A 60948-nucleotide genomic window follows, 5' to 3' on the forward strand; every position below is an offset into this window, starting at 1 on the left:
TGGAAGGACAGGCCCCTGCACGGTATGTACCACCGGCAGATAGAGGAGGTGGCTGATATCCAGAAATCCTACCAGTGGCTGGACAAAGCTGGACTGAAAGACAGCACAGAGGCACTAATCATGGCAGCACAAGAACAAGCTCTGAGTACAAGATCCATAGAGGCTGGGGTCTATCACACCAGGCAAGACCCCAGGTGCAGGCTGTGTAAAGATGCCCCAGAGACAATCCAGCACATAACAGCAGGGTGCAAGATGCTAGCAGGCAAGGCATACATGGAACGCCATAACCAAGTGGCCGGCATAGTGTACAGGAACATCTGTGCCGAGTATAACCTGGAAGTCCCGAGGTCAAAATGGGAGATGCCCCCAAGGGTGGTGGAGAATGACCGAGCTAAGATCCTGTGGGACTTCCAGATACGGACGGACAAAATGGTGGTGGCTAACCAACCGGACATAGTGGTGGTAGACAAACAGAAGAAGACGGCCGTAGTGATCGATGTAGCGGTTCCGAATGACAGCAATATCAGGAAGAAGGAACACGAGAAGCTGGAGAAATACCAAGGGCTCAGAGAAGAGCTCGAGAGGATGTGGAGGGTGAAGGTAACGGTGGTCCCCGTGGTAATCGGAGCACTAGGTGCGGTGACTCCCAAGCTAGGCGAGTGGCTCCAGCAGATCCCGGGAATAACATCGGAGATCTCTGTCCAGAAGAGCGCAGTCCTGGGAACAGCTAAGATAATGCGCAGGACCCTCAAGCTCCCAGGCCTCTGGTAGAGGACCCGAGCTTGAAGGATAAACCGCCCGCAGGGGCGTGCTGGGTGTTTTTTTTTATATATATATATATTATATGTTATATATAATTATAATTTCCATCAGGCCATCAGACTGCTGAACACGTCATAGACACCTCAGCTTCACTACTGGAACTTCAACATTATGCACTCCACACTGTATATAAATGCCACTTGTTTTGCACATATTCAACTCTGTATATTTTATATATTTTATTATTATTATTATTATTATTATTATTATTATTATTTTTACTATTTAATTTGTAAAAATGTGTATACACACACACACACACACACACACACACACACACACACACACGTAGGAAAATATTTAGTATACACATCCAGAAATGCATACACTATTATATATTGTACATATATTTATTAGTTTCAGGTTGGCCATTCTTGTATTTTGCTCGTTTGTGTTGTTGTGTTTGCACATCTCTGTTGCTTGTGGGGCTCGCACACAAGAATTTCACTCGCATGTGCTGTGCCAGTGTGCCTGCACATGTGATGTGACAATAAAAGTGATTTGATTTGATTTGATTAGGTACCACACATGGATGTTGGCAGTGTGTAACACCTCAGATTTTATACATTATTTTATTATTAATTACCTCATGTAAATACTTGATGCCTTAGTTTAAAGATTTTACTCGTCAAATCAAATTAATTCATAAAGCACATTTAAAGACAATGTGCTGTACAAAAGATGGAATATAATACATAAAAAACAAGTAAAATACATGTTAGTAAATGTTAAACCTTGGCTCAAGAGTTGGGAGTTCGCCTTGTAATCGGAAGGTTGCCGGTTCGAGCCCCGGCTCGGACAGTCTCGGTCGTTGTGTCCTTGGGCAAGACACTTCACCCGTTGCCTACTGGTGGTGGTCAGAGGGCCCGGTGGCGCCAGTGTCCGGCAGCCTCGCCTCTGTCAGTGCGCCCCAGGGTGGCTGTGGCTACAATGTAGCTTGCCATCACCAGTGTGTGAATGTGTGTGTGAATGGGTGGATGACTGAATATGTAAAGAGCTTTGGGGTCCTTAGGGACTAGTAAAGCGCTATATAAATACAGGCCATTTACAATTTACCATAAACAGATACAGTCATGGCTAAAAAAACCCCACAGAAGACACAATAAACAAATGAGACAGACTTAACTAAAACAATAATAATAATGATAGAATAAAAAATCATTTTTAAGTCTAGTTTTAAAAGACTCACTGCACGGAGCAGATTTGACTGTTAGAGGAATGCTCTTCCACAGTTTGAGGGCCAAGACAGAGAACACCTCTGAGTTTAAATCTAGAGTGGGGGGCAGTGGAGGGACTGGGAAGCAAAGTAGGAAATCTAAGAAGCCACACATAAAGGGCTTTACAGACAAACCTGAAGATCTTGAAATCAATTCTAAACCTCATGGGACGGACAGGATTGACTGTAAAATAAGTACATAAAGTAAATAAGATCATGGACGACAATTTTCAGATCTATCACACAAAGAAAAGGCAGGATTTTTAGTATAGCGTATAACTAAGTATAACTAAAATTTCATAGTATGATGAAGCATTCGGAGGTCCTGTTTGAAACTAAGGGGCTGAGCCCAACTCCTGAAAAACAACCCCCATAATTCTGCCTCCAATAAACGTTATGTTTGTCACAAAGCAGTCAGATAAGTACTGTTCTCTTGGCAACTCATGCATCGGATTGCCAGACAAAGAAGCATAATTTGTCATTCAAGTCCTGTCCAGTGGTGGTATGCTTTACACCACAGCATCTGACGCTTTGAATTAGACTTGGTAATGTAGGGATTGAATGCAACTGCTTGGCCATGGAAACCCATTCCATGAAGCCCTCTACACACTATTCTTGAGGTAATCCGAAGTCCACGTGAAACTGGGAGGTCTGTAGCAACTGACTCCACAGAAAGTTGGTGACCTCTGCACAATATGCAACTCAGCATCTTCTGACATTGTTCTGTGATTTTACATGGCCTACTACTAGCTGAGTTACTGTTGTTCCCAACCGCTTCCATTTGGCTATATTACAACTAAGATTTGACTATGGAATATTTGGCCATGAGGAACTTTCACAACTGGACTGGACTTATAATAACAATCTGCAATTCACTGAACTCCTGAGGGTGTGACCTGTTCTTTTACAAATGTTTGTAGAAGCAGTCTGCATGGTTATGTGCTTGATTTTAGGAACCTGTGGCCACAGAAGTGATCGAAATACCTAAATTTAGTGATTTGGATGGGCGAGTGAATACTTTTGGTAGTATAGGGTAGGTTGGCTGCTGTTGGGTAAGGTCTTGGTCTCAGTACAAGGAGTGGCAGTGAATGAGTTGACAAGTCAGATCCATCTTTCTCAAGATGAAACCGGTAGGGTTATGTTGACTGAGGACACGTTTTCTCAGAATTAGATCCTTCCCAAACTTCCTGAAACCTTCTCTCTGGTGACAGGCAGTGTTAACCCAGGGACCTTTAGTGTACTGAGGAGTAGGGAACGGAAAGGGCCATTTCTGACCAAATTCAAAAGTGTAGGAGTACATGAGAGACAGTCATAGATTCAAGAGAGTTTGGTGGTCATAAACTATGACAACTTATACATCATTCTTCAAAATGTTGAATGAAAAGCAACAGGGGCAGCAGGCGGTGGCAGGCAGCCAGACACAGAGACCGGCCATCATCTGGATGTTTGTTCGTTTAAAATCAACGAAAATAAAGCTGTGCCACACTATCCAGCAGGACTGGACTGAAACAAAAGTTCAGGCTAGGAATTTGACATCATCCCAGAACACTGTTAAATCAGATAACAAAGTGTCAATTTTATAGGATAACCGTTTACGTTGCTTGCGGATTATGACTTCCAATTTTTGGATTTGCTTCATTTTACCACTGTCATTCCTCTTTTTTAAAGAGGCACAGGCAGCTGTTTTCTGCTTTAAAGGCAAAACTTATTTTCATATGTGTTGGTATAGGAAAAATCCACATACATTTAAACAAAACAATTTATCTATTATCCATCCACCGACTCATATTCATATGCCAGTGTCAATGCAGTTCCATTAGCCTGGAGTTCAGGGGTGGAAGAACACTGAACTGCCAGACCTGCAATTAACTGACAGCCTCCACCTGCTGAGGTAACATTGATTAGTCTAGAGCTCGTATAGCTATGAAAGACCTGATATACATATCATCAGCATTGTAGTTTATCCATAACTTAACTGACTTGATATGAGTACAACTGAGAAGAGATGGCATAGAATGCACTCTTTATGTCTAATATGGACCAAAAATTATATTCATTTATTTCACTTGCACTCTTTAATTATGTTGGTTGGTATTTTGTGAAAATATAGATTCTCTGTCTCAGTATTTTCCATTTCTTCAAATCTTTAAATTGATTTTATCTTAAATACAAATCAATTAATTTGAATTTAAAAGTCAATTATTTTGGGATGAATGTCCTGTCTAACAGCAAATCACCCAGAATTTTCAGGCTTTGCTTAATTGAACTATATGCATGTCTTGGATAAATAAGTATTCCAAATTGGTTCACTTACCTCTCTGTAACTAATTGATCATGCCTGAAACAATGGCACTAATAGAGTAGTTCCAGCAGGACACAGGCTTCCCCTCCAGGAAAGCAAATGCAAAATGCTGCCACTAATTGAAATCATTTCGATTAATATGAAGCATAATCGAGGCTAACAATGTAGCATCACAACGGGTCATGCAGTTAGAATGTATTCCTGTTTGCTCTGTCTCTTTACTGTTTTGAACCTGCACCTCTGTGTTTTGACAGTCTCGCCCTCCTCAATGCACAAAGCAACAATTCATCCTGTAGAGAAGAATGAGCAGACGGGGCGGGGGAGCTCGGAACAGGGCCGATCGATAAGCAGAGTCGGAGCTGTGATTTATTTACCGTTGTGTGTTATGTTGAGGCGAGAGGAGGGAGAAGAAAAGCCTTCTGATATGACCACGGGCAGCCATCATAATGGGGCCCTCTCAATCTTCAGTGAGTTGCTTGTTGCATTGTCAGGCAGGTTTCCGCCGCTGTTCAAAAGCGGTATCCGATCAAACCCATGAGACGCGAGCGACCAGACAGATGATTACTCACTGTAAACGATCCAGGAGGGGAAAAAAAAGAGAAATAACTACAGCGGATATTGATGACTCAATAGACTCAATGACAGACGATTCCATTTGTGTCTAGATAAAGTGTTGACTGTCTTGGATCAATCATAATACAGGCCTGTTATTGAGCATAAAAACCATGTTTAATATCATTAAATCCAGATCAAGCTTTTCCCTCCCTCTGCCTCCTCTGGCTTTCCCTTCCCTCCTTTCCTAGACGCTTACACATATCTGGCAGCCTGCCTTCTACAGTACAACCATGTGAGCACGAGACGTGGGGGATGGGGATATTAGTTGTGTTGTTGGTGGTGAGGGCGGAGGAGGGTGTGTTGTTCGTTTGTGTGTGTGTGTGTGTGTGTGTGCGGGGAGGGGGGGGGGGCATGTGCACCACAAGGAGAGATGGGAGAAAAAAAGAAACCTCCGAGGCAATCATTTCTGGAAGAGTGGTGGCAGTCAGTTTGGGTGTATGTGTTCTCTCTCTCCCTCCCTCCCCATCTCTCTTATTTATTTATTTTGTAATTTCAGACAGTTCAGACATGGCCAACACTCAGCTAAGGCCAATAACAGTTTATAGACTGCTAATGTCATCACATTTTGACAAACTTCTCAATCTGAAGTGACCTTGTGGTGCATGCTCACCTCTGTTCTGCATCTTCTCTATACTCCCCCTCATTTCTGAGCAGGTCGCCGATAGCAGAGGTTATTTGTGTTTATTGCTGAGATTTGAGTATGAAAACTATGCTTTTTACAAAACAGCCTGCTTTTCTATAGTAATGAGGAATATAGGTTCTTAGATAGCCTGTCGAATATAGTGAAGATGAAAACAAAGCAGAGAAGCTGTTTTGTGTGGTAACTTAAGCAAATAAATTCAAACTGAAGGTGTGTGTATTAACTGTTTTCTTTTTCCAAATTTCCAAATTGACTGGGTTTTTTTTGCATTTGTTAGTAAGTAACTTTTGTCCACTTCTTTTTAAAATTGATTTTGTATTTACTGTTTAAGCCATGTGAGTGACTCAAAGATTGCTTACTTTTCAAATCATGTATATTACATTATATATACATTATATTAAATTAAATTCAATTTTATTTATACAGCGCCAAATCACAACAACAGTCGCTTCAAAGCGCTTTATATTGTGAGGTAGACCCTACAATAATACATACAGAGAAAAACCCAACAATCATATGACCCCCTATGAGCAAGCACTTTGGCGACAGTGGGAAGGAAAAACTCCCTTTTAACAGGAAGAAATCTCCGGCAGAACCAGGCTCAGGGAGGGGTGGGGCCATCTGCTGCGACTGGTTGGGGTGAGAGAAGGAAGACAGGATAAAGACATGCTGTGGAAGAGAGACAGAGATTAATAACAAGTATTCCATGCAGAGAGGTCTGTTAACACATAGTGAGTGAGAAAGGTGACTGAAGAAGAAATACTCAGTGCGTCATTGGAATCCCCCAGCAGACTATGCGTATTGCAGCATAACTAAGGGAGGATTCAGGGTCACCTGGTCCAGTCCTAACTATTTGCTTTAGCAAAAAGGAAAGTTTTAAGCCTAATCTTAAAAGTAGAGATAGTGTCTGTCTCCCGAATCCAAACTGGAAGCTGGTTCCACAGAAGAGGGACCTGAAAACTGAAGGCTCTCCCTCCCATTCTACTTTTAAATACTCAACAAGTAAGCCTGCAGTGCAAGGGCAAAGTGCTCTAATAGGGTGATATGGTACTACAAGGTCATTAAGATAAGATGGGGCCTGATTATTTAAGACCTTGTATGTGAGGAGCAGGATTTTGAATTCAATTCTGGATTTAACAGGGAGCCAATGAAGGGGAGAAATATAGGAGGAATATAAGAATATAGGAGAAATATGCTCTCTCTTTCTAGTCCTGTAAGTACTCTTCCTGCAGCATTTTGTATTATATTCATTATATTATATATGTATATATATATATGTATATATATATATATTATATGTTTTATATGTAGTATCTTACACCTCTATAATTCTGTATGAGTAAAAATTCATATGGAAGGTAGATCTAATCCTCAGACTGATGGATGGTTTGCAGTTGCCTTGTGTTTTAGGGGTCTGCACTCCATTGTCACATATGTTGAGCCAGCAGTTCTTAAATCCTACAACTTGTAGAAAAAGATTCCTTTTACAAAGAAAACAAGGAAGTTTAAACAGTGTGCTACAAAAACTTGAAATAGATAACTAAATGAAATACTGTTAAAATATTTTCTTAAATATTCTTAGTGAACAATAAAAACTACTAAAAGTAAGTCAAATTAGAGCATATATGGTTGTTTTTTTTAAAAAAAGGGCTGAAAAGGTTAGTTTGCTGTTAAAGCTCATGGATAATTATTCTAATATGTAGCTAGAAATGAAACTTATGCAGAAGCTCAATAAGGAAGATCTGGAGTCCCCTATCTGGCTGCTTTCCTGCATTAAGGATTTACATGATTAATGCTTTCCTGCTGTCAACTGACATCACTACTTTAGTCCTAACATCTTCTCGCCCGCGTTGTTTGAGCCAATCAGCCTCCGCTTTACATGGTTGAAATCTTTTGCTCTGTCATTTTCCCTTTAGACTCTGTTTCATGCAACCCACCTCTTACCCATCTCGACATCAGCTCTATTGAAACCTCAGTCTTCATCTTCGCTACCACCAGCTTCTAGACTGGGGAGGGTGGTGTCCTGAGTCCTATCACCACTGGAATTCCTTTTTTAAATCTCCAAATACATTAATCCCTCTATCACAAAAAATCATGTTTACTTCTTCCAAGTGATCTCTCCTTATTGAACTAATGCATAAATGGTTAGCTTAATGGATCAACTGTTTAAAAAATATGAAAGTTTTGGTTTGTCATTTGGAATGACTTCTTATTTCTTCTGTGATTGCTAAGACTTGGGACAGCAATTTTTTTAAAAAAAAATGTCCAATTGCCCAAGTTAAATAGGTTAATTAGGCTGATTGCCTAAGTTATGGTTAATTATCACCAATGACAAATTTGACCTTACTGGGTTACTGAGATCTTATACCATGCTAAAAGTAATCAAAGGGGAGGTAAAACAAAAATGAAAATGAAACAGGTAAATTGTTAAAATTTTTAACTAAAAGTGTCAAATTAACCTAATAGTAATGAAACAAACAGTGATAAAAGTCATATTAAGTTCATAGATGAAACTAGCTTTTAAGTAGCTTAAAAATGATAAAAAGCTAATGCAAATCCACTAAACCAATATGTGTAAACCAGGAAACGATGTGATAAACCTGTGGAAAAACGCTGGGTTGACACTCAGCTTATCAGTCAGACCTTGTCCTTGCAAGCCCCCACGTTCCCTGTCATCTTTTCCCCATCCATCCAACCACCCCCACTGCTGGAGGCCTTTGCCCTGGGGCCCATCTGACTGGAAACTGTTGATTTGGATCTCTCCATCACTTGCCAGATAAAAGAAGGATTCAGGATTTATTCCAGCTTCTCTCTCCACTCCTTCCCTCCCTCTAGTCGCCACCACAAACACAATTCCCAGGCACCAGGTTTCTACAGGCCCTCCTAATGAAGTCATTCCCACTACTCATGATTTGGTGAGATTGCCACCACGACCATACTGCTCCCACTATTGCTGCCGCCATGATCTCCTCTTTTCCCCTCACACACCTCAGGTTTCCCATCCCCCATTCCCAATGAGTGAACTCATGTGGAAACAGCAAGTGGTTATATGCATTTTCTTGGTCCATTCCTTCCCCGCATGCATGTCTCTGTGTGTTTGCACATTTATGACATGTTTGTGTGTGTGTGTGTACATATATTATGTTATGTTAACTAAGCTAACATAACCTGAGTGCTACTAATTGGATGTTTCCAACAGCAGTTATGCATGATGTGGTATTATGGCCAAAATAAAAATCACATAAGAAACTACATACTGTGGTGAAACAAAATGATTGCAGCAGTTATAAATTCTACCCAAAGTAAAGAAAAACACAAGATGATGAACAGATCACAGTTCTTGTACAGTATGTGCTGTGATAAAATCTGCCAGAGAGGTAGAAATCAAGTTATTTCAACCTGTCAATCACTGTCTGGAAAGATGAAACCCTTTGATGAGTAATGATCAGAAAAAAACAGTAGACAGCTAATGAATCTCTCATAATGTCAGGCACACAAAAAAATCTCTTTGTGGAGGTCTCCTGCACAGCCTAATGCACATCACAGTCTCTGATAGTTCACTCAGCGACACCTCCTCAGTAGGAATCCTCCAGAGACAGCCTCACTGGCTGTCAGTTGGTCGGTCTGCCACTCACAACTATGCGCTCGTCCCCAAGTGCCTGTGAACATTCCACAAGCGCCGCCAATCTGACAACAACATAAAAAAAGCAAAAGAGTGTTTCTGAAGGTATTCTCCTGTGACGCTGGCAAAAGCTCGTTTTAAGTTTTTCTGCTAAGGGAAGTGGGCAGTGGAGTGAGGATGACTCACATCTTACTCCCTGTTAGCAAGGGGGCCATGCGATCAAATGGATCAGATTTTGGCTTTTGAAAGTCAATGATGGCTGCTCAGGAAGCTTGTAAGAGAAGAACTGGACTGGTAACAGCCAGCTGTTAAAACGAACAAAGATCTATGATGTTGAATAGTAAATCATACCATAAGACACAGGCCTAAAAGAAAGACTGAAAAAAGTATGGATAAACAGCCTACTCATTATTAACCAAAGTAAGGAATATCTGATAAGTGCCAATTAATATGCTTCTAACCTAGAATTTGCATGACAATAAATGCAATGCATTATCAGTATGCCAACATCATGCATTATTAAAGTTGGACACCATTAACATAATAATATATTTGCATAATCAAGACCAACATTTGCATGGAAGATGTTGTAGTGAACCATGCTGAATCTCCATACTTCAGCGAAAGGTGAAGTCGTTTCTACTACATGTCCTTCTTCAGTCAATTCAGAGTTTTGTGACATCTCACATTAGTTCCAGTCCCATCAGAAGGACTTGTTGCTCTAATTCAGTGCCTCAGATAAGTCTACATTGCATATCACTTCACTTATCTGATGACAGCAGTTGTACAGTGGTTAGTTCCTTTCAAACCAACTACTGTATTAAAACGCAGTCCTGCTATTTCTATTCTTATATATTTTAATACAATAATAATCATACATAGAATAAAAGATGGAAGTAGGTAGTACCTTAAACCTGGATTATATCTGAAGGCCACCAGATGCTGTGATTGCAAAAATACTTCTGGTCCTATCAAAGTGCTCAGAGACTGCAGATGAAAATTAGCATGTAGCTAAATCTGGTATAAAGCATTAGTGTGATTAATGTATTTTGTACAAAGAAATAACCAAAGAAAAACAAACTACAAAAAACCCCAATAAATAAAACGGTTCACTGAATAACCCCTATAAACATTTACCATTGAGTTTATGGGCTTGTTCATTATGGGTGAATAGAAAATTGTCAAATTGTTCATCTTGGTCATTCTATTTTTCAAAATGAGGGATTATCTGTAGTATGAAACTACATGTTTGGAGGTTTGGAGTCTTCTCTCACCCCCGTTCTCTGCGACCTGCTGGAGCAGGGGGGCTAGGAGGAGGAGTTGGCCGTCCGACTGCGGTCTGGAGTGTGGGGCCTCCCTGCTGCTGCGGAGTCGGGGCGGTCTGCCTCTCCCCACCGCAGGGAAAAGGGTAACACCACCTGGGTCTGGGTGCAGTTCCCCCCTCCAGGGGCAAGGGTACCTAGACCCGGTTTGTAGAGTAAGCTTGGGGAGTGTGATCGTGTGTACAGCGTCTCTTTATGTCTGTCTCCACGTTGGTTGAGTGTGGAGTAAGTGCATATGAGAGCATGAGGGTGGGAATGGATGTTTGTGTCTGTGTGTGCCTGTATGTCTGTGTCTATATGTCAGGTTGGGTATCAGACGCCACCTCTCTGGGGACATCTCAGGCCCTCCAAAGTTTGGAGGCCTATCTCCCCCCACCACCACTTCCCCTGCCAGTGGCGGACTCCCTCAGACATCGGTGCGTTGGTGGTTCTTTGTGTCCGGGGATGGGCGTCCAGGTACACACCGGCTCACTCCTTGGCGGCCGCTTATCGGGGCCTGGAGCCTGGGGCTCGCTCGGGCCACTTCGGAGGTGGGGTGCCCCCGGCCTCTCGGCCTGGGGCTCGGTCAGTCAGGCACAGCTGGCTGCCGGCGGAGCTCACGGGCACGTCACTGCAACTCCCTCTGGCTTCTGCTCCGCGGCTGCTGAGTGAGCCCTCATCTGGGACTCTCCTCAGCTCTTTCTGGGACAGTGGCGCGGCTGCCCCTCTGTTAGTCTTCCTTGGTCTCTTGTGTTCTGGGGGCCTCTGGATGTCTGGAGTTTTGATCTCCTCCATACCTGCTTCATGCCCTGGAGGACGGGGCTGTGGCTCCCCCACACCCTCTAGCAGATCATTACATGAAGGAACCTTTTAAAAAAACAAGCGCGTCCATGCTCACAGGTGTACACACGGGTGATCACACCCACAAACTACACCCTTTTTGGCTCCTACCTCAAAGCACACTGTGTTCTGTTGATCTTATGTGCTGCACAATAATGTTTAATATTTAGTATTTACTGTCATATTCCCATATATCATTGTGATGTTGTTTATTCTATTACTCTTGTTCTCTTCTGCTTGTTTTCTTTTTTTCTTTCTCAGCAGGTGATCCAGGTGATCGATATATGCATTTTTTTTTCTCTTTTTTTCTTTTTCTGCCCGTTCTGTTGGTTTTTGTTTTTTGCCCTTCTCCCCCGTCCCTCTTCTCAGCTGTTTCTCTTTCCCTCTTTCTTTCTCCCCTTCTTTCCCACAGTCAAGTCTGTCCCGTATTCAGTAAATGGAAAATAAAATAAACAATAAAAGGTGAATCAAATGGACCATTACGGCAAGGCTGGGATGGTCACTTTGGTAAAGTAAATCCGTTGGGCATCTTTCTTTGCCTTTAGACAATAATTCTGATGGCAAAAGAGCCAAACGGGACAGGCAAAAGAAGAAAAAAAAAGTATGAAACTACATGCTCACACCTGTTAATCACAACTCGTCAGTTAAAGAGTGTCTGGTTTCATGCTCAAACCCACTCCTACTTCTCATATCTACTTGATGGTAATGGCGTAAACTGTTATTTTGAGGCTTAAAAACAGGACTTCAAAGACCAACAGATGGCATCACAGTCACCATGTCCATCTGTTATACCATCTACGATGCTGTCATGCTTGGGAAAAAGGCAAATCCAAAGAGCAGACCCAGGGAAAAGTTGGAAAATTTAAATTGTTAACTGTTATGGAGGGAATGGCTTGCTGATAGAGAGTAGTTGGTGGGAAGACTTAGCAGCACTACAGCTTTGCATATGGGAGCTCTGCTAGTTGTTGATGCTCACAAACCTAGAGATGGGTATACAAAGTTATCACAGTTTTGTGTGATAACTTTTCAACCACTGGAGTGAGTACTATCACCATAAAACTCAGAGTCACACATTACAGAACAAGCCTGAAAAGTAAAATAGTGTGAGATGTGTCTAAAGACACCAGGACAACTGCCAAGACAGTAGTGCATGACTTAGCCAAGTGAGGAATTGTGGTCACCAAGAAGACAATCACTAAAAACCTATACAGGAATAAACTGTGTTGTTGCAGACCAAGAAAAACTCTGTCTGAAAGTTCAAGCCAGACTCAAGGATGCTAAGGGCAACCTGGACAAACATTATGTGTAGTGGAAGCAAAACCTTTGGTAAGAGTATGCAAAGCTAAAGCGCTTTGGCCATAGAGATATTGCATGTATTTGGAGGAAGAAGAGAGAGGGATTCCACCCAAAAAACACTATCCTCACAGTGAGACCAGGTGGGAGTATCATGCTGCAGGGATGCTTCAGTGCGTCTGGAACTGGAAATCTTGTCAAAGTGGAAGGAATCATGAAGAAATAAGGATATGTGAAGATTTTGAAAGGAACTGGATCTGGGTCATCAATTTGTCTTCCAAAAAGACTCCAAACATATGTCACTCCTGATGAAGAACTAACTCTAGAAGACCAAAGTAAATTTTATTGAATGGCCTTCACAAAGCTTTGACTTGGTTCTCATTAAAAATCTGTGGGATGAACTGAAGACCATTGAATGTGAAGGTGCTTGAGAGATTCACCAAAGAAGAATGGGCTGGGATTTCTCAGAAGAGGTGTGTGAGGCATCAAATGACTGTAGGCTGTTATCTAGCAAAAAGGATACAAAATTGACTATCAGATTCAGGGACCCACAATCTGTAATAATTTTGACCTTGGTAGGTCTTTTGTTTTATTTTTGTGAAATTATTTTGTTTCTGTGTTTAAAATAGGATGTTTGGAAAAGCTGTCTACAGTGCAAATTCCTTGCACTGTTTAACAGCAGTTTGGATATACTTAAAAAAAAAAAGATATATAGGCTAATGATTCTGTACTCCACACTTGATTATCAGATGCAAGCATCTGCATCAAGGACTGCTCAAACTGAGAAATTCCACCCGGGCACAGACCCAGAGAGAAGAGCCAGCCCACTAACACCATTTGATACTCAATAGTAAAACGAGTTTAATAAACAAGAAAAACAGATTTCCAGTCCATCCAGCTGCCCCACAATAGTGATCGCCTAGCTCTTGCTGGCTTGTTTAGGTGCACCCTGTAGAAGTCTTCAATTAAGAGATGGATCCAAAAGGAATGACCAGGGAATACAACATCTATCTTCTGTTCCATATGCCTCCCAGTCCACTAGATAATGGAGTCCCCAACCTTGCCAGTGGATATCCAAGATCTTGTGGATTGTATATACTGCTTCCCCACACATGTACATGTTTGTTGGAGGATGTGTAGGGGGACAAAGTCAGTTGTAATTTGTCTGCAAAAGTTTAGACAATGGGAAAAGAAAGTTGGTGTACTGCCACTCTGAAGTCTAAAGCAGCCACCTTGACTGCCAAGAGCTTATGAGGATCAGGTAACCAGGACAAGTGTAGACTTGACAGTCTCTTGAGCTCAGCAAAGGCTTTTTTGGCTTTGGGATTCCATTTAAACGACCTGGAGAATGAGATGAGAAAGGTTGATTGTGAAACAAACTGGCTTCAGTTTCTTATAAAAGATCTGTCTGCGACTGTGTACACGGCATTTCAAGACAGCTTTAACTTTCCCTGGGTCAGTCTTCATCTGCCCACCCTCAGGAATGTAGCCCAGAAAAGACACTTTTGTGACATGGAATTTGCTTTTGCTTTTTGTCACACAGAGCCTGTTTTCCTATAGATGCTCTAATACTTTCACTACATTTTCTTTATGTTGTATGAGATCTCTGGAGAAAATTAGAAAATTGTAAAAATAGACAAATACAAAGTTGTTCAGAAAAACCCTCAGCACATCATTGACTAAAGCCTGGAGAACTGCTGGTGCAATGGTTAACCTAAAAGGGGAGCACTGAATGCAACCTACACTCATCAGCTTCCCTTTTGTGCACCAGACAGTAAGCGTTGAGCAAATCGAGCTTAGTGAACACGGTTACATCATTCAACGGCACAGGTGATGTATCTTTAATGATGATCTAATTCATGTACTCAATAAACGGTCTCAGTGTTGTATTCTTTTCCTCAACAAAAATATAAGATGACTATATAATACTGAGAGCAAGTGAGTCCTTGATGCAGGTTTCCATGGCTTCTCTTTCAGGACCAGAGAATTTGTAGAACCAGGTTGAAGGCAGAGGAGCTTCAGGCAACAGATCAGTGGCACATTCGTAAGGTCTGTTGGGAGGGAAAGAGCATTTTCTCCTTACAAAAAAACTTGTCCCAGGTCGTAGTACTTGGGGCGCACCAATGACAAATCTGGCAGAGAATTGGCTGACGGGAAGTGAATTGGCAGGAGGCATAATCTAAGCAATGACAAAGGCAGAAAAAACTCCAACTCTCAATTCTCCTGTCAGTCCAATTTATGTGAAGGTCATGAGTTTCTAACCAGGTACAATCAAAAACGATTGGAGTTTGTGGTGTGGAGAATCTATGAAACTCCAGGTACTCACAGTCATTTCCTGATAGCATGAGATGAACTCGCTTTGTTCGGTACAAAATCCTGATCAGCAACTGACCGTTTAATGGAGACACAGAGAGGTGAGAAGAGTGGTTCCAAGGGAATTCCTAACTGAAATGGCAACTGATCACCTAATATTACTCCATTTTTATCAGTTCCAGAGTAAAGTAATGTCTACAAAGGCAGGCTAGTTGCAGGAAGTTGCCCACCAGTACCACCACAATTCCTGACGGACTTGGTCTTTTAATGGCATGCAACATAATGCCTAATCTGACTATGGTACATGCAACATTTTTCCTCCCTCCTCTCTTCCTCCAGGGAAAGTTTGGTTCACCCCAGTTCAGCTCCTCAATGATCACGAGGAAGCGCATGAATGGAAAGGTAAAGGAGGTTTTGGAAGCTGAACTCGGGGCAAGTGTTGCTTTGATTTGACACTATCTAAATACAATTGAAATTACTTGAAGTGTAGGATTTGTAGTTCTTTTCTTGTGCCTGTTCATGAAACTGGTTATCAATCTCCCTAGCAGTCCCCTAAATTCTCAAGGGAATCTTAGCTGAGTGTCATTCTTAGTGGCTCACTTACCCTTCAATTTATCACTTAGGAAATGATAGAAACCGTTTTTTAAAGCCTTGTCTCCCCAACCTGCTTCATCAACCAACACTTTAAACTTGACAGGAAATTCAGATACAGATCTATTCCCCTGTTAATCATTAGACACTTCAGATTCAGCTCAGGATTCCTTAAGGGGATTGTTAAAAACCTGTTAAAACTCATCAATGAACTCATTGTAGGTGACTGAACTGATGAGGTTTGAGAGTAAATGTAACTCCACCCAGAGACGATCAGAAATGCTTTTGGTGAGCGATTAAACAACAGTGGGCACTGAAGAAGCAAATCCCCGCAGCAATCCAACTCACCCCATGGGGAGAGCTGGAGTGACTACAGGACTTGGGTCTGGAACTGTAGATGAAGAAGCTTGAACAGTCGCTCAAGGCTGAGTGATTTCAGTATTTACAATCTGGATAGCTTTGTGCCTGTATCATGAGTACTTCTATAACTGCAAGACAAGGTTAAAAATACAGTATAATATTAAAAAGGTAATATTATACTGAGTTCAGTAAACTCAGGTTTTTTTTACAGACTTGCTCTTATGTGACAAGCAATTAATATTAGCTGTAAACCAATAGTTCATTGATTTTAGTTGGTTCAAGTGCTACATTATGCATCAGAATAAAGCATTAATCTATAATTAGAAAGTATGGCCACTATTGACAACTAGTACATTGAAATGATCAACAACAACAACAAACAAAAACAAAAAAGTGAAATTAATCATAGACTGTATATAATATATTAACTTCAGTGTTACTGTAAGTGTTAACAAATAGGAGGTGTTAATGCCTATACATACATAAATACACAGTGTTAGGTACAATTTGTTCCAAAGTAAGGTGTTACTATAACCACATTTCATTTTTTAGGAACACTTTACTGTACTGAATTCAACAATTACATCACAGTTACAGTTATGTTGTTGCTTGTGTTACAAATATTTTGTGCTACAATCAGCTGTTTTCAGTTCCCGTGCTGCAGTCAGAGAAATGGTCGAGGGTTCTACAATTTTTGATGAGGAGAGATATGAATGTTACTTTTTTATCGCATGAAAGAATAAGAGTGCAATGGTAAAGTGCAAACTGTATCCGGATAACAAACAGCTATATTATACCGCTAACACTATTTCCAAGCATCTGCGCAGACAGCATGCTAATGCAAACTTAGCAAAAAAGCAGAGTGAGGTTAAAGTTGAGTGTATGCTAACTCAGATCAAGCAGCCAGAGCCTTCAACAGGTATCTAAAGCAGTGAACAGTCAGGCTTGCAGCACTGTAACCTTCTTGTAAATGTCTCTACAGTAGAATGACTTTTTGCAAATTGCTTTTCAGCCTCTTTGGGCTGGTTTTCAACTGTGTTGTTGCTGGTGTTGTGTTTATGAATAAAAATACATAAAAACTAAAAGAAAGATCGTATAAGTGATTTGTGCTGGTGTGTAGAACTGTAATTTAAGGTACACGGGTTGGTAATAAATTACAGCTGCTTTGGTGTTAATGAAATTAACAAAGGTTCCACTGCAGGGGAAAAAATGAAACATGAGAATGGATTTTTGGAAAATAAGTCATTTATTATCTTAGCCTCTGCTTCTCTTGTATATCTCTTTAGCCTTGTGGGTAGAGCTATGAGCATTTGTTTGGCAGTTTCTCGAGCCTCAGGTATGGACATCTTATTGTACCTGTTTTTCATCCACGTTAACTGACCAACAGCTCCCAGCTTGTGCTTCTAAGATTGCTATGGCAGTGGTGAATGTGGTGTACACTGATTTCAGTGATACTGCTAGTGGTGATGATGTGTAGAGCAATGTGCACATCTGATACAGTTTAGGGCTCCCTGTATATAGCCAGTGTGAGTTTCGGGGTATTCGATTAGTTGTTTTCTGTAAGCTGACCATGAGATGATACTAAGGAATGGAAGTATAGACTTCATGATGTCACTGTTTTACTCAAGTATTAACGTGAATGACTGTTAATATAAAAACATTTTTTTTTTCAGCTTTAATGAGAGGTAATGTCGTGGTCTATGACGTTTATTGTAAATTTTTCAATTTTTCATTTTTCATAACTTTTTGTTCAACTTTCTATTATACTACATATCATAGTTTCACTGTATTATACTTTAATGTGTATTTTCATCCACACTGCATGGGTAGTTGTCAGCTACATATAGAAAATAGGCAGCACGATTAATTTCAATTGTATATTTAAATACTTGGTATTGTATTGTTATTTTTCATCAGATAATTTAAATTAGATAGGTATGAGTTTTCAAGTTATATTCAAAGTGAAGCAATGTGCCCCTGATAAAACAAAGTAAAGGCACTTAGCATGTGTTCGCCTAGTTAAGATTCCCTCTCAGCAGTAATACAATGTTTCTAAGTGTCTGCTGGAAAACAAGTGGAAGGTCAAGAACATGAACAATAGATGTTGATTCCAATTATGTGTAAAGCATTGAACAAGATGCGCTAATGATGGCGTTGTAGGGAGAAAAAAGGTGTTTATGTGCTACTCTCCCAAAGCCTGTGAAACAGTTTATTAAGCAAAGGCTTTATTTCCATAAAGGCTGATAAGACTTCAAATGATTCACTGAAAAACAGTCCTGGCATCAGCACAGCAAAGCGGCGTGTGTATTTATCTCTCCCGACGTTGGGAGACAATCAAGACAAAGATGATAGCACATTTTGAAATGCAGCACAGAGACATAATGAGATTGCAGCTACTTCAGGAACAAACCAGACAAAATGTTTTTTTTTTCTTTTTCATAAATGACTCCTTGTTTTATTCACACGCACCAAAAAAGGGCCATCGTTTTCAATTAATGAAGCAGGGAATTGAGTCCGAGGTCCTGCGGGATATGGATTAACTACGATGGCTTGAGGGCCCAATCTCACACTGAGTCTGTGCTGTGGTACTGCGTGGAAGAATTTTTCATTGAAGCCCCCCCCCCGCTACCTCCTACTTCCAACTCATCCATCCATTCCTCATCCTAAGGTGAGTTGCTTCAGTGCAGACCGCTATTAGTGGTAGGGGGAGATAAAACTGTAAGTGTTGCTCCCAATTAGTGCATCAGTGACCGCTCTGTGCCTCCTCCACGGCGAAGCCTGCGAGGAAGGAAGGAGGAGAGAATGAAAGATGGGAGGAAAGGATGGAAGGAAAAAAGAGAATTGTGTGAAGATGATGGCCGTGGAAAGGAATAAAAGAAGTGAGCTGGTTAAAGAGCTAGCGAGATAAAGACAAGACAAGAGATGAAACAAAGTGAGGATAGAAGAGAGTGAGTGGCGGTGGTGTAGGTGGAGGCGGAGGGAGACAGAAAAGTGACTAAAAATGGCTTAACCATTCATTTTGAGTGGCGAGACAGGTCCTATTAACATTTAACAGCGTTTGCGCAACTTGGTGTGGAGGTTAGGATGCAAATGAGGAGGAATTAAAACTGGCCAGAGGTTTGTCATTGATGGATTGCAGTCTGGCGGTACTCACCACTTCCTAGTGTCCATCACAGACGATTACTGTATAATTAAACCTTATTTCTGGACTCTCCGACGCATAATTACTTGTGTGGGAATGTAACCATCATCTAAAAGCTCCAGCAAAATGCTTTAGCATTTAGTCTGGCAGGCTGCAGTCATTTCACAAGAGCAGCTAGACAGATAGAGCCATCTGATGATCGGCAAAAGAACAGTCACTTTTAATAAGAGGTGGGAAAAAAATATTAGGCGACAGTGTGCTGATTATAGGAAAATTAGGCTTTCAACTGGTAAAGTCCTTTGTGTTATTTGCATAATTTATTCCAGCTTTACCCCCGTTCAATCGCCTCCGATTTTTTTTCTTTTTTTGTGAGCTGTGGGCAATTTCCTCTCATATTTGAATAGATTGCACATTTAAGACTACTTAAGGAAAATGATCACTTAACATATTTTAATTGTTGTGCAAAAGACTGAGCGAAGGTGTGAGGCACAGCTTATGGAGGGAGGAGGACCTTTAGAAAATGAAGAGGACAGTGTTTTGGCAGATAACCTCGGGGTACAAACGCACACACTGGAAGAATGTAAACCTTGAAATTGTGAGTAAAGCTCAAGTCCGGCTGCTGGACTTAATTTTCCAATAACGTCCCCTGCTGATCAACCATAGCGTCATAAATACGGGTTATTTCTTTGTGTCCGAAAAATCAGATGGGGAAATAGATGTATATACGTCATGAATTATTTATGATCATAGCATGTATAGCATGTGCCAAAGTGGAAAAATAAAGAAAACGGCACCCCTCGATGTACTTTAACCTTGTGACGTGTTCGAGTTTTCAGAGATAATTACGGAGGCTACGCGGCAGCTTCCCACACTTCACCAGTAGCTATATAATGACACCTAGGAAACATAGTGGGTAAATGCGCATCATTTTCTTTAAGAGCACTCACATAATCCAAATTCTTTGTGATGGAGAAACATAATTAATGCTTTAATGTTTTGGTCTAGCCACTCTTAGCATAGCAAGAGAAATGAATTGTTACATTTTAATGAGAGAAGCGACAGCGCTGGCTTCCTGTGCAACACGGATGATTTTATAATTGCACACAAGGGTGACTAACACAAGGCTCATTAAGGCGATTTTTCAGCTGGGCTATTTTTTGGCAGGACAATACATTTATTTTTCCATTTTACTGATAAATAAATTCAGTTATTACTTTACGCTTCCAATAAAAACAATAACAACAACAACAAAAAAACGTATACAAGCTGTAATCTCCCAAGAAAATGTCTTTAATGAATTGTTTGTTGCTGCTTGTATCTCAGATTACATGAAAATACATTTAAGTTGACTGCAAGTATGGCAACATATTCACACATATAAACAAGTGGTGCATTTGTATTGTATGTATAGATATGTACAACAGAAACACATTACACTCTGTTTTAAAGTTGTGCAAGTGTGTTATATATACTAACAATTTATAAAATTTAACACACTAAATCAAAAAAAAAAAATTAAATAAAAAGAGTGTGCCCATGTATATACACATTCACACGCGCACAACCACAGTACTTCACAGAAGATTAAAGCAAATGTATTGGATTATACATTTCCAGGTCACGTTTAGGTTGACCCCCAACCGTTCCCCCGCCCCCTTTACGAATCGCTTGCGTGTTTTCACATCAGTTTCATCATGAGTGTGTGTCTGTCTCGGAGAGGACACGTGGTAACACACACAAACGCGCACACGCACACTAGGCTATGCTGCAGCCTCCGGTCGCACCATCAGCTAAATGTTTTTAAGTACAGTCATCTGAGGTAGACTGCGCAAAACTTCATGGTGTTATTCTTTCCTCCTTTTTTTGTCTTTTTTTTAAAATACATTTTCCACAAATGTCTGACATTTGTAAAAGACCTAAATCAAATACCACGTGTGTTTTGTAGCCATGAGGTAGAAATGCTTTAAAGAAGAACTCTATTTAAAGAAAGGAAAAAAAGGGGAAAAGATCAGCACATCATGGAGAAAAAGACATGAAAAGAGGACCCGCTAAACACGCAACAAACAAAGCGTAGCATTGACCAGTGTGTTTCAAGTGGTTTGTCGGTCGGCTTGTGGAGAATGGCGAGGGATAGAGAGAGAGAGGAGGAAAGGCCTGTGCTACTGTTGTGTGCTGTGAAGTGCATTAGTAGGTTTTTCTGTCCAAAGGGACTCTCTCTCCAGAGGATTTGCTGACAGAAGGAATTCTGGTACAGATTGTTTTGAGGGTGGTTTTCTGACGGACCACTCTGCTTTCCCCCCTTGTGCTGCTGCTGCTGCCACGCTGCCTGTCTGTCTCTCTTTTCCATCAGTTTGCTGATGCTCAGCAGAACTCCCCACCCCCACCCCACTCCAGGTGCTGAACTGATGGTGCCTACGAGATAGCGACACAAGGCATACACAACAAGCAGCTCGTACCTTTGGGATATTTTTCTTATAGAAAAATCAGGAGGTACGATAAAAAGGGTAAGACTGATCAGCGGTTTAGATAAATAAAACACCAACTAAATAAGTGCTGTCAATGCCGTTGAGAAATTTCAACAAACCCCCCCCCCCCCAGATTACACACAAAATGCTTTAGTGCACGTGCAATAGACTTAAGTAGTCCCATGCCACAACAGCTCCTTAAACGGTGGCGAGGAAGAGACAAAAATACATTCCAACATGATACAAAGGGAAACAGATATTGTTCAGTGATGTAGGTCTTCAAAACTACTGCCAAAATTCCCCACTCATGTTAAACAGTAGGAACTCAAATGTATGTAGATCGTGCGCTTCATACCATCTTAGTAACTTTCAAAAAGAAAGACAATACGGATACAGGAAAAAAAAGCGCTGACATTGTTTAGAATTGATTTGTTTTTCTGGGGTGGTCATCTTAGATTAAAAAAAAACAAAAACAGAATAAAACATATATATTCCAACTGCATATACCTCCTGGCTGACCGTATTATGGTTATGACAACTGCCGTGCAACCGAATTTATTTCTTTAAATTTCTACTTTCCACATATGTAATTTACATGAGTGGCATCTCATTCAGAAGCTAATCGAGTTCAAATACAGCTAAACATGGTAAGCTAGTTTCCCTAGATGTGGATTAAGCCTAAAAAACTAACCTTTTTTTTTAAATCAATGAAGATGAAGAATTTGTTTTTGTCTATAGCTAAGCGTCATCTGTGTCTTGGAAACTGAGCCAGTGTTTAACAAGGGGAAATTCCTACAAACGTATCTATGATACCAAAGTCCAAATGAAATCATTGTGTCATCTTCTACAGCACAACTATCTCTCAAATTAGATTTTTTTGTTGTCTGTCCCCAAAAAACGTCAAAGTCGGTAACATTGCAAAAACTGTAACCATGTTCTTATATTTCACTTCTTATTTAATTTCATTTTCACAATGAAAAATAGACTTACTATTAATTTTCATTTTTTATTTCAAAATAAACACCAGTAATTGTTAAAGACCTCAATAAAATATAGCAAATAAAGCAATAATGCAATTTTTGTAAAATGTTGCACCTATACAGGTATGATATGACCCATGTTTTCATAGTGCTCCTATTTTAGTCACAGCATATTGTTACAATGTCTGATTGGTGTTTATGGTTGTATGAGCACGTTCTGTTCTTTTAATGATATCAAAGTTAAAAGTTAATTTAAAAGCATATTTATATATGACATTTGTTAATACTGCAAAAAATAACTAAATATGATTTCAGTTGGACTCGGTAAGGGCAATATCCAAGCCTCGCTTTCTTGATGCTGACTGACAAACATGCTTTCCTCAAAACCATGCAAGACCAAGTCAAACAATAATGTAATACCCACACAAAAAGACAGTATTTTTTCTTTGATATCACTGATATTTTGGAGAAATACAGTTATTTGTTCTCTTTATGAAAGATAGCCAAGTCTACAAACATTTGCCCGTTAGCTTAGCATTGCAAAATCCCTGCAAAAACACTGTTAAGTGTTTAAAAAGTTAACTGGTTAACTTTAACATGCTGCAGTCTAACAGGCTAACATATTTTATGCCAAGCTAACGTAAACAGCTGTTGGTACTAGCCTGATCTCTCAGTTAAAAAAGCAAATAAGTATATTTATATGAAGAATGATTCCTTCCATTTAAGTTCATCAAGATGAGAGAATACCTCGCTTAATGTATGATGAATATTTTACGCAGGAGTTAGCTGATAACTGATGCGGTTCCATGCAGCTAAACCATATAGCCTAGATCATGTATTATAGACAATGTTGATTATGGTTGTTTTAATTAATGTACAACTCCCACCACCCCAACACCTGCCCATCTTTTAAAACCCCAAAACAACACAGTTTTATATTTTGAAACAGCAATGGTAATAAGCTCATAAGGATTGGTCAAGTAGAAACAGGTAACTAAAGCACCTGCAGTGAGGGGGGGGAAAGGACAAAATCTTTTTACTCTCACTATAGAATATGTTCCACGAATCCAGAACACATTTAGTACATTCATTGCCACCTCTTTGCTATTTAGCCTAGTCTTTTGAGGTACACCTAACACTGCCAGATTCTCCTCTCAGGTCTTAGTGCTTTTCGTGAAGATGTCTTGAGGTACTGTACAATTCACAAACGCTTTCCTGAGTGTTGGTTGTTGGTTTGTTACGTTTGCTTGTTTTGCAGACACAGGATCAGAAACATGGGTGAGAGTCAGGGGCCCAGGGTACTGCAGCCCAAATGGATTTCTGCTCTTAGTAAGACAATAAAGGTCGATTGACCACCACCCAATGGTGACTGTCAGTCTGGGTCTTTCAGACATGCCGCTGAAGTTTTTAAAGCTCTTAATAATTATCAGCTCATGCCATGAATGTAGATTGTGAGGCAAATAAACAAATAAACTCAGAAAGCACCACTTCAGGCACTTGGATAGCCAACTAAATCTCAAGAACAACAACATAACAATATATACACAGACACTGGGGTGTCCTGTCTGAAGCCAACTTGCTTGCAATGTGTAAACAATCCCTGGCTTTCTGGAGTGTCGAGCATTCAAATTAAAACTCTTGTTCATTAACTGCAAAATTGTCAGTTGTCTCATCAAAGCGACTCTCTTGGTGCATCTAAACCCTACTTGTGAGAGCTTGTGTTGGCCTTTTGTGTGCCTTTCCCCTTCAGCACAATGCTTCTGCCCTGAGGGGAGGAATTGTGGAAACCTCTTTTTCTCAAGGGCGGGATCTATCTTTTCACTGACTGCAACCAAACATTTTGTTCCACTCAGTATAAGTGTCAATCTCTTTCTGCGATATACTTGCTTGGAATTTACAAAAGACACTCTCAATGTCCTGGTAGGTGAGGGGCCTGATTTGTCCCCTGGGCATCATACCAGTCATGTCCACGCCCTGTGCAGAGACATGTAACAGGCCTACAAGAGCCTCCTGGCAGAGTCTGGCCAGATCCAGTCCTGAGAAACCATCTGTACGCTGGACCAGCAGCGCCAGCTCCTCCTCGCTCAAACAGTATTTGTGCTGAGATTGGGCCAAGAGCTGGTTCATAATCTGGTGTCGAGCTGCGCTATCCGGCAGAGGCACCAGGACCCTCCGGGAAAAGTACCTGCGCAGTCCTTCATCCATATCCTGTGGTCTGCTTGTGGAGCAAACCACCAATACTTGGTTGCCTCCATCCTCGCCCGAGCCCATAAGAAGTGAGTCTAACTGGGCAAGAAGTTCACCTTTAAGTCGGTTGATAGGGCTCTCTTCACTGAGGTGGGCCGACAAGAGCATGTCCACTTCACTAATAAACAGTACTGAGGGCTGCCGGCACCGTGCCACTAGGAATGATGCTCGGATGATTTTTTCTCCATCCGCCAGCCACTTTGTCGCCAGTGTTGAGCCGCTGAGCTGTAGGAATGGTGCTCCCAGCTGACTGGCCAGGCAACGTCCCAGCAATGTCCTGCCACTGCCTCTGGGGCCAAACAGCAACACACAATGCGGGGATGGTCCTAAACTGCTGAACATGTCTGGACGCAGAATGGGCCACAGGACCTCTTCCTTCAGGGTAGCCTTGGCAAGTTCTAGACCTGCAATGTCACTCCAATCCACTGGGGGCCCCTGCTGTACAATTTCAGAGGTAACCATGTCCAGGAGGTGAGGATCACTGGTTTTTAGTTGTTCTTCAGCAGGCCGGGAGTTGGAAGTGGATGAGGAGGAGGTAGGTCCAGGTGCTGAGTGAGAAAGGTGGAGACGGTGGTCTTCAGGACCTTGCTCACTGAGGGAGGGGGTGGTAAAGCTGGGAATAGAGTCTGCTGAGCGGGAACCCCCCAGGGTGGAGGAGACGTAGGCTGGTGGAGTCAGAGGCCCACCAGTTGCCTGGCTGCTGTACTTCCTCTGCTGCTCTGATGCAATGGTGGATTGTTTCTGAGGATTAAAAGTTAAAGATGACTTCTCAGCACTCCTGTCAAACCCACCACCACTGGCACTGTTGGAGCCTCCGTTTGTACTGCTGCTATCTGCTACCCTGTACATGGGACTCTCAGCTGAGCTCCTTGCCTGACTGTAGCCAAAGTTACCATAAGAGGGGTCTATCTCTCCTTGACCTGTCATGTAGAAGGCTTTCCTCTTTAGTGAGTTGGAGGAGCTACTGTTGAGAGGGGTTGGGGCAATTGGGGTCAGGTTGTGGCTCTGGTATGGGTATCCAGGTAAAGCAGAAGAGGGAGCAAGGGGTGTAGGTGCAGCAATGCCTGAGGGAAGGTACGAGGAGGGAGGGGGGGCTCCTCCAGGGCTATATCCTGGCCCTACTGAGTTTTGAGCTGGGTAGCCTGCTGGGGGGTAATTATAACTAGACAAGTTGGGGGAGCCTCCATTGTAAGCTGGGACTATAGTGGGGTGGGAGGGTGGAGGAGGAGGTGGTTGCAGTAGCCCAGAGCTGTGCAGTGGAGATGGAAGTGCCGGGGCGGGGGTAGACTGGGAGCTGTAACTGCTGTGCAGGTACGAGCTGCTGTACGCTGGGCCATATTCCTGAGAGGGCATGGAGGAAGAGTGCAGGGCAGTTGCTGTGTGGCTCCCACAGCTACTGCTGGAGTAGCTGGGCTCACTCAGGGTGCTGGAAGCCAGGCCCGGAGAGCTGCACATGCCAGACACCACCTCTGAAGCTGCCGCAACCCCCCCTTTCCTGACGGAAATGCCCTCTGGGATGCAGCTCATGGGGTAGACACCATCCTGCCAAGGCTCAGATTCACCTTTCCGTCCATTCATCACTCCTGGGACACCAGGCGTCTCCGAATATGAGCCCGGCATGTCCAGAATACCAGAGTACTTCTCAGCGTACTTCTTGAGCAGGTTGGAGGCAGTGAGTGCCGAGATGTCGTCATTGGCCCAGGCATATTGGTAGGTGGCCGAGCGCTGCAGGTGGCCAGGTACTGCCCTGTATGCCTCAGCCTTGTGGGCTGGCGAGCGCGTGGTGGACGAAATGTCGAAATGCTGTTCGGCCCACTGGCTGTGCTCGGGGGTCCACTGCATCTTTACGCCTGAGGAAAAAAAGACAGAGATGCGTTAACACACTGTCAAGCTAACATCATTTTAACAATAATTAAAACTGTCCAAAAAGGTGATATTTGTCCAGAGGCGTTTGGTGTGTTATTTGGTGTGTTATTATGGATTTGCATCCAACTAATCAAGATTTGTTAAACCCTACAGCTCACAAGGACTCTGAGAGAGCATCAGCAGGTAAAGTGCGGTACAGAGAGACGCTGGGATGGCTGGTTACGGCAGCCTAATGCACCCTGGCCAGACCAATAAGACAGAGGCATTGAGGGTCACTCTATAATCCCCGGCTCATCTGAAGAGGCTGGAGATGGGTTTGAAAATGCGCCTCGCCGAGTGCCACAAAGCAACACACACACACAAACACACACCTCTGCTTGTGGTACTTTCATTCAATACACACTTAAAGACAAACCTGTGCTCAGACACACAGGCGTTTAAAAAAAAAAAGAAAAAACATCTATGCCTGCACTCCGGCGTGCAGACGTCCATGAGCACACGCGCACGCACGCACATCCACTGACCCAGACAGACAAACACAGGCACACACGCAGGAGCTGTAGCGAGCTATGAATTACAACACATTGTGTCTCAAGCTTAGTTCCTTTCTGCACAGCTCCACCTTGACCTCTCTCTCTCTACCATTCTCTTTACCATTCTGTCTGCCTCTTCTTCATGCCTCCCTGCTGCCTTGTTTTCACTCTCAGCCTCTCTCCTCTTTGCTTTTGTTTGTTATCCATTTTCCACCTCCCCTCCTGCTAGATCTGTCTTTATTTCTCTTCACCTCCTTTTATTCAGACTCCATCTATTTCGATATATATCTCCACTTTTCACTCCCTTTCTTCGAAGCCACCCCTCCTCTTATTTAGTCCCTCTGTGCTCACTTCGCCTCCCTCCCCTTCCCTCCTTCCTTTGCTCCTTCTCATCTCAGACATACTCACCTGGCTCTCCCCTTTATTGCCTCAGGAGGCTGGAGAGCCACTGTTTCCTTTAATCCCAGCCAATGCCATCTGCAAACACTGACAGTCACACAGTGGCTCCATCGTTGTCTCACTATCAAAGCCGTGGCACTATCAAAGGCTGGACTGGGCGTAATCACAGCAGCCACACAGCAGATTGAACCCTGTTTGATTTGACTTAGTGCACACAAATAAAGGATAATATCGGTGTCATTTAAGCTACTTCCTCCGACTTATTGACTGGCAGCGGTTGCATGTAGAGACCCACAACTGGGGGTCTAGTAAGCAATCCCTGTTTCAAAATTGGTTTATGTGTGTGTTTTTGTGCTTGTGTGAATAAAGCCAGCACGCACAATAAAATGCATTCACGGAGGAGCAAATCTTCCCTTCCTCCCATCCATTTATGCTACTGCAAACACATAAACATGGGGGAAAAAAACGCAGAAAGCAAGCACACACAAACAAATACACGTTCACTCTCTCTTGCTCTCTTTTCTGAGGCCCTGTGTTTGTTTGGTAACAACACAGGCAGGGGTGGGGGTATCCCTAGACTCCTATTTCCTCTCTGATTCTTCTCTCTAGCCATCTCTCAGCAGACGCCAGTGGCTAATTAGCAGAATGGCGATCTGCTAATTGTGTTAATTTACAACATTTTAGCCGAGGGGAGTCTTGCCGGGGCTGGCGTGCCCATCACCCTCCCAGTGTAGTGAGCAGGGAACACCTCAGATAGAGCTGGGCGAAGTTTTGTGCTAGCTAAGAGGCTCTTTTAATATTGAGAATATATTAAGTGAAGGCAGCAATATAAAAAGGACAGTATTTCTAAAAGGAAATTACATTTCCAAAAACAGGAGAAAATAAGAACAACGCTCTAGACAAAATTCAGATTTCACACCAGCAAAGAAACATTTAACAGATATTAAAAAAAAATGGCTGCACAACTGCCAAAGAGCACTATTTGCAAAGACAAAATGCTACAAAGTCACATTCCTCTGTGATGATTCCAATGCGTTCATACAGCAGTGTAACCATTTTAATCTGAGTAGCTCAGAGAGTCCACAGAAAAAAATTGTGTTTCCAGGAGTCCATCAGAGGGTGCAGTTTTGTTATTTTTCTTGTTATTTTGTCAGTAAGCCAGTGTCAATGAGTATTGATCAATCCTTAATAGAACAAGATCACTGAAAATATTAAACAATTCAAGGCTGCTCTCAAGCTTGTATTCTAAGCGTCATGTCTGATCCGTAACCAGGAGCAAAAGACTGCACATAAAGTCTGTATAGTTCCAACATTAACTTTTAAGCATTACCAAATAACTATAAAGCAGATATGGATGAGGACAACAGATTCAGCCATGTGTTCAACTATCTGTAAATACATGTATATATTTATTATTATATTATATTTATTATTATTTATTATAGACCTTTTCTTACAAACAAACTGTCCACTCCCCATCTGATTCAGGGGCTATAATCACTGTATATACTATCAGAGTGACTCTCCTCTCTGCAGTGGCACAGACCTACAGTGAAACAGCATTGCTGACACAGGGTGATTCTGCAGCGTGATTCTGCCACAGAAAAATCCACCTTCAGATGTTTCTTAAATGGGCATTCAACAGTGCTTCAGTTGAAGATTATGGACATAACATAATATTAATTTGGTATAGTGCAGAGCAAGTGGCAGCAAATGTTATAAATATATATTCTATGATATGACACATTCTTTTTAAAGAAATTAAAGATATCACACAATCTCTGTAATAGATGACACCATCTGGGCTGAAATAAACATTTTTCTATAAAAACTGAACAGAGGCTAACTATTGACATCTAGTATATATTCATATTAATGTAGAGAAAAAACTGTATTTTAAGGCTTTGGTTTTTTTTTTTTTTTTTTTGCTTTATTGTTAATGCCTGAGTATATATGTTTAACTTTAGAGAAATTCTCATGTCCTCTTGCAGCCAGACAATAAGCCGAAGCACGAAAGCTACATCAAAAGAAAGTTAGCAAGAGATGACCCTGTTAACCTTAGCTATGAACAAAATAAAATACACATTTCAAATAAAATAAAAATCAACTTCAAATGTACACTCAAAACATTTTATTTTCTTAAATATTGCCATTCAAAAGGATCTTAATGTGCACTTGATACAGTAAAACAATCAAATAGGTATGAGCTATATCAAATAAAAGAGCTAGCCAAACTAGCATTAGCTAAGTTTTTCTCTAGCCATTATCATTTATGAATGCCACATCTCAGGTATAATATATCAATCACATATACATAAATGATAAATTGCCTTCTTTGTCAAAAAAAAGTAATGCATGCATTTTTACTGATGTAGTGTATGTGGTGAAACCCCCCCCAAAGAAAAACAACGCAGCTAGCAAAGCTAGTGTAGCTTAATAAGGTGCCACACCTTTGGTGTTGCTACTTTTTAATCACATTAATTAACATAATTTGAATCTACCTATTAGCAGAAGACACAGAGAGATGCTAAGTACTGAAAAAAACTGTTCATTTTCTCTTAGACTTATCTGTTGATGACATTTAGGTAATTTGGCGTACCTTTTTATCTAGCTGTGTTATTAGCTACAATACTCCAGCTTATCTTATTACACAAAATAATTCAAAAGAAGGTGTGAGGATAGAAAGAAATAAGAGTAATATATAAAAATGTTGAAGGTAATAGAAATGAGGAATAAACACAAAAAACAAAGGCCTTCAAAGTCTTAGTCTTCACTCCCTGTAATCCGACATGCACCAAACTCTTATGTGCTCTGTTTAAAGAAACACGATCTTTCTAATACTGTCATTAATAAAGATAACATATATAAAAAGAGTATGTCAGGCTCCATCAGGGCTTTCATCTCTTCTATAATGAGGTTAATGCAGAGAAGCAGTGATTACCCTGCAATGCAAATGAAGGCCAAACGATAACTTGCACTATTTAAATAAGGTAATAGCGATTACGCTACGTTATTCAAATGAGGACGGATGCTTTGAACTGAGCACTTTGAACTTGCTGCTCCTTCTCCAAAACATATGGAAGAGATCGAGGAGGACTGACTTTGGTATCATTCAGGGGTGTATCCTTTAATTCAATGTGATGTAAACCAGGGGCAATGAGCAAAGCAAAGCGCCCTAATGTGATGGTGCAGGTGGGGTGGGGCCTTACTACATCCCTTTACTTGCTATGAATGACCTTGAAAGACATTGAAAGAAAGTCATTCAATTCATTGTCAAAGGGCGATTCAATATCCCTTTGTTATTAAAAGCATCACACATTCATTTTCACAAACAGTCAAGGCTCTTTTCTTTAAAATATAAAATTGTTCTGTTACTTGTGGAGCACAATTTGGCCTTTGGCTGCAGAGGCCTTCATTAAGGTTACAAGATTACATGCGTGGGGCCTCCGGCTTAAATATTTAACAAGAAATATTTCCATTCATTTGTTTTTGGTCTCGTTACAGCACTTTGATCGAGCTGCAAGGCTGCAGACCTGGCAGACATATTTACAGATCATTTGGACAGACACATGCAATAAGGTGTTCAAGTTTTTTTTGTTTTTGTTTTGTTTTTTTAAACCAAGAGTCGTACATGTTGCCGAGAAAAAGGGAGAGAGAGAAATCATGCACTCGGGTGAAACATCCAGCAGAAATCTTCTCCACCTTCTGAAGCGTCTAGTCTGCCAGCTTTTTTCACCCCTCTCCTCCAGCCTCCACATAGAGAAGCCTAATAATTCTCATTACACTCGGCATCCATCTGCATCAACAGAACTGCCTATTACTCTGTGTGTGTGTATATGCAGTAAACAGCTCTTTAGAGAGAGCTAATGAGCTCTTTTAAGTCTGTCTGCTATGTGATTCTGCAAGCGGGGTGTCAGAGCAAACTGCCCATTTCGGTAACGCCATAATTAAGCCGTATGTGTATGTGTGCGTACGCGAAAAAGACATGCTGGCACACATGTTTCCACTGCGTGCGTATACACACACGCCAAGACAAGGCGTACAAATGTGCACCCCTCTTTGTCTTTCTAACATAAACACTCACCAGAGACCTTCAAAAACAAACTATTGTGTCGTAATTCTTTTTTTCCCCCTTCCTTTAAACAAATGCGTTCCGGCCGAGCGTTGGAAGAGAAAGAGGAGGACGAGGAGGAGGAGGTGGAGGAGTAGAAAGAGCTGCATGACAAGCGATAACTTCATCAAGAGAGACCCGTTTTCACGCACCACAGGGGAAATCTAACCAGCCAGTTATTCAAATCCTTATCAAATACACCAGAGGGCATCTTTTAACCCCTAAATCACAGCACAAAAAAACCTCAGTACACAACATACAGTACGCAGCTATTGTTTAATGACATATGTGTGTGCATTTTTCTATGCACGCAGGCCTCGTGTGTGTTTGACAAATCTCCGGACTGCCTCGTTAATGAGTCCGGCACACTGTGACTAAGCCACAGGCTACGCTGTATTGGCACACAACCTACAGTAGAGAGTCAAATAATGTGATTAGGTCCTCCAAAAGGCAATTAATTATAAAATTAGTCATGAGCTGGTGTCTCTCTCGCCCTCGCCCTCTCTCGCTCACACATACATGAGCGCACAAAATCAAAACTGAAATCATGTTTATTCTTTGGAGCAGAAATTGCAATCCAGAAAGTGACAGAAATGTTATTATTAACAACCTTATTTGAACCGAGTCCAAACTACAGACAGAAGTGTTGCTTGCAGAAATTTAATTTCATTTCCATCCTCCATGACAGACTTTTTTTCTCTGAAAATAGCCTGAATTCACATCTTTGAAGCCTTCGATTCAAGTCCAGCCACAGCTTACCATTACAACGACTAGTCTGCCGCAAAGCAACGACAGTAACGACAACAACAACAACAGATAAGGAAGTAAACAGAGCGAGTTCAAAGTCTAGACGGCGAGCAGTGACCGGGAGAGATGAGCTGTCACTAACTCAAAGACGGTGGGTGGGGGTGGGGATTCTGTAAAGATGACAGCTCGGAGCTGCGATATAAAGATATTTGACAAATGACAGCAACTTTAAAAAACTCTAACACCCATTGTAATCAGCGATCTGTGACCTTGGGATAAGTTTGCACAGCCAAACCAGCAAACTCTAAAATATTTCTGGAGCAAAAAAATAAATCAATCTGTTTTTGACACTTTCAAAATATTAGGACATGTTTAATGACGATACCAAGTTTAGCTTACGGGAGAAATCAGACCAAATCACCGTAAATCTCTAACTAAATTCCAGAGGCGTATCCTCGTAACCCCTGCCTGCCCATATCAGATCTTCCTTAAAGCTGTATAAATTGACACTGTCTAAATTTCCTTTTACTAGACAGACTATTGAATGGGTGGGTTAAATGGGTAGGGCGCAGTTAAACAAATGCTCTGGATCAAGGAAATTGTGCGTGGCTTCTTTTGTCATTCAGAGAGGAAATTGAGAGATATTCGGCAGGGGCTCAGCGCTGCTAACGCACGACATTCATCTATAATGCACTTGGCCTGTCCGTCAGATACTCCATTTCCTGTGACTAGCGCAGCGTGCCTAATCACCCAGCTCCATGCAGGGTATCTTCCTCAAAGACAGCCCTGCACACACACACACACACACACACACCCACACACACACACACACACACACACACACACACACACACACACACACACACACACACACACACACACAGTTATGAAGTAAAAAATGAAGACAGACACATGCACAATACACGCACGCACACATTGAGCCCACTTAGGCAAAACAGATTATTCTTATCGTGTGAACAAAACATCTGTAAAGACTCTCAACACCAGTGTGCTCTAACAGTGTCACGACCTCAGCAGCATCTCCATAGCGCCTCTTTCATCAGAAAAGCCTTTCACAAGCATGCAGAAACCAGACACATCATCAATAGGTGGAAAGATATAAAGTATGTAACTTAAACCCATTTGTTGCTGCTTAAACATCTTACGGCAGCTGTTTTTCCCCCGTCTGCATTTACACGTATATGGTGAGAAAGCTTCTACTTGAGAAAGAAGGCAAAATCAGCCAAAAGTCATTTTAGAATCTGTGGCTCATTACTCATCCACAAGCTATTAATGATTAAGTACTCCAATAAATCTGCAAATACAAATTAGCTTCTTTTATTGCTATAAATTACATAAGATAAGATAAGATAAGACTTTATTGATCCCACAGCGGGGAAATTTTTGCGTCACCTCAGCTCAGGTACAGATATATGAAGGAAATACAAAAATAACGTGACATAAACAACCTAACACAGAGTGAAAATTTATAAAGCTTTAATAACATGTTTCTACTCTCGTTATTATGGTATCAGCTGCAATTATAATGATTTCACTGGTCTATAAAGATTTAACAGTTAACAGTTAATTTGATCATTTATAAAAATTACTCACGTATTAAAAAAAACTAAACTTAGCCATACTGTGGTAGCTCTTACATTTATAAATCATTTACCATTAGCACGTATTAGTGAAAACAGTTTGACATAATGACTGTTAAGGTACTAAAGTCTGTCACAAATTCTTGTTTTATTACTCATCTATTACTAGCGTGCAGCTAATGGGGACGGCAACAAATTAAAGTATTAACCCCAAAAATACTAAAGCCTACATTTTTATTAATGCTCTGCAAATCTTTAATCTTATTACAGATTAAATAAAAAACAAACTCACTGAGTTTTAAATGCCTGAGTTTGGTAATGAATGCATGGGATATACACACAGACAACTTATCCATGTATAACCCTTATTAGAAGGGTTATACATGGATGCACAATCTGTATGGGAAGACTAGCAGACGCTGAAGCTGGCAGCTTCTGATTAATTGTAGTAAAATGTGACACATTAACACCACAATGCAACAACTTGCTACACAGTATGTAGACTTCAATCTGTTTCCATCATCAATGCGGTCTGACGGAAAGAGTGGTCGCGGAGCTACATCGGCATTCCCCGCTTCCACCTGGGGTGCAGCCGGCAGGATCTTTCAGAGCGGCCCCGAGGTTAACGTGGGGCCACACGCTATCAATACTCCTCTGACGCTCGAATCCATACCTGTGAACCACCACCACTTTGTTTACCTGTGTGTTCAGTAATTAAAATAGATTTCTGAGAGGAGGCCTAATCCTTTCAGAAATGGCATCGATCTGACTACCAATGCACGAGAGGTGCGGTGTAATTTTGTCTGCTTTTTTTTCTTCCCTCCTCCCCTACACTCTGTTCAGCATAACCGAGTGCGCTGAGGACACACTCCCCTGCCTCTTCCTCCTAGACGGAAACTTTGGAAAGTCCTCGACATGAAGGACATCATTTAGGGGCAGAGGAGGGAGGGGGCTACAATAGAGGGGTGGCAGGTGGAGATAATAGAGAGGGAGCCTCTAACCTCGTCTAAAGCTGTCTGTCTTCGTAAATAAAATGAGATAATTATTGAGTGAACAACATTATACGCAGACGACGCACTCTTTCTTCTACCCCCCTCCTACCGGCGCAGTTGTAAATCTCAACAAACACGGTGCTTTTGGACATTAAGTGCTCACTAAGCACAGTGGATGCATCATATTTCAAGAGCAGGCGTTGTGTGGGTGAGGAGCTGGGGAAAATGGAGTGTAATGGTTATCCATTATCTTATATGGCAACGGCAGCAATGATCATTTTCAAGTGACTCATTTCTGGAAGTACCTATCTATTGGCCACTTCGAGAGAAGACTTTGATGGCTAATCCAAAACAACTATTCAGAGGTCATTTACTGCGGCAGCGTGGAGACACTCTGCACAAGAGAACGCTCAAGCCTTCCTCATTATTCAAATACAATCCTCAGGAAGATCTACATGACAAACAGCAGCGCAGCAGCCCCGGAGTGGGTGATTACCTACACAGCACACTCCGAACCAGAGTGGAAACATTAACAGCGCATCAACAAATGAATATATCACAATCCAAGTAAGAGTATGAAAGCGGCACAATAGATATTTGTCAGGGGAATTAAACAATGATACTGGAGCTGTATTAATACGTCGACGCTTGCTCACAGAGAAGCTTAGTAGTCGGTAATGTGGCCACGAGTCATGTCTGCCAGAGAACTTTCATATTAGTCAATCATATTCTATTCATCTCGCAAGGTAAATGTATTTTTATTAGTGTCGCTGCGCTGTTTGTTTGTGTGTGGTCTCAGCTCCACATGAATGGTTACTTAACACCACACTGATTTCCCCTCAGCAGTTAGAGAAAAACCAGCCTATGCTCAATGATGCATCACCGTGTTTGCTGCCGCCAGGCCGTGTGTGTGTTTGTGTGTGTGTGTGTGTGCATATGTCTTTGTGTGTTTGCATGTGTTATCGCTGCTGGCACGTAGACAGCCAGCCCAGGAGTGACTGCCGGGGTGTCACCATCTGTGGATGCATTTATGTCTGTCTGCACCGAGTTGTGTGTGTGTGTGTGTGTGTGTGTGTGTGTGGTTTGGAAGGGGAGGGGGGTTTAGGGGTAGGGTGGAGATGCACTCAGACAGTAGACTGGATGGCAATTGTAACATCAGTAGGCCAATTTGCTACCAAAAAACTTCAAATTTCAAATTATTTTTTCCTATTAAAGACCACAGAAAATGCCATGATTTATAAAGCCCCCTTGTATCAATTACAGAAAGCTAACTGTAAACTCTCATTTTGTCACATGGGCAAAAAAAGAAGAAGAAGATTTTAAAGCCTTTTCTACTCGTTACGATGGATTTTGCAGTGTATCAAACACTTGGCAAGCAAGCTAGATTAGAGTTCAACAGCAGTTGGTGGAGATTAACGCCCGCCGTGCTTAGCGCACGTGCAAGGCTGCAAAAGTGCGTGTGTGTGTGTGTATATGTGTGTGTATATGTGCCTGTGGGATGTGTGTGAATTACTGAAGAGGCCCTGGCTGGGATAACCTCTACCCCCAGCCTGTGAACTTGCAGGATCCTTCACGGTTCATGTTTGAAGTGTCAAATTCTGCACACTTCATATGGATTTTGGCACGATATGCCAACCCACACCTCTTACCGAGTCTGAAAGAGTCCAGTCTCACAGTCCAACTGTTTGGAAGTGTATTAAAACACATAAATGGAACCCTCCTCCCAGCCCCCCCAAAATGAAAAGCTTTCATACCTGTCTGTGATGCTTTAGCAATAAAAAGGACATTAGTGAATAACCAACCTTTTCTATCATTTATTGGCTGTTGGATGGAAAGAAAAATTAACAAAAGTAAAATTGAATGAAAATAATTCACAGTTCGGTCCAAAAACGACATCAAGCACCAAAATGAGGCCTGGGAAAAGGAAGGTAAAAAGTCATGGCCTTCAAACAACTGTGCAAAAATTTTTCCAGATATTTGGGAACAGTGAGCCGTAAACAAATACAAGTCATTTATCTTAATCTCACACCTTTGCACACTGTGGGAAAATGTTATACATGATGTAGGGGCGACTGACAAGGGAACGATCGGACATGTTGGTATATGGCGCTGGACTCCACCAATATCTGCTCTGAGATACAACCTATAGCTGCTTATTCTGAACTCGGATGCACATGTTTGTGCACGTGATGCTCCGAGCATTAGAAAGAACGAGCTCTCTGGTATGACAGCAGGCATGCGAAAGAGAGTACACGAATGCAAGGCAGTGCGGCCTGCACGTGCATCTTTAAATCCAGTGTGCTGCGCATTATGCTAGAATTCACACAGGTTGTCTAAACAGTCAAACAGCGGATCAATACGCCCATCGATCGGTGGCATTGACACTGAACTGGTCGTGGCGAGGGGGCAGGAGATTCTCACTAGAGCTCTCTGCAGGCTGCCGGCTGGAGAACGTATACACACATACTCACACACTCCTTTACGGACACACACATTTACTGCAAAGGTGAGGCTGAGACAAATATTTGAGAACATGTGTATACAGATTTACGAACGTTAAATTTCTTCCTCTCTGCCTACTCGAACAGAAACTCAGGCTTCCTTGGGACACAGACTACCTCCGCACCAGCACAACGCTGCTCATCTCATATGAGCAGATTCAGGTCCTGTCTGTTCAAGTCAGAGCAGTCTGCCAGCAGTTTGTCTCAAAGTGAGGGCATCCAGTCAGCTTCAGCAGCTGAATATCAAGCTGCCTGCCGCCACGTCTCCTTGCGCTCAACTGACACAGTCGATAGCTCTGCATTATTCATGGGGACGGCGGGGGCCGATGAGATGGCCTCTCACTGAGGGCTGGATTTCAACAGTTCCAAACTTTACACGGGCTGGCGGACGCGTGACACCTTCAACAACTGCTTATCGTCAGCGAAAATGACAACCTAAGGCACAGGGAAGGGCACGGACTTTAAAGGGGAGGCTCGGGGAGGAATTTGTCAGAGGCGCATCTGTAGGTTTTGAACGAGGCTCGAAGACTGACACCATGGTTTTAATGTGACCCTTTCACAACTGACTGATGTGCCATTTAAATAACAGGCAGTGGAGCAAAAATAGCCCCTCTCTAAGAAAATAAAGTACATACGACTTTCTTGTCAGCTCTTCTTGTTTGCTATCAAGTCAATAAACACAGATCACAAAGCTAACATGAAACCCCGAGTATCTTTTAGCGATAATAAAAAAGAAAACAAATCATAATTTGAAATGTTGCTCAGCTACGTTTGCTTATTTCCATTACACAGACTCAAAACATCAATTAGCTAAACTGCGTCCGTTCAAAAAAGGAGGAGGGGAAAAAAAAGAACAAGTTAGGGAAAAAAAGAGAGACTGTTATTTGGAGTAAATCAAACACGACGCAAAGAGAACCAAAGGCAATAAAGAACGTCAGGCTGCTTGATATCAGATCTCGGAGGAGAAATTTGATGGGCACCGATGAGCAGAAGGCATCTCGGGAGGATTGGACAAGGGAGAGATTTAATGTGATCATAGGGGACGCTCATCTTTCAGGGAACGGGGTAATAATGAGCAATCAATAACATCCCTAACAGAGTTAGAGCGAGTGGCTGACAGCAGATGTAAGGCTCCGGCTAACAGGCTACGTCTGATCTCACATTACCACACTGGATCTGAGTTTAACACACACACAGGCGTGCAAAGTGTGTATAAATGCACAGACAGCATATGGATACCCCACCCCTCCACCCCCCACACACACCTACACACACTCTGTACTTCTTACACACTGACACATGCACACAGCGCACAATCTCCTTAGGTGACATCCAGCAGCAACGTGTCACTGTCTATCGATCAAGAGCTGTAATCACATTCACGGGTGATGAACACAGTTCGGTATTGTGAACACGGGCTTCTGTTTATCCGGTGACTGCAGATTTCACGGCCTAAAATGACAACCAGGATATAAAAAGTACCCAGTAAATAAAGCTCAATGTCCTGCTCACTGCTGTTTCCACCACTTAGACTTAGCTATCATGTAGACTCAGTTTGAATAGCTAGAAGTGACTTGACTAACACGTTACAAAAAAGCATTTCAGCATGGCTTAAGATTAAATGTTCAACAATCCCAGGGTTTCCTCCAGAAATATTAATTTAACTGTGAAAAGTGTTATAGGAGAGCTTATTTTCCACTTTAGAGGAGGACACACCAGTGAGCCATTATTCACATGCAGCAATGCATGCATAAACTACCCCACTGTTATCTGCAATTATTTGATACAAGTGGACAGATAATGGTTAAAAAGTTAAAGATAAGGTAGTAGACTAAAAAAATATATCCCCTAATTTAATAACTGTAGCTATTTTATCCAGAGATTCAGCATCACAGAGGTCTAGAAAAATACTTAAGAGTCAAGAAAATGGCTAGAATAATAAAATGCCTAATCTTCTGTTAATCAAAGCATTTTAGCTGGAAATATTTTCTTTTGATTAATTTGATTAATCCTTTTATGCTAAGATCTGGCCGACAGTTGATGTATTTAAGCCGCACTGAAACAAAAGTCAAATCTACTTGTACATTTAGATCATCACAGAACAATGCTGCTGATGTAACTGGCAAATAAATTACCACTAATTTAACACAATACATGTTTACAAAAGAAACATAGCATTAAGGTTAGCTTCTATAGTTACGCTCATTTCTTATAGCCTGACTCAAGGAGCCAAAAGATGATTAAAGAATGCGTTCTCAATGACCCTGAAGCTGTGAACCAAAACACCAAATACTATTTTCTCTGCCTATTTTGGAGTGACAAAGACCAGGGCCTTGATAACAGTTTGGATGTGCACGTTTGCATGCGATTTCACATATTTGTGACATAGCATGTCTCACAGTGGCAAAGCAGTTTTAGAAAATCAATTATTTTCTTCTTCCCATATTACTGTGCCGCTTCGCTGTCAGAACCTTTTCATGAGCATTTTCTGCTCCCTAAAAGCAGAGTCGGACGATGAGGAGGAGAGAGAAAAGGGCACGAGGTATTTATTGAGGAGATGAGTTGGGACACAAGATAAGGAGTGACTCTGCTGGCCTGTTCGAAGACGAATGTCATTCCACCACTGAGGTCCCATGAGGGACATGAGTCAAGGCTGAGGAACGAAGAGGCTGACAGAGGAGCCAGAAATTCAGGCTGTGATATTTCCATTTTTGAAAGTTACGATATTTGTTACTGGAAGACAAAGCCAGTACGGCGGCACCATATAACATCTGAATTCTGCTTTTACACTCATTTCTTCTTCACCTTGAGTTCTCTGCTCCGAACATCCTCCCTGCACGCTTTCGTTGAAAAAGCTGATTGACACCAAGCCTATAGGGAGCTGCATTTTGTAAACAGTATCATGTCGTTGCAGATGCTCCAGCTTTTGTTAACAACTTGTACTAACAGCTGACCAGATGTGTCCGAGGGTTGCAGCGTCTCCTAGCAACAGTAAAATGTTCTGGCAGAACGGGCAAATCTGAAAGCACAAAACAGATTTCTATACTGTGTCTGTCCTTTACTGGCCAGCAGAACATCAAACAGTGAGGCCACTGGTAATGTAAGTTTAATCTGCACTCATTCACTACCTGTTACAATTTGCTGTCCCTTGCACCCTCCTTAATCAAAGCTATAGCACAGCATCTCATCAGGTTGTTAGTTACTCTGAAGCTCTCAGAAGTTGCTATGGGCCTCTTATCTTATCAGTCAATCTGCAGCAGCGTGCAGGAAATGAGACACACAACAGCAATACTGCCAACAACACTCATCTGTCAACATACACTGGCTCAATTACCATACTGTAGCACAATTCAGGACATGCAGAACAGCAGCCAAGTGGATAAATTGAATTGCTGACGTTATACAAGCTAAGTCATTAGCGTATCTGTCACCGGTGTATCTGTGCAACAGTAAAAGTGGTCAACTTTTTGCCGCCCGGACGTAAATCTGCATTTTTCTAATCATTGGGAGTGTGCATTTGTTTTGATTCGGCATCCTCGTATTACCGACTTGTTTGCAGGCTCTGTCTGCAGACAGAAAAAGGCAGGGGGGAAAATATATATATATAAAGAGGAAGGCGAGCAGATACACAGAGAGAGAAACAAAGCGTGAGACAAACCCATACAGTGATACGGAGAAAAGGGGAGAGAGATACACATGCAGGGAGATAAAGAAGGATGCCTGGTGTATGTACTGCATCCCAAGGGATCACTTACTCAGTATAGACACTTTCATTGGCCAAAACCTCTTCTCTTCACACACACACACACACACACACACACACACACACACACACACACACACACACAATCCCTCCAAGCAATATTCCTGTAAGCACTTGTCCACTGAAAATCACTGCAAGTGAAGTGGAGAAGAGGAAGGAACTGAGGAGGCTGCTAGAATACAGGGAAGTAAAACAAGGAAAAAAAGGGATCAGGAGGAAGCAGGAGGACACCTGGCTGGTGTCCAGGGGAATTAAACAGTCTGTTTACTGCTCTCAGCGCCTCAGCACTGCTATGTTAGCCTAATGGTACGGACATGAAGCCAATTGATTTGTAGACCAATAGACCTCTCCCACAGCACAGGCAGATTACCTAGATCACTGGCTCTGCATCGAGTAGACATCGCTTCTCATTTGCGCCCCACAGGCAGTGGAATGTGAAAAGGGTTTTTGTGTGTCTGTGTGTGGGCATGTTTGTGTATATGTTCGCGTGCACCTGGGATTAGAATGTGTTAATTCGCAAACTCCATACACTTACAACCAGGTGACCCTTATTTCAATTATTTTCCTTCAAATTATGTAAAATCCTTTATGGAGGATTAGCTACATTATATTATTTTCATATATATATATATATATATATATATATATATATATATATATATATATATATATATATACACACATGTGGTTTAGTTCTGTAAAAGAGTTAAAACCGCCACTGATGTGTAAGTGCTCTGAAATTGTTCAACCTGTACAGCAGGTTATGTCCTACAACTAGGGCTGCTCGATTATGGCAAAAATGATAATCACGATTATTTTCACTGAAATTGAGATCTCGATTATTTGACGATATTTATTTAACCCTTTAAGACCTACCATAGAACCAAGTCCGCCAGAGCTTATATTATTTTTTTACATGTTGTAGTGCCATTTGTGGGAGCATTTCACGTTGCTATACAACTGTTATAGCCCATATTTGAATAATATGTATGCATTAAGTCTACATTAATTGCAAAAAAGTGCAATAAACTACAAAAAAAATTGAAAATCGTTTTTGCTTTTTTTTTTTTTTTTTTACATATATTTCTACTTGGAGAAATTTTCAGAGGCTTATCCCTCAAAACTTTAAATGCAAAAAAGTTGCAAAAAATAGTTTACAACAACAGGAAATTTATTTTGAGTGTCTTCATAGTTTTATTTTGGAGATACACCAATTTTTATATACACTGCAGGAAAAACGAAAAAACAATCCTATGATGCAAATTTGCAAAGAAAACAGCATGTGCATCAAAATAAACTATTTCCAGCACTGCAATTCGAGTTCTAAGCATCCCAGAAACTATTCAGAAAAGTCAAACATGACCAGTATAACCAGCTTATCTTATAACCAGCCCTTTTAAGGCCTACAAGTAAAAAACTACATTTCCGCGAAAATGACATCACTTCCGGTTTCAGGGAGGAAATGGCCGACATGTGATAGTTCGTGCTGACGTCTGTTTCACTGTGGGAAGTGTTACGAACAGCTGATCGGATCGGCAAAGCGTGTTTCTGGAATATTATGTTTTTGTTCCTGCAAGCGCTTTTTATGCAATTTTTGCAAAGCTTTATGTGGAAGGAAACCGTGACTGAGGACAAGCTGATGGCATAAGATGTAAGTACAACTCCTCCGGTTTCATATGCAAAACAAATTATTGCGCTAGCTTACACGGTTCCGGTTCTACAGGGATTTAAAAATAGTTACACAAAACTGAGCGTGCTGCTCTGACCGGCTTCAATGACTTTAAAAAATAATATAAAATAGTGTGCAACACCACTGAAGTTTTTTTTTTTAAACCTCTCTTTTCAACCAACGGCAGTCACTCTCCTCTCCAAATAACTTCTGCTTAGCTTTCCGAGCTTCCCTCGGGTCCTCTTAATCAGCAGTCTCCAACCTTTTTTGCGCCAAGGACCGGTTTATGCCCGACAATATTTTCACGGACCGGCCTTTAAGGTGTCGTGGATAAATGAGGGAGGGGCTAATAATCGGCTCAGTCATTTTTAATGATCGTTGAAAGCCCAGATCGTAATCGTGATTAAAATTCGATTAATTGAGCAGCCCCTACCTACAACTATATGGGATATTACCTGTCATTGTAATTATTAAAGAATGGAAGCTTGAAGACAGGAGACGTGTACCTTCTAACATGTTATGAAAAGAAACTTTGGCCAAAATATTACCTAATCAAGTAATTTTAGTACCTAGGCATTGAACAGGTTTCATAACTGTGGTCAAAAAACCCTGAAATAGTAAGCAAACACACACACACACACTCACACACAAAAAAAAGACAATAAATAAATTTAAGCCATGTTCCCACTCACAAGACAAACAGGTCCTCTGGCTGAAAGCCAAGCCACCACCACACTGGGGCTAGAGTTACAAATGTAAAAATGCCTCAATATTATTTCAGGTGCCACCAAATATCCAGTTATTGTGCCATATATGTCTAAGAAAACAATGATTTTTAGGCTTATAGCATCAACACATACACTCAACAACAGGTTAAAAGCTAGCTCCTGAAAAACAGTATGTCTGATAGTGACATGAAAAGAAAAAGAAAGCACTAGTATGCAGAATGTATGGTAGTCTTCTGTTTTTATTGTTCTATGCACAAAGTATAGATAGCAATTAGGTAAACACATCTATAGTTGAAATGCTAAGCTAGCTTAACTGTGTCTTGCTAAAACCATTTTTGCAGCCACAATCAGGGACAATAGAAAACTGAGACATGAGGTTCTGAGACATGAAGCTGCCTCGCCCCGTCATGTATGGTTTACTCAAACCATCCATCTTAACCTTCCTGCCTTCTTGGGACCTTTTTGTGCCACTGCTATGTGTTAAATGGCTGCCATTTCCACTGTGTTCAGTGGAATATAACCAAACTTGCCACAGGATAGTTTTTACCTGTCAATGTTAATATTCCAGTGTGAATTCCTTAAATCAGCCTAAAATGGCTGAGCAGCAGAAATCCCCACACCCATCACCCTGGGGACCATTTTCTGCCCATTGACTTCCATTATAAACGCTATTTTTCAACCCCAAATTATCATCATATGATTTTATTTTTTCTTCTTTTCTTGGATGTCAATGAAGACTCAGGGCCTTGAAGTTTTAATTTTTAAATTGCAAAAAAAATGCAAAAAAAATAATGGCAGGTCAAAATGTATGTTGGTGCCAATCTTTGGTCCATCTAAAGGCCTACTTATAATGACAATCACATATTACTTCAACTGGTTTTTTGTGGAAATATTTAGTTTCGTTTTTTGGTTTTTGGGGCTTATAACACAGGGCGCTCATGTAATAACACTGGGATTTGAAGGGTTAAAACAACGAAAATATAATTAAAACTTTACATGAATATTTCAGGGAGAAGTAGTTTTACAAGGTTGGCTAATTTAAAGTGGACTAAAATATGGATATATGGTCTTTTTATGGCGTGGCTGAGAATGGTCCCTAGGGTGATGGGTGTGAGTTTTTTAAAGGATGGCAGGAGGGTTAAACTGGGAATTTAGAAATCAATGAATAATGTTTCAAAAACTTTTACAAGTGGGTATGAAAATGTCATTGACATAATGATTCCAATCCAATTTAGAGAAGAAAAAAAATATTCCATTGTGATATAAAAGAAAAAAAAAACCTGACTGTGGATTAAAAGTATTTTTTCCCGTGACACTAAACAGATGATGCTTAAGAACTGATAGTACAATTACTGTGGAAGTGTAACATATGGCTCCATGCGTGATGCACATCTGTGGCATCAGCAGTGAATGTGGTTCCAAACTGAATGTAGAAACCCAAACGACAAAAAAACAAAAAACAAAACCTTTCTGTAGGACAATGACAGACCACACACACTTGAAGCTACATTTATCCCTGTGTATGGCCGAATACTAAGAGCAATTCCACATTCTCCACAGTTTTCACTCATGTTACTGTCCCAGTTGATAAGCATGAAAATCCATTTATCTACAAAGGAACTGTATGGTCTGTATTTGACAATGTCTCTTTCATGGTCCCTTGCAGAACCCCTTTTTTTGTTCACAAAGCCACCCAACTGACTCCGCCACATCTGTAATAGACCACACTCATTTGATATAGACATATCAAGCAACTTATTGCAAAAGGTTTTTGCCGTGCATCAAGAGGAGCGGAGCTGGCCGACAGAAGCGGTGATACGCTCTGAACATAAAAGAACAATGGGCGCGGGGCAGATGCAGTTAGACGAGAAAAAGACACAGTGGACACCATACAGGGCTGCACATGTTTGCTGGCATGAATGCATGGACAGAAAACCTAATGGAGACATGCTAAGGGTGACTGTCATTCAGCTTTCTCCTCTGTGTGAGTCATTCTCCTGACTGCTGGGTGTGCAGGAGAACGGGGATCCAGAATTAGGCCTCTGGGGAGGATGAGGATGAGGAGGAGGAGCCATCAGATTACTGATTAGAGGGTGGGGAAGTGGTGGGATTAAAATGTGCATAGGTATAGACGGTAGCCCGACTAATGCAGCTCACAGCTCAGGAAAGGGCTTCGTCGAGCTTAGCTGTGGGAATTATAGCGTGCTTAATGCACTGACAAAACTGCACAGGTGGAAATGTTGCAAAAAAGAAATACAACTCTCCTGGAGATTCTTATCGTAACACCTTCCTCAATGTTATTCATTGCTGATCTAATCCATATTTGTGTAAATGAGCTGCACGGAGCTTTACAACACAAGGCAGACAGAAAAACCTTTGAGACTTTGGTATTAACAATGATGCTACGTCGTAATCACCCTCTGGCTAATGCAGCTAATGAATGAGAAAACGCTAGCAGGCTAACGGCTCTAATTCTCCTTCACAGGCTATCATGTTGCAGCCCGGAGACAGATCAATACCATTTGCTCAACACACAGGAGGCCTGGGAATCTATAAAAGGGCTTTTATTGAGTAATTAAACACCCATTACTGTCCCGTGCAGCCAAACAATAAATTTGATCAGCCTCTCAGGCACAGATCCAGCCCGTGATTAATACACAGTGCATGCATGACATAAAAGACCGCAATGACATTTTGGCTGTTTTAGACCCTAGAACAAGAGTTTGGTCCTTACAGCGGTTGTTTTCAGGTTCCATGTTATAGTCGCACCTTTGGGAAGCTCAGAGAGCGATTTTGTGCCTGTCCAGCAGCCTGTCTGACCGTCCTGGCCTGTAGTTTGAATCCCACCAGTACCACCAGTTACAGACACACCCTGCTTTTAAAAGTCCCGAAGTGAAATTTTAAACCTCGGTCAGTAACCCTGTAAAGGCAGTAATGTACTTCCAGGTGTTGTTGCTAAACAGATCCTGTAATTTTGAATATTTTAAAACATTTATATTGTGTAGAGGGTTTCATTTTTCCAAGAAAAAAGCAACAATACACACGACTGGTTTGGAAAACACTTGAATTGTCCTATGACTTCTAATGTCTCTACTTATTTATTCACACATTTCAGAGTTACTGAAGGCTGGATACTGTTCTTCTCAACATCCTTTTCGAACACTTGCACAATTGAAAATCCTGTTACAATCCCATCCTTGTTGGAGAATATTTAGCATTGTTGAGCCAACAATATGGCATCTGGGTGATTCTCCTAAATATGAATGGCCCATTCACAGGGCTCAATGGAGTTGCTTGGCAAAGGCCCTTCCTCCCCTCCCTCCTCCATACGCAAAACAATATTCAGCGCAGCAGTCTTGGCACTTTTCCCCGAAATCAACAAAAGAGGAACTTGAAGCTGTCCCTGAAACCCTCAAAGCATTAAGCCTCTGTGAGATGCAAGTACTTGGCACAAGCAAAGCGATTTATCGACAATGGGCAAATCATACAGTGCTTTGTGAGATTTAGGGGATACAATAGCACTCCGTTTCCAAAGCACACATTAGTAAGCATGTCATTGGGACCCCCTGGGGGATTTGAGCAGCCTAGAGGATTGTGTAGTGAAGAGGATAAATATATGTTACTGGGCAAGAAGATGGACCATTGCCAGTGACTCCCTCCCTCACACAGCATACTGTGGATTACAGAGTGAGGAATACATTAATAGAATAATCTTCTGACCACATAAACTAACCCACCAACTGAACCCATTTGGCTTGTTAAGTGTATACATTGGAGTGCATCTAAAATCAATTTACAACCATTTAACAGAGCTCAAGAGGTGCAGATGAGGAGAGATTCTCGCCTCACGCACGCACGTACACATGCATACCGAGGGCTTCTGCCACGATTGACAAAAAAACAACAACAACAACAAAAAAACTTGTTATAAATGTGCAGCGCTTGCAGCCATGCTGAACTCTTAGTGCTAAACAAAACCAACAATGGACAAGCAGACGCCCACTCAAAAGTCAATACCATGCGTGCCTCCTCTTCCTCTTGTATGGTTAATGCATGATGCCAGGTAGGGGAGACAGACGGAGAGTAGGATCTCATTATACGCTGCGTGCTATCATTAGCCATCTACCACATGTGTCCATCCTGCCAGCAGAGTCATACAAGCAACATCCTAATGCTCTCGCCCGCTTCCAGTGGGGAAACTTGGCCACACACACACACACACACACACAGTGCAAGCATGAAACAACATAATCACACACAATCCTCCTTAGCAGGCCTGAACACACACACACACACACACACACACACACACACACACACACACACACACACACACACGCACACATGCAGACGTTAAACAATTTCTCAGCGACTGAGCTGCAGATCGTTTCCTTTTTCATGTCACTGGGAAAAAAACCCATATGTACAAGTTTTTGATTGCTGGTCAAACAAAAGACAGTCAACAGTTTCATTTTGAAATTGAAGCTGAGGCAAATTTAGAGCTTGGCATTAGTGTTGATTGTACAGCACTTAAATGCAAATAAATGGGAATGTTAAGAATTATCGTCAAAAGCATGACAACAGTGAAATTTCTGTTTTAACTCATAACTCCGCTAACAAACGCTACTTATTCACAGCAGAAAAAATGAGATACATAAATCTTTTGTGTCTCTTGCTTTGCTTTAAAAAGCCATAAAAAGACTATAAAGTTATCACCTCAAGCTAGACAACATGTGACTCAAATTTTTTTTTCTTCTTCTTTTTTTTTTTTAACATTTTACAAACCAAACCAGTAAAAAATAAATAGATAAAAAAAACGTAGCAACCCTGCAATAGCCACAGTCACATTTGGAGCTCTTTAGCAATAGAAGTTGTTTTTGCTCTCGCTCCCAGTTTGTGTCCATCTCCCTGAGGCCACAGGCAGCTAAGTGATGCTGTGCCACACGCCCAGCCACTCAACATCCTTTGTGTCCATCCCCTGGCAGCCTTCCAAGCTCACACAGACACCCATACACACATACAAATTCACTCTCGCGCCAAATGAGCCATTGTTCATTAACACGGACGCACACCTCAACCGCCTCAGACAAAAATAAATAGATAAATAGATAAAAATAAAATAAAAATAAGAAGTGCTGCTGACTTACTTTCCATTTGCCAAAGGTGTCCTACTAATCAAGATATTCAAACTGAGTGGCGGATTGGGGGTTTGTGGGGGGGGTTGCAGACGGTCACTATCTGGCCAAGCCTCGCTGTTAGCAAAATCAGATCATCCAGTCAGAGCCGCAAAGGGAGAGCAGCAGCAAGGCATCACAGTCAGCTCCTGTCTTGCTCTTTAGCTGCTGTTTTCTTTGGGCCAGTGCTTTTTCTTTTTCTTTAAAAAACAACAAAAAAAAAGAGGCTCTCGTCGGGGTCCTCCGTCGTCAAACCAAATGAGCGGCAGCCCCTTCGCACACTTTAACAAGACTTCCATGGCAATAACCTAATTAGAAATGGTGCCTTCTCATTTCAAGGCACAATGTAAAGGATAAGCTGTGAGCTGCCATGTCTATTAAAGGTCTAATGGTGTGGAATATTTTTCCTTTTTTTAATAAGTCCTTAGCATATTTAACACTTCCAAACGCAGAATGCTTTAATATCTGCCAGAGAATCCGGGCCACGGGTGGTGGAGATTGCTGGTGAAGAGTAAAGGGAGGTGAACGGAGGTCTGTTTAAAATTCAGAAATAGGGGGATAGCAAAAGAAGGTAGGAGGGAGGAAAAAGTATAAAATAACTGTCGCTTTGATTTGATTAAAACCTATGAAAAACGATGCATTACATAAAATGAGAAACTTCAAACATTTTGTGGGGATTCAGAGTTCAAAGAAATGGAGATAATGCTTTTTAATCCTGGAATTAACATGGAAATGAATTTGACAGGATGTCTTTTAGAGGATGGTGTGCGTGCATGTGTGTGTGTGTGTGTGTTGAGAGGGGGGTAATAAATCTGTAAATTTGGCTACATTGGTCATAGATCAGTTTCTGCTGCATTTATTGCAATTCTTTCCTCATTTGTGTCAAACTTAAATTCATGACTTCACATCTTTTAACGTCTAACTTTTTCTTACATGTTTTTTCCCGTTTTATAATAGCACCAAAACCTGATGAACCACGTCTGGCAGTGTAAAAGCACAATCTTAGCACTGAGCATCACAGGTTACAGCAAGATCTTTGGTAGTAAGCTGTAGGTATTACTCCTCCACTGAGTCAGTCTTATGTGGCTATCCCTTCACTTAAGAACACCCATCAGATTTTGACTGGATAATAACTAGTCAGTACTGAGAAGGAGAGATGCCAGGAAAAGTGAATAGGAATCAGAAGAGTGTGTAAAAAAGGTTGAGTCGCAACACAGGGAAAAGAGGAAAAAAAATAAAATTTATCAAGCGGCAACTGTCAGTCACAAAAAACAAAACCCCCATGTGAAACTATGAAAAAAAAAAAGATGCAGCCAGTGTAGCAGGGAAAAGAGGGGAGGAGGGGGAAACATAGAAAGAGGAAGAGGAGGATAGAGTGGATCACAGTGTCAAGGATTTTAAGGAATTGGCGTCCACTCATCTACGGAGAAACACAGGCAGCGGCCCTACCGACAGCTACCTGCCGTCTCTGAGAAGAGGAACTTGGATCAGCGAGGAGGGGGCTGTCAGCTAGCACGCAGGGAAACACACAAAGACTACACAGCCTCGCTACAGTTAGCTGACACACAGCCCCAGCACTGTCTTCTGGGACAGAGAGAGAGAAGAACGAGGGAGAGAGAGGAAGAGAGAGGGAGGAAATAAGTGGACAAAGAGTGAAATAGATAAGAGAGCAAAGAGACAAGATAGGCTGACGCACTGTCGAGCAAACGCGGAGAAAAGAAGGGGAGCAGGGAGGGGAGGTGGAGAGATGGAAGAGAGCGAAACAGACAGACAGGTCCGAGAGGGATTTGTTCTATTTGCATGCGCCAGGCTCCCATGGGGTCCAGCTCCGCTCAGCAAGCCAAGAGCACAAAAGATAACACTTAACATATTTGCTAAAAGATGACAACCCTGCCTGGATCTCATTTGAAGAGGCCCCTTTGTCAGGATGCTCAGACAGGAGAAATCCACTGATATGGACGTGGCAAGGACCAACAAATGTCTCTCTTTCTTTCCTTCCTTCTCCCTCTGTCTGAAAAGCCCGGTATTCCCCCCCCCCCAACATGCACATCCCCTTACATCTGGCAGGAGTCCCGCGGGGCAGACTAGATCGCACGCCGGTGGTTGCAGGATGGTAAAACAGCTTTTAATGGTAAACATTACATACTGATAGAAAGTGTCAGGATAATTTATTTATACGGCCCCGCTGGGAGTAGCTTAGCCACCCTCGCAGCACACCGACTCTCTCTGTTCATTTGAAGGAAAAGTCCACATTTAGATAGATAAAGTCAGAGTAAAGGGCTGCCTGTTTGTAAAGCACTTTTTCTGCTATTCCTATTATTTCTCCACACTCTGTCCCTATTAGCTTTACTGTGAGGCCATTGGAGATGTGAGGCGATACTTTATGTGTATAATGAGGGGGATTATTGCGACTGTCACTGCAACAAGCTCACACAGTGGACGCAGATCTTACGGTGAGGACTGGAGCAAAGGAATAAACAAACCGCTCAGTATCTACATTATTTACAGTAGGCCACACACACACAAATCAACAGCGTGTGTGGCTGTTCCTGCGTTTCCTTCTTGTGCACACACTCTTGCCTTTGGAAAAACTCATGCTACCCATCTCAAACGTCAGAGCCCGCATTTCACACGAGTCTCAAAAACAGCAACAAAGCAAGAACACAAGTGTACGCGAGCGCCCAATAAAAAGAACAGAAAAATCACATCTGCAAATCAGACCCGCACGTCCAAATAAAATCAGTATGGACTAATTTAGGGGAAAAAAGCTGCAGAAACTGTTCAGTTTTAACTGTTCGCTGCTACTTACATGTGCATACCTGCATGCTAATTTGGAACAATGAAACCAGTATCAGGATAACTTCTACATTTTCACCAAAGTGTTAGAACATCAGCACGCGCACGTATAAAGAGAAATAAAGGCGAGACACACGCAGCAGCAGGAGAGAGGAGGTGAGGTGAAGCGAACGACTGCGTGTGTGAGCTCAGAGATCAGAGACGAAAGGTTGAGTTCTCACTAACAGCCACTAGAAAAAAAACAAGACTGTGCAGTTACAGAACTTGGCTGTCATCCATCCTAAAACTCTCGCCTTCAACGTGAACCTTCTTATTGTGCATCGGCACAACAGCAACACGCATGCAGGGCTGTTTTGTTTGCGTGTTTATGTGGCTGAAATTTCAAAACTGAATTTAATTTTGGAGCAAGGTGCTCTCATTGTGTCATCAGCGTTCTTCTATCACGCAGGAAATCCCTCACCTGATTAGAAAAATAATAACTAGCACTGAATGTTTCTTTAGTACAATAACGGAAAAAAGATATGGTGCAACTAAGGGGAAAAAAATCATAAATATGTATTTTTCACTTTGTAAAAATGTGACAGAGGTCTCGCGCACAGTGACTCCAGTCACATCCATTTGTTTCATTAAGTGATCAGTGAATTTCTGAGCACATTATTCTGTCTCAATGATATTTTGAAATGTCAAGGAAAAAAATAATTAGCCTACTCAAACTGCTGTATTTAATCTGCAGCTCTGAGGGTTTTCAAGAACAATATTCCATTACAAATATGTCATTTATTTAATATCTTGAAAAAAATCGAATTAGAGCTGCAAAATTAAGCCATGTGTAATTTAGATGTTGCAGGCTTAGTCACCAAATATTAATTACCAGGTAGTGTGTGTGCTACACAAGGCTGTGTTTGTGTTACAGAAAAAAATAGTTTTTAAAAAATTAAGAGAAGGAAATTAATCCAAACAACACAGCTACAATTTGGACATCCATCTCAAACATGAAGAATTCACTTTTTGAGTCAACACTGAAAACAATCTGAGGTCATCAGCTCCCCCCTACCCCCAACCCCAGCTGCCCAATGTTATTTTAATAGTTTTACATACATAAATACACACACACACACACACACACACACACACACACACACACACACATATATTTAAGTGAAAAAGTACATAAGTTGATGGAGAAAAAAACATCAACCTACCATAGACGCTGCTGCTGCTGATCATGTCGTGCTGGAACAGAAAGAAGAAGAGAGAGAGGAAGAGGAGGAGAGAGCATTGGAATTAATTTGTGGAAGAAAAGGCGGAAGGAAGGATTCCCTCTCAAAGAAAAAAAAAAGCTTTACAATAGGAGACACTTTCTGGGTGCAACACTGCTCGGATTTCAAGCCGTGTGAGAGGTGGGCCCTGCGAGTCTTTGGAGCAAGCAACTCAATAGGAGAGCCATCTAACCTACATGCATCTCATTAGAAAGTGGAGCCCGAGATGACAGGCAGCAGTGGAGGAGGAGGAGGAGGAAGAGGAGGACGATATCGGAGAAAAATCAACTGGTGCGGATCTGTCATCCGAGTTAAATCCGCTCCTTACGACCACAAATGTCCAGTTTGTGAGATTCATTAATTAACACGTGCCGCGATATCACCGGATCCGCTGACTGCACGCGCAACTTGTTGTAACCGTACCCGCCTCATGGAAGCTAATGGGGAGAGGAAAAAAAAGCCTCCGCGTGTGTGTGTGTGAGTGTGTGTGTGCACCCAAGTTGTGGCTTTTTTCTGTTCGGAGTGCCGCACAGTCGACACACACAAACAGGAAGCCAACGGTGCAGCCTACGTGTCCGTGCCTGTGCGATCCACGCGCGGCGTGGCGCAGGTGCGCTTCACCGACAGATGAATAAATAACCCGTTACGCAGAGGGCATCGCTCGCAAATCGGGAAACTTGTCAGATCACAAACTGCACATGCACTATTCCGAGATGAGCGGCGGGCTGCTCCGAGCTCGTCTCCTCCACACAGACGCGCTGTCTGCTCTGACCGCTCGCTCTAATTGCAGATGCAGCGGATCCCCGTTCCTTACCTTTTTTTTTCTCTCTCTCTCTGCTCTCCAGTGACAGGTCGACCTCTCACGTGTGTGCGTGTGCGTGTGTGTATGTGTGAGAAAGCGTGTGGGGGGGGGGGGGGGGGAGCGTTATGGTCGCATCGATCCCTGGGAGGGGTCCTGCTGATGAGCGAGGTGCCGAGGTTAAGCCGGGATGCGTGTGAGCTGAAACCATCCCAAGTTAACGCAGTAGACACTGACCACAGCCACTGCCATGTTGGAATTTCACCAGCGCTGAACAGCTGCTTCTCAGACTGACCAGTACGCTCGCCAACACGCATGCGTCAAAAGGAGGAGGCGGCGGCGAAGCAGGGAGGTGGTGGTGGTGGGGGGTGGAAAAAAAATCCAATTGTTACCCATAAGGTTGTTGTGGGCACTTGATTTGTATGTTAAGTTTGGAAGTAGTGATGGGAGATGAGCCGAAAGAGGCAAACACAGAAAGAGTGAAGACGCCTGCGCTGAAGAAGAGGCGCCTTTTAACAAGTCACTTCCACTCAGCTGTTTTAGGATATGAAAGGTCACACACAGACAGACACACTTTAAGCGCGTTTCTGACGCAAAAGAAACGCCTTTTAATCTTTGCACATCACCGACGAACTGATTTTCTAACATGGACACTGATTTAAGCACAGTGCTTGCGATCGCTTAAAAGTTCTCACTGATGATAAACTTTAGCGTTCACCTCTTAAACCGAGCAGAGAAGAAGAAGATGGAGAGAAAAAAACACGAGCGCACGCAGCAGTCGCAAATATCTCCCAGTGATAATTATAGCAGGCAGTATGGAATTAGCAATTGAAGCCCTAATTAGAATGAAAATGTCCCAGTTAGCGCGTTATCAAAGCGTCAGCGGGGAGACCAGGTTTAAACAAGACATCAAAGATGGAAGACCTGTCACTTCATTGTTCCTAATATCACCCCACTAAGTAGTTAGCGCGCAAGGGGGAGAGAAAAAAAATCATCGTTAATGTAGCCAAGTTTTAAGTGAGGTTATTAAAAATGTGCTTGAAACAATAATAACTCGGGGTTAAATGTGCATCCATGCTGAGGTCACGCACACCTCCACCAGTGGCTTCCTTCCTTCCTCCTTTCTTCCCTTCGTTCCTTCCTGCTTCTTATGGCTCGGGCCTGCGCTGCAACTTTCGCTGTCAATAATTATTATTATTTTACAATTCCACCACTTCATTAAAATTGTCAAGCCGGCAATGCAATCAAGGATTAATTAAAATTGATTGAAACCTTAGTTAATCACTATGTAATGGCTTCATGGAGGAGTGATCTTTTTGTTAGGAAGTGCTAATTATTAGTTACAGGGAAGAAGGCTTCCATGCATCAGGTTTGTAATGTTTAACTGGGGGAAAACAGGTCTCTGTCTTACATTACAGTGTGTAACTACATTACAGAGCATCCCCCCCCCCCCCCCCCCCCCTCTGATTTCCATACTGAAGGCAAAAGATATAATTCAAGTGTTTTGAATATTCAGTGTTGCTATAAAAGGCTCCCACACTGCTCACTGCTATGGAAAACCTTGTGTAAGGCTACTTTTGTGACGTGTAAAAGTGTGTGTGTGGGAAAGATTTAACAGCAACATAAATCTAAATAGATTTTAACTCATTAGCCATTGGAGAGGTAATGATGTAAGTCTGCCACTAATGAGCTTAAGCTCTTAATTGAATAGGAGGGGGGTGGAGAAACACAGTCGCACACACACAAATATGAACACCCACACAGTGCACAAAACACAATGCGCATACACACCTTCCAATGCAATCCTGTTTCCTGTGTTCCTCCTCTCTGTCTTTCTCTCTCCATCTCCAGGGTCATAAGAAGGGGGGGTTAGAGTCACATGACCAGCTAAATTTCAACCCCAGCACCAGCAGACTTCAGTGTCGGGCCTCATCATTTCAACGCTACACTTTTTTGGTGAATTTTCCCCTTCCCTCCACCAGCCCCAAATTAATTAATTAAATAAATAAAACCCAAAGAAATCTCTCGTGTTATTTATGAAATTACCGTGCTAAATGAAACACGAGGTCCTGTTCTTTAATGCGAGGCAAAAACAAAGCACCTAATCAAAGGAATCCCCGAACGTCACAATAATCAAGCTTCGGCTGCAAATGTATCATATTCCCGCTTATAAGAGGCAGAACATGCAACAAAACCCGTTGCTTTGATGTCACCTCCCTGCATATCATATTTTTCTTCATCTTCTCCAAATAATTATCAGCACTTAACCTGCCTTGTCTGCCACGAAGTAAAAATGTCAGAATCTATTTGGATAAAGAGGAAGGCTTATAGAATAAAACGTTTTTTCTTTACATTATGAATAGGCCATATTCCCTTGGTAATACAGGCTGAAAATGAAAATGATGATATCCAATTTCTTAGTGTCTTCTATCAAATATACCCTGATGTAAACAAAGCCCATGTGAATGGGGTACAATTGTAGGGGAATCTCAAAGGCAGGAAATCCAAGGGGAGAAAACGGAGAGATTATAAAAGCCCAGACAGTGTTTCCAGTCTCTCAGATAAAGAATAATAATATAGGGAAATAGAAAAAGGGATGAGTTGCCTGTGCTTTGAGGCTAGAGTGTGGCCAGTCCTCTTTTATAACCCAGACTAACGGCCTGATAGGACGCGGTGTAGATTTGAGCAGAGCCTATTGAACATAAGCTGCTAAATTTGGCAATAAGGGGAATGTGATTTACTGTAAGCTACAGTGGCCCAAGAGTGACGCAGCCACCTGCGCGCACACACACACACACACACACACACACACACACACACACACACACACACACACACACACACACACTGAGAGCATAAAAATACACACTAACAATAACTCAGTCACTCTGTTACTGTCTATTGCTCTCTCCCTCATTCTCCCTGACACACAGTGTGAACGGCTGGCCCGCTTTGCCTCTGAGCCCTGTGCACACACACATAGACACACACACAGACACGCTCGCACGACCACTCATGCGGCTCAGCAGCACTGACTTTGACAAATAACCAGGAAGTCCTGGTGTTGGCTTAAAAACTCCAACTTGTTCAGTTGCAATTCTGCATTTGTCCTGCTTTAATGGCTGTGGAAGTGGCTTTGGAGGTAATCTGTCAGTGATTGATTAGAGCCTGGCCAAATCCCCCCTCACTGAACGCATTGGTAAGCTGCAGGCCTGCCTGCTGCTGCCGCTGCTGCTGCTGTGTGAGGCAGAGAGAGACAGAGCAGAGAAAAGACAACACGGAGACAGAGAGTTCTTCGATGTGCAAGTACATCGAAGAACTCAATAAGAATTCAGCTGGGAACTCATGTGTCCTTTTTTTAAAGGCCAAAACAGCCACAAACTCATCTTGCATATATTATGAAGCTGACAAAATCAAAGCAAGTAAGGGAATGTTTTATCTTTAGCAATATATTATTTCACACAGTGCCCAAAAATTCCTTATTTTATGTTTGGAGACGATCAAACCCCCAAACCACCACATTTCTTTCTTATTTTTTATAGCATCATTTAATAAAAATTATGTTTGTAAGAATTCAGCTCCAATATTTTGCAGTCATTAAGCATCAACCTGGTCAAAGTCCTCATCAGTGGTGACCCCAACCCTAGCGCCACACACTAATCTAATCTTTTTGTTTTAGAGACAAACAAAAGGGACTTTTTTGGAAAATATAAAAAATATTTGTGATCTCCTGATTGCTAAGGGTTTGGAGAGCGAAAAAAAAAAAATCATGACAAAAAAGTCATGATCTGATAGCACAGGGTTACATAAGGTGATCCTTTAACTATATCAAATTTATAGTAAATTTTTTTTGAAAAGATATTAAATATTTTATATAAAAAATGTTGATATGATGTTTAAGATTTCACTGGAATATTGAATATATATATACTGGAGAATATATATATATATATATATATATATATACACACTTGATGCCAAACTGTCAGTGTTAAAATTCCTATAGGAGAAGAGGTATTTAGTTTATATGGAGTGCATCCTGATGTAAGAATATATACAGCATTACATTCTACTGTACCATGAAATATACTGTTGCCTACATACAGTACTGTGCAAAAGTCTCCCCCATTTCTCTGTATTTTGCTTCCATGTAGTCACTCTTTAATGGTAATTCTTAAGGAAGGCAAACAGGGAGAAAAGGCTGAGGTATGCTGAATTACATAAGAAGCAGAATGAAAACTAGTGGCGACAGGTCTCAGTGATGAATCTGAATTCATGAGGACGCTCTGGTTTGGGGCTGAGATCTTGTCAAAAGTAAAAGTGCAGAAAAGTACAGTGGTTTCCCAGTTCAGGCTGTGTTCAAGAATAGACGTGATAACACCAAATATTGACTTTCGAGCTCATCAGAATGGTGCTAACTCTGTTTTTGCCTCATATATTAGATTCATTTTAAGCTTTCACGTATTTTCCTGCCAAAACATGAAGAAATGAGGGGAAACTCGAGACTTTTCCACCGTACAAAATGCTCCTCCTCCTCCTGCTTGAGTAGGCTACAATGAACAAAGAAAACTAGGCCATACATTTGTTGACAATAAGAAAAGAATCATCCAAAGATTGTGCGTAAAGAGATAAAATACGGGTGCTTGAAGCAGCCACGTCTCACGGATGCATTAGTTCAGTTACAGAGCACCGAGGCCTCTGTCGACTTCACAATCGAATGAAATACAGTGTCACCATGTGCTGACATTGGTAAGAACTCTTCTTATGCGTCATAAAGAACTGTTGGATTCTTCTGACAGATTCACAAAGCAAAGTCTCTTTGCAACTAAATGACCGTGTTATCCTCCATTTTTATGGCTGCACAGATTTAATCAATGAATACACTTTATTTCACATGCTGTAAATGAATTAGTCCACTGATGGTTACACCTCTAACGATGTAAGCATCACTTTTATATACTGACTGGATGAGTGCTTTTGAATTTTACCATTTCGAACAAAAGAGGTTATGCTGTTCATGAAGTAATCAAAGTAAAAACAATAAAACAGTGCATTTAAATGTGTGTGTAATATTCCCATTTGGCATTTAAAACGATCTGCAACGTTACAGTCTCTGTTCTAATCAGTCACAACTCATTTCCACTTCTTTCTGCTTTTCTTTTATAATCAAAGACAAGCAAGTCCTTTTGCACATGCACAGGCTCTGACCATGAAAATGTTCAGCATGAATCTTAATATCACTTAAGTGATAATTATTCTGCTCGCCACAAACCTGACTAACAAAATGGAATTCAATCAGAGCCTGTGCATAATGACAGTCATTATGAAAATAATGAATAAAAAAGTAATAATGACATCCCTATCTGCATTCATACCTTTTTTCTCACACATCTCCATGGTGATTGGAGTTCTTTTTCTCTTCCCAACTCTACATTCTGGCTGCCCCATGGCCGCTTTAATCACATTGTTTATGGTAAACCAAGCGTAGTGTGCTAGCTCTGTGCGTGGACTCATTTAATTAACCACTTGAGAGGTGTAGCCGAGTAGTGCAGCATTGGCTCCTGCAGTGGTGAGTGCAGGGTTATTGTTGCTGACCGGTCTGTCTCTATCTCTCTCTGTTGCCTCTTTGAAATCAGACCAATCTCCCTCAGAGCAGGAATTTGCTTTTTTTTATTTATTTATTTATTTATTTATTTATTTTACCACTAATGCAAATCAACATGTGACAATCAGGAACAATATAATTATAATAAAAAAATCTCTTCAGTGTTGTGGGAAGAACCGATGACACATGCTGGGATTAAATGATAAATCACAGACTCCTCTGCTTCAATCAGTTGTTGAAATTAAAATTCTTTTTTACTCTGACCAGATTAAGAATTGAAAGATTTCAAATGCCCAGACCGTAAATTGAAGTTTTTAAAACATATACATTTACAGTTCTTACACGTTCTTGGACATTGACGCAGTTTTCACAGGTTTACCTCCGTACCACCACCCTATTTGGCGTGATGCAGCTGGAGTGCAGACTCTCAGTTTTAATTCAAGGGGCTGAATAAAAACACTGCATTAATTTGGGGTGTGCAACGTAGTCTCAAAATTATATCTGACGATACAGAAAAAAATACTAGACTGCATTTTATCATTCAGCAAGCTGCTATTAGTGATGAGAGACTACCAAGTTCAAAGAGTGAATTTAGGGCCACAAGTTGCAAGCAGCAGTAGCAACTATATAGTATAGCTCTTCCACAGCATGTCTTTTATCCTGTCTTCCTCCTGTCACCCCAACCGGTCGGCAGATGGCCCCGCCCCGCCCCTCCCTGAGCCTGGTTCTGCCGGAGGTTTCTTCCTGTTAAAAGGAAGTTTTTCCTTCCCACTGTCGCCAAAGTGCTTGCTCATAGGGGGTCATATGATTGTTGTTTTGTTCTCTGTATCTATTTTGTAGGGTCTACCTTACAATACAAAGCGCCTTGTGGCAACTGTTGTTGTGATTTGGCACTCTATAAATAAAATTGAATTAAATTGAATTATCATGCAACAGTAGTGATGCAGCAATATGACACAACATAAATCAAATGTAAACACAAAAGTAGCTTGGGTACTGTTTTTCCTGGAAATTTTAAGTAAAAGCAGCTTCGTGTCATATGGCATGCAACCAATGAATGTTCAAGTCATCCTAGGTCGAGTCCTTTACTTCTGGGTTGCACTTCAGCAACTGCCAGCGTCTCGGCTTCATGGCCCTTCACAGTTTGGTTGTACTTGACAATGTGTTTTTGCCTCAAAACAAGTCTAATATTTCTGCCTTAAGTCAGAATTGTCACGTGGAGTGGTAGATAGGACCCAAGATGCAGCTTGTGACGAGAGTGAACTTTATTTAGTGAGGAGGATGAAAAACAGAAACGGTGAGGCGAGAGTAAACTTAAACTGGAACAACTAACAAAAACAAACCTAAAACCAAAGCGAGAGAAGTAGGGAGACAGGGAGAGACAACAGAGGATGGGAGACAGGAGGGAATCACACCTGAGTGAAATCACAACAGACGAGGCAGGGGAAACGTAAACCGAACATACTCACATAAGACAAGGACCTTCAGAATAAAACAGGAAACTAACAGACACAGAGAACCAGACAAGACACTGAACTGAACAGACAGACTCACAAGCAGACACAGTGACACTATAGACAGACAGAGGGAACACAGAGAAGTGGGAGCAGTCAGGCACAAAACAAAACCCTAACGAATGGCAAACCGAACCCAAAG

At 41.7% G+C, this 60948-nt stretch overlaps 1 protein-coding gene across 1 annotated transcript; it reads right to left on the reverse strand.

Annotated features, from left to right (window-relative positions):
• Positions 1–21665: 21665 nt before the first annotated feature.
• On the reverse strand, positions 21666–53785 carry LOC147302245 (fidgetin-like). The gene is made up of 3 exons (XM_086283812.1): positions 53703–53785; positions 52832–52862; positions 21666–26599 (listed from the first exon to the last, which is right to left on the reverse strand). The coding sequence occupies exons 2-3, from the start codon at positions 52854–52856 to the stop codon at positions 24321–24323; spliced, it is 2304 nt and encodes a 767-aa protein (XP_086139938.1). The 5' UTR covers positions 52857–52862; positions 53703–53785; the 3' UTR covers positions 21666–24320.
• Positions 53786–60948: the final 7163 nt, after the last annotated feature.

This window comes from Aulonocara sp. 'chitande type north' Nkhata Bay, linkage group LG23 (genome assembly GCF_057382095.1).
Source record: "Aulonocara sp. 'chitande type north' Nkhata Bay isolate Kocher_YH1m ecotype deep benthic linkage group LG23, A_spYH_male_GT1.1, whole genome shotgun sequence".
Lineage (NCBI taxonomy): Eukaryota > Metazoa > Chordata > Actinopteri > Cichliformes > Cichlidae > Aulonocara > Aulonocara sp. 'chitande type north' Nkhata Bay.

Excerpts from the sequence above, each read along its gene's own strand:
- LOC147302245 (XM_086283812.1), bottom strand. The coding sequence starts at position 52,856 with ATGATCAGCAGCAGCAGCGTCTATG. Across the intron at positions 26,600-52,831 it reads CAGCAGCAGCAGCGTCTATG|GCGTAAAGATGCAGTGGACC; the intron begins GTAGGTTGATGT and ends TTTTTTCCTCAG.